The sequence below is a fragment of the Spea bombifrons genome, chromosome 4 (assembly GCF_027358695.1).
Source record: "Spea bombifrons isolate aSpeBom1 chromosome 4, aSpeBom1.2.pri, whole genome shotgun sequence".
NCBI lineage: Eukaryota > Metazoa > Chordata > Amphibia > Anura > Pelobatidae > Spea > Spea bombifrons.
Window position 1 is genome coordinate 43,562,615 of NC_071090.1, and position 72,089 is coordinate 43,634,703.

General features: G+C 39.2%; 1 protein-coding gene and 1 long non-coding RNA gene across 3 annotated transcripts; one reads left to right on the plus strand and one right to left on the minus strand.

Annotated features, from left to right (window-relative positions):
- Window positions 1-676: 676 nt before the first annotated feature.
- On the minus strand, window positions 677-50,595 carry LOC128491800 (solute carrier family 23 member 2-like). Of its 2 annotated transcripts, XM_053464121.1 has the most exons (12): window positions 50,484-50,595; window positions 45,111-45,266; window positions 39,881-40,038; window positions 39,404-39,566; window positions 36,115-36,296; window positions 34,866-34,983; window positions 32,976-33,132; window positions 17,853-18,106; window positions 17,174-17,338; window positions 16,385-16,493; window positions 3,907-4,002; window positions 677-923 (listed from the first exon to the last, which is right to left on the minus strand). In XM_053464121.1, the coding sequence occupies exons 1-12, from the start codon at window positions 50,553-50,555 to the stop codon at window positions 748-750; spliced, it is 1,806 nt and encodes a 601-aa protein (XP_053320096.1). In that variant the 5' UTR covers window positions 50,556-50,595; the 3' UTR covers window positions 677-747. The 2 variants fall into 2 exon arrangements, with proteins under 2 accessions (XP_053320096.1, XP_053320097.1); XM_053464122.1 differs by lacking the exons at window positions 677-923; window positions 3,907-4,002 and adding an exon at window positions 8,475-8,817.
- Window positions 50,596-53,350: 2,755 nt separating this feature from the next.
- On the plus strand, window positions 53,351-53,940 carry LOC128490474 (uncharacterized). The gene is made up of 2 exons (XR_008353952.1): window positions 53,351-53,410; window positions 53,769-53,940. It is a non-coding gene; the product is annotated as an uncharacterized LOC128490474 (long non-coding RNA).
- The last annotated feature ends 18,149 nt before the right edge of the window (window positions 53,941-72,089 follow it).

Here is a 72,089-nt window from a genome sequence, read left to right on the forward strand (position 1 = left end):
AAATGGTGGTCACCAAGGAAAGCTAGAAACATCAGTAGATTTATTGTTAGAGAAATGTATGTTTTCTTCAAGGGTTAGCAATAAATACTTTGTATGGTTTTAGGTGACCAGTACCCAGAGGTTTCACTTGCTTCCTTGTTTAAGGCAGAGTTGTTTGACTGTAGACTGGTTAAAAAGCATTGGGTATAGATATTTTAAAAAGTTAAAACTGACAGCCTTAATTTCCCATGATCATATTTGTTTAATATATTGTTATTCTGCACATTGTAGATTTAATTAACAATACTTACATCTTGTAAACCTAATATGTTGACACAAATGTAATATATTATGTCTAATATAGACATGTGTCTTTCAACTGTCCCTTTATTCAAACAAGGGGATGCTAAAATGCTCCTATGCTTTAAGAATAAAAAAAAGGTCATACAGGATAGGCATGGGAAGTAGGTCAAAACATGGCAAAATGTATGGTCAAAATGAGCAATGGAAGGATGTCATCATTGAGGTCAGAAGATCCAACCAAATGGACTATTAAAAGAACAAGAAATGGGCTTAATGGTACTTGTAAGTGCGAGCAGGGCTACCACAAGATCACCTACACCGTACTCCCCAAAAATGCTATGTAACCAAATGTTGCATCTGTCATACAGAGAAGCCAGCACTGCCTACAAAAAGGTTGTATCTTCACATTATTTTATATAAAACGTTACTGCAATGTAAGGAAAACATTCTACTGGAAGAGCAGAGTTAATTCCTCTCCATTTGAAATGTTGGTAAGAATGGAATGTATCGGCTCCATGAAAGTCTTCTAAGGTATTTTGTGACAAAAGGCAGATCATAACAAGATTGTCCTGTACTGCCATTAGTCTTGCTTTCGTGCATTTGTTTATACCAAGCCGAGGTTCCTCTTTCTTCATCTGACCCTAAGCGGAAATAAGAAATAAGGTCATCATTTCTGGCTGAGCAATATTAGACTTTGTTGGTTATAAGCCAAAATAATGCAAGAAAGGAAGCACTTAGGAATCAGAAGCGTGTACACAATTCTTACAGTCATACAGTAGTTCTATTTTAGTTGAACAGCGCTTAAGCAATGAATCCTGTATTGTAGCGTATAAAGAACATCCACTTTTGATCACTTAAAAAAACTGCACAAAACTTAATACCACATTTGGTTTTAGACTCTATAAAAGTAGACATTATCAATGAATGTGGCAGAACACGCCTTCAACACACCACAAATCACATATGTAAATAAGTTTCTATTATTGAAAGCACAGTGTTAAAAGTCATCCAAAGTGTAGGCTCGTTTTCATTAATTACACAGCTGTGCTTGGCTGGGATCCAAGGTTCGTTATAACACTTTTTGTTTTATATCCTGTTTTGCGTGAACAAGACATATTGTCCTTGAAGGCAAATATTTTTTTTGTAACGCAGAGCTATATATTAGGTGTATCAAATGACTAAGAAGTACACGCATTTAGATATGATCATTAAGCAGGCATCATTGGGGCTGAGCCTCAGGGAAGCTGATTTAAAAGTCGACGGTGTTCCCAGGTTGGGTATAGATTATAAGCGCTGTATACAATCAACCTCTGCATTATGTATCTGTCTAGTTCGTAGTTTGATACTCAAATTGACATCTAACTTATATCTGTGTCTGGTTTCAGGTTTCATGACATGTGTTCTGTATGTTGCCCACAGTAAGAATGATTAATAATAATTAAAATGCTGTGATTGCTTTCTCATTAAACTATGTATGACTCAAAGAGAAATTTGATAACAGAACATATTTTAGCTTCTCATGCCTTTTTAATGACAGCCGTACCTGTGGAAAGTTCCTAGCAGTAGCTGATCTTGTGGCGTTGCTGCCAAAACCTTATAATAATCAGCCTTCATCCAAAATAATAAAATATTTAAAAAGCTTGAACTTAACAGTGGCCTGTACATCATACATGCGTACAGGGATCTAAATAGGAATGCTGAAGCATTAAATTAGGAAAATACGTTTGTTTGGGTGAGCAGAATATGGCCATATCCACTAAAAGGTCAGATACACGCAATTTTGCTCCTTCTCCTCCCTGCTTAGAGTGGCTTCTCCTAACTTTTAACCTCACCTTCAGCCACTCCTGATTCCCATGGACAGGGAATGGAAGACCGTATGGGCCAGTTTCCATGTATGAACATGCCCATGCCTATCCAGAAAGGATTATAATAAAATGTTTAGTATTTCAGCCTGTTACAACCCTGTAGAGCTACATTATCTACATATGGACTGTGCTCTTCACCTATTGCCAGTATCTGCCTTGACCAGATACTACTAGCATGTTTCATTTTTGTAATGCACAGGTATAACAATCTTGTTTAAATCAGACAGACATGAGCCAATATGTTATTCCTCCAATGTAAGTGTATAATTATATACCAGTATGTGTGTGTGTGTATATATAGTCTTGGCCAAAAGTTTTGAGAATTACACAAGTATGGGTCTTCACAAAGTTTGCTGCTTCAGTGTTCTTTTGTCAGGTATTTTTTTTGTCAGATGTTACTATGGTATACTGAAGTATAATTACAATGATTTCTAAGGTGTCAAAGGCTTTTATTGACAATTAAGTTTATGCAAAGAGTCAATATTTGCAGTGTTGACCCTTCTTTTGCAATCAGTCCTGGCATCCTGTCAGTTAACTTCTGGGCCACGTCCTGATTGATGGCAGCCCATTCTTGCATAATCAATGCTTGGAGTTTGTCAGAATTTGTGGGTTTCTGTTTATCCACCTGCCTCTTGAGGATTGACCACAAGTTCTCAATGGGATTAAGGTCTAGGGAGTTTCCTGGCCATGGCCCAAAAATGTTGATGTTTTGTTCCCCGAGCCACTTAGTTATCACTTTTGCCTTATGGCAAGGTGCTCCATCATGCTGGAAAGGGCATTGTTCATCACCAAACTGCTCTTGGATGGTTGGGAGAAGTTGCTCTTGGAGGATGCGTTGGTACCATTCTTTATTCATGGCTGTGGTCTTAGGCAAAATTGCAACCCCACACATTAATGGTCTCATGCTGCTTTATTGTTGGTATGACACAGGACTGATGCCCTCACCTTGTCTTCTCCAGATAAGCTTTTTCTGGATGACACAAACAATCGGAAAGGGGATTAGTCAGAGAAAATTACTTTACCCATGTCCTCAGCAGTCCAATCCCTGTACCTTTTGCATAATATCAGTCTGTCCCTGATGTTTTTCCCGGAGAGAAGTGGCTTCTTTGCTGCCCTTCCATTCTCTAAAAGTCTTTGCCTCACTGTGCATGCAGATGCACTCACACCTGCCTGCTGCCATTCCTGAGCAAGCTCTGCACTGGTGGCACCTGATCCCGAAGCTGAATCATCTTTAGGAGGCGGTCCTGACGCTTTTTGGACTTTCTTGGGCGCCCTGATGCATTCTTCACAACAATTGGACCTCTCTTGATGATCTGATAAATGGTTGATTTAGGTGCATTCTTACTAGCAGCAATATCCTGTGAAGTCCTTTTTGTGCAAAGTAATGATGACAGCACGTGTTCCCTTGCAGGTAACCATGGTTAACAGAGGTCCTTTTGGGGCAGGGATGAAATACAGTGGAAATGTTTTTTTGGGATTAAGTTCATTTCTATGGCAAAGAGGGACTTTGCAATTCATCTGATCCCTCTTCATAACATTCTGGAGCATATGCAAATTACCATCATCTAAACTGAGACAGCAGAGTTTGTGAAAATTAATATTTGTGTCATTCTCAAAACTTGGCCGGCTGTATATATTGTGTATATCTTGTGCAGTTGGACTACCCAGGCTATTTTTTTTAACACAATCAGCACCCAATATACTATACCAGCTAACAAGTTCTCAGTTACATTTCAATTGTCTCTTTTCTCTTTTGTACCTGGTATTGTATTATCCAAAAAACATCCAAAGAATCCTCCCACTAACATATTTGTTGTGAGGAGCACAGTCAGTGTTTGATCAATTTCCTTTATACCTGCAAAATACAAGATATACAATTTAGAGGATTATGTATATGAAAGCATTGTGATTTAGATGGCTTATAATTCTCAGAGGGGTATGCACATGGGGCACACTATTCACAGGGCAACCTAGGCTACTGCCACATATCTAGCCATGGGCCAAAGGAAGCAAAATTTGATCATGAATAGTAATATGCCCCCTTCTCCCCAAAATGATAATCAGTCTACATGGATGGGGGATCCTAATTTGTCACTGCCTATTGACCTTTTAGTATCTACAAGGAAATCAAGTAATCCAAACAATATTGCAGAGAAGAGTTTGGAAATTCTTTTGTCATGTGGAAGATTATCGGGGCTTATTTGGTAAATCATGAGTTTGTAGAGCCATTGCATTTTTATTTTGCCTACTTTACTATGCCACTAATCTGACTCTGTATAATGAGATGAGTAAGGTTACTTTCAAGAAATATTATACATGGCTAAACAAATGTTTTGTTGTGGTTTTTTTAGGGAGAAGCCCACTGAGGTTGATCCTTCATAATGTATGGTGAGGCCAGGGTTCTGCAACCTTCAAGTTTAGCGAATAAACCCCTTTAGGTGTTACATTATGTATAAGTAACAATCCTGAAGCAAGTTTACAAAGAGGTAAAAATGGCATAAGAATATTCCTTTGGTTTGTGACTGTACAACTTTATACCATAAATGCTCCTTATTCATAACCCTTTTACCAATATTGTTTTAACCGGGCCTGTACATGACCACGTGACAATACTGTGGTCACTCACATGGTGTGCAATCAGCTAGCAAAAAGACTTTGATGAAGGTAAGGGTGTGAAGATGGTGTGATTTGTGAGATAGGGTGAGTGTTAGAGTATGTGGTTTGCATAAGTGTGTATGTGTGTTTGTGTTAGCATGAGTGTGTATGTGTGATAGCACCAGAAGGTGTCAGCCCTCCCCTGTCAGCCTTTGATTAGCTAGAGGGGGATCAGAGTTAGAGGATGTATAAAAAATATATTTCCATTCTTTCAAATGAGAAATAAAAATTATTTTAAATAAAAAATTCTAATAAAACATAATAGATACAAATAATTAGCTATAGGCCCCTAGGATGTCCCTATGACATCATCATGAGTACCGTCTGATTCAAGGAGAGATTAACCAGGTCTGTAAAGACCCTAAAGGAATCTCTAGCCAACACAAGTTAAATATGATAAAAAATTCTTCATCCCCTCATAGTAGTCCTGACATATCTAAAAGCAATAGGTAGTTCAACAATTGTGTTTTTTTTTTTTAGATTTTAAGAATACCCCCACCATCGAGTAACAACCAGATGGAATTGGGATGTTCCAGATCGCTTCTACTCTGGCAAAAAATAGACATTAACAAACCCTTCCATTTCTAACTTTTTGTTCCCTGCATTTTTCAGTTCACTATACTTTAGTAGTTATGTAATGGCTTTGGATGAACTACAGAAACAAAATAATTAGAAAAATAACAGACAAGCAAACCATTTTCCAGGGAATTTCTTGTGTATTTCTTGGAGCAGCAGCCAAATATTTCAAGCAAAAATAACTCATACTACGTTGTAATATCCAAATATGTTTGAAAAATCAAAATTCACGGTTAATTTTGATCTGTAAGTCAGATTTACCGATGCACATTATGAAATGTATTACCAACATTCCATACATTATTAAAATCTCCAGGCGTTTAGCAGCATGTTTAACCATAGGGCTCTTGTCTCGCTGCATGACTGATGATGTTACCTACACTTTTTAAGCAATATTCTTATGAATTTTTAAGGTTATCAAGTAAGAAAGCTTGAGGCACATTGTTCCAGGTGAGCAATGTATCTTAAACTTGTTTATCTTAAAAATATATATATATATTACAAGTCCTTCTATAAAGTATACTGTAATTGTAAATACATTCGAGAAGTACTCTGATATTAAAAGTCAGCTATCCGTTCTTTTAATGACACACAATGTGTTTAAATGTTCATTTTTTATTATGTTATTTTGTGACAACATAGGAAGTATTAACATATACTTAGTCCATGCTTTATGGGTAGTAGCCATTACTATTACTACCAAAAGCTAAACATTCATTGTTGTTAACTGTTTGTGAAAATAAATGGTTTTGGGATTCTCCTTATAAGTTTGCATTAGTGGAATCTAATCAGTGAAAACAATTAAAAAATATATATATTCAAATAAATAGGAAACAACTTCACCTAAGAAATTGAATTAGATATGTATTAGAGCAACCTAACATCTTCATGATAAAGGGTTTTTCATTCCCTAAAGGCTTGAGCTTATTGCCATTTTTACCATTGATATTTGTGTGTGGAGAAGGGGAATCATGGTTTAACAGTTTTTTGGTGTTTTTTTTATATGACCACTTACCTTTCTTGTATAGTACCCTTTCAAAAACTTGGTTTGGAGGCTGTAAAGTTGTTTTTTAGTGGCAGAGCTATGGGTTAATGGGGCACATTTCAACATTTTGTTGGAGGGTAATATTTATTTAGTTACTGGTGCTTATTTTGGATATTTTGGAAAGGTTTTTTTTCTGATGTCAAGATTGTAAGTTTGTTTGACTAGGGCCCTCCTCACCTGCTGTTTCTGTAAGTAAAATTGTTATACACCAATGAGCCAAAACATTATGACCACCTGCCTAATATTATGTAGGTGCCCCTTCTGCTACCAAAACAACCCAGACCCGTCGAGGCGTGGACTCCACTAGACCACTGAAGGTGTGCTGTGGTATCTGGCACCAAGACGTTAACAGAAGATCCTGTAAGTCCTGTAAGTAGTGAGGTGGGGCCTCCATGGATGCATCCTGGTGCCATGTGTTCTTCAGGTAAGCGACGCACATGGCCATCCACATGATGTAAAAGAAAACATGATTCATCACACCAGGCCACCTTCCTCTATTGCTTTTGGTGGTCTAGTTCTTATGATCATGTACCCATTGTATGTGCTTTTGGTAGTGGCCTGGGGTCAGCATAGGCACCCTGACTGGTCTGCGGCTACGCAGCCCCATACACAACAAACTGAGATGTACTGTGTGTTCTGATACCTTTATATAAGAACCAACATTAACTTTTTCAGGATCTGGGGTACAGTAGCTCATCTGTTGGATTTGACCACACAGGCCAGCCTTTGCGTGTATCAATGAGCCTTGGCCGCTCATAACCCTATCGCCAGTTCACTAGTTTTCCTGCCTTGGACCACTTTTGAGGTACTGGCTGCTGCTGCTGACCGGGAACACCCCATAAGAGCTTCAGTTTTCGAGATGCTCTGAACCAGTCATCTAGACATCACAATTTGGCGCTTGTCAAAGTCGCTCAGATCCTTATGGTTGCTCATTTTTCCTGCTTCTAACACATCAACCTTGAGGATGAAATGTTTACTTACTGCCTAACATATTGCACCCACTGACAGGTGCTATGATAACAAGATTATCAGTGTTATTCAGTGTCAGTGGTCATAATGTTATGGCTGTTCAGTGCTTACTACTTGTTATGTCCTGTCTACCCATTGTACAGCACTACAGAATATGACGGCACTATATAAAACATTTAATATTAAATAAATGTATATAATTGTTAATAATTAATATTAGTTATAATAATAATGTCCTTTTTTATATGAACATTGGATAGAACTATATAGTGTGCAATTAGACATATTGTCTGGAAACAGGAGGGAATGGGGCATCAAGAAGGTGGGATCAATTACTTCACTACAATTTTTTTAGGGGGACCAAAAAACCCTGCGCCCAAGTCTCATCACCTCCTACTTAGTAAGTTAGATGTGAGTCTGTCAAGGCAATTCAAATAGCACTATATTCATGCAGACCTTGAGCAAAATTGTACCCTTTGAACTGTGCAGTATATGGTTGTGCCATGCAGAACTGAAACCGTAAGTACCCGTTGGGTACCTAGAGAGATTCCTCAATATGCAAGTTATTGATTGAGAATATCTTGCCCTAAATTTATTGATTTCCTGCTAAAATTGTCAAGAGTCAGCAGACAAGCAGATGCATGCAGCCACCTGCTGGATACAGGAGACCACACTCTGTATCCAGTAAGTGGCTGAACACATGTAACTTATCAGTCTATGGCTTTAAAGTGCCAGGGATCACTTTCAGCCCCAGTCTATTTTCATAATATGTGTACATATGTATAAAATACAGAATATCAATAACACTTCTGGAAATGATTTAAATTAAAAAAGGCAATATGTTAGATAGTTACAGCAACAAGAGACTAATTTTGCAGGTAGATCTTCTTACCAGCCATTACATCTTCCATTGTGGTTGCGATGTATCAGTTGTGCTAAAAATAAAAAATGATCTAGATGATGACTATATAAACCAGTCTATTTCACATTAGTAAAATAAAAAGGAAGCTGTCCTGCTAAATGTCCCTTTTCACAACAAGGTGTTCCCCCAACAATTCAATAACATTGGTTGGCAGGCATGCTTTGTTTGACTCCGTTTATTTACAGAACAAAAGAGTAGACTATGAAGGAAAGTAACTTCTTAGCCACTAAATGGACCGATAGTGAGTCGGGGCGAAGCCAAAGCAAAGAATTTATCTATTCATAAACAATGTTTCATAAATATTAGTGGAAGGAACGTTTATGCCATGTAGGTAATTATTCAAGAACTACTTGCGAGACGAGGTAATTCTGTACCAGTCAAAGCTCATTCTGTGTTTGGGACGCAAGCCAAGCAGAATTGTAGCTTCAATTCAGTTGTTGAAGTTGTGCAGTGATTGCTTCTCCCAGGCAACAGAGAATGTTACTCCTTCTGTTTCTTTTGCTCTTGGAACAGAAAGGAACATTGTAATTGTTGCCAAACTAAATTGTTCATTGACATTTTTTCAGAGTGCTTTTTGTGTGAAAAGAGCTGCCTGTTTGGCATTAGGGAAAGTGTCGTTTACACAACAAAATGTTGACAAATCACTCTGGGGTCATTAATGGACAGTGTACAATGAAGCCAAATGCGTTTGATATTTAACAATGGACTACAGGAATTGTTATTTTATTGCAATTTCCCAGCGAAGAAAGAGTGAGAAAATGAGGGACTTGGAGACAGTCATGCCACGAAAAGAGCAAAGTATGCCTAGTTGACTATAAATCTAAATTATCTGTAAAGAATCTATATTTTAGACAATAGTGTTTCCGACTGCCCATAGTGTGAATTAATATAATACTATTTCAACACTTTTCATTCACATTTTGTTTATTAAATAATTTAGATTTTTATAACTTTCCTATAGGTTAGCCCTAGTTAGACTTCAGTAGGCAAGATGTAGGCCCGATGTGTAAACCAACAGAGCCTAAGTAATGGAATCAGAGATATCTACCAAGACAGGTTACTTCATTTATATATATATAAGACTTGTGCAAATGGACTAAGAACGATTCAGACAAATTTTTCATTTCGTTTTTGGTCCATTCATTTTGGGACAACAAATTTAGTTTTTTGCTCTTTCAATTTAGATAAAATAAATTAATTATTTCATTTGGAAATATGTTGTCACTCACCATCACTCATGCTCCCTCACACTCTCACTCGCGCATGCTGTCTCACGCTCTCATTCATTATCTTTCACGCTCTCTCAATGTCTCAATGTCTCCCCAGTCTGCTTACGTGTCTCTTATTCCTTAGCTATTCTTCTTCTCTTGCCTTTTCTTGTTCTTCTGTCTTTTTTCGCTTCTCCCTGGTATCTGCTCCATTATCCACTGATTTGTGGAAGTACCAAGATGCCAGAATATTGCAGATGGATTCCCAGAAATTGGTTCAGAATAACTTTTTTTTCCACGAATCCGACTGTCTTTTGGAGTACGTCAGCAAAAGGGCAGAGCCATGGTGCGCACACCACAGGGATAGCTCCTCCACTTGTTCCTCCAATCAAGGTATGTACAGAGGTTTTGCCATTCTGCTGAAGAGCTCCGGAAGGCCTGGTCAATGGAGCTGATATAAGAGAAAACCCAGCAGACAAAGAAATACAACAGCAGAACAAGAAGAGGCAAGAAAAGTAGCAGAGCTGCAGAAAAGGTGACTAGGACACAGAAGTGGTCAACGGAGAAGGCAGGAAGAAATTGTGTAGGATAAGGTAAATGAGAGTGTGAGGGTGAGAGAGCAACAAAGGCAACAAAATGAAAATTTCATTGGGGTCCCTGCTCATTTTTGGAGGTTCAAATGCACAAGTCTAATATGTAAAAATCAGATAAAAGCAGCAAAAGTGGCGACAGAAAGACTCATTGCCAAAGAGAGTAAAACAAACCCCAAAATGTTCTTTAACTATATAAATAGTAAAAAGGTTAAAAATGAAAGCGTCGGCCCCTTAAAAAGTAATGAGGGAGAAGTTATAGACGGTGATCAGGAAAAAGCGAATCTATTAAATATATTCTTCTCTGCTGTATTCACAGAGGAAAATGAAATGCCAGGTAATATACAGCAGGATGAGATAAATGCCCCAGTACATGTCGCCTGTCTAACCCAGGAAGAAGTGCAGTGCCGCCTAAAAAAAATCAAAATAGACAAATCACCAGGTCCAGATGGCATTCACCCCCGCGTTCTAAGGGAGTTAAGTAATGTAATAGACAGACCCCTATTTCTAATATTCAAGGACTCTATAGTGACCGGGTCTGTTCCCCAGGACTGGCGCATTGCAAATGTTGTGCCAATATTCAAAAAGGGGACAAAAAGTGACCCGGGGAATTATAGGCCTGTTAGTTTAACTTCTGTTGTATGTAAACTGTTTGAGGGTTTCCTAAGAGATGCTATTTTGGAGTATCTCAATGAAAATAAATGTATGACTCCATATCAGCATGGGTTTACAAGGGATCGGTCCTGTCAAACTAACCTGATCAGCTTTTATGAGGAGGTGAGCTCAAGACTGGATCGGGGAGAATCGCTGGATGTCGTATATCTTGATTTTTCCAAAGCATTTGATACGGTGCCACATAAAAGGCTGGTACATAAAATGAGAATGCTTGGGCTGGGGGAGAATGTGTGTATGTGGGTAAGTAACTGGCTCAGTGATAGGAAACAGAGGGTGGTTATTAATGGTACATACTCTGAGTGGGTGACTGTTACTAGTGGGGTACCACAGGGGTCAGTTTTGGGTCCTATTCTTTTTAATATATTTATTAATGACCTTGTAGAGGGATTGTATAGTAAAGTATCAATCTTTGCAGACGATACTAAGCTCTGTAGCGTGGTTAACACAATAGAGGACAGTGCACGATTACAAATGGATCTGCATAGGTTGGAGGCTTGGGCTGGGATGTGGCAGATGAGGTTCAACACGGATAAATGTAAGGTTATGCACATGGGGAAGAAAAATCCAGGCTGGGAATATGTATTAAATGGGAAAACACTGGGGACGACTGACATGGAAAAGGACTTAGGAGTCTTGGTTAACAGTAAATTTACCTGTAGCGACCAGTGTCGGGCAGCTGCTGCTAAGGCAAATAAAATCATGGGGTGCATCAAAAGGGGCATGGATGCCCATGACAAGGAAATAATTCTACCATTGTACAAGTCACTAGTCAGACCACACATGGAATACTGTGTACAGTACTGGGCACCAGTGTACAAGAAAGATATAGTGGAACTGGAGAGGGTTCAAAGACGGGCAACCAGAGTAATAAGGGGAATGGAAGGACTGCAGTACCCAGAAAGATTATCAGAATTAGGGTTATTTAGTTTGGAGAAAAGACGGCTTAGGGGGGACTTAATAACTATGTATAAATATATAAGGGGGCAGTACAGAGATCACTCCCAGGACCTATTTATACCCAGGACTGTATCTATAACAAGGGGACATCCTCTACGGCTGGAGGAAAGAAGGTTTCTACACCAGCACAGACGGGGGTTCTTTACAGTAAGAGCGGTGAGACTATGGAACTCTCTGCCAGAGGAAGTGGTAATGGTAAACTCAATAAAAGAGTTTAAAAGGAGCCTGGATGTGTTTCTTGAAAGCAATAATATCACAAGTTATGGATAGTAGATTAATAGGGACAGAACGTTGATCCAGGGATTTATTCTGATTGCCATATTTGGAGTCGGGAAGGAATTTTCCCCCTGGTATGGGGCAATTGGCATCTGCTTCATAAGGGTTTTTTGCCTTCCTCTGGATCAACACGGTAGGGACGCAATATGTATATAGGTTGAACTTGATGGACTTTGGTCTTTTTTCAACCTTATGAACTATGAATAAATGTTCTACTATGAATATATATTATTATGGTACAAGTGTGATTTTCGATATTTTGCCTATCATACTCTTGTACTATATACCGTATTTGCTCGATTATAAGACGACCCTGATTATAAGACGACCCCCCAAAATCTGAATATTAACTTAAGAAAAAAAGAAAAAGCCTGAATATAAGACGACCCCAAAGGAAAAAAGTTTTACCAGTAAATGTTAATTCATGTAAACTATTTTTTTTAATAAAAGCTATGATTGAGAAAAAGATTTTTTTTGTTTTTATTTCTTGTATTTTCCAACCTGCCCCCCTGTTACGCACATCTGCCCCCAGGCTTGCCACTCCAATATGGCACTGTGGCCCATGATATGCCTTTTAACCCTCTATATGCCACTGTGCCCCATGGTATGCCTTTTGACCCCCTATGTGCCACTCTGCCTCCAGAAATGCCTTATACCCCTATATCCCATTCTGGCATTTAGGGGGTTAAAATGCATATTATGGGGCAGAGTGGCATATAGGGAGGTATAAGGCATTCCAGGAGGCAGAGTGGCATTAAGGGAGTTAAAAGGCATTGTATAGAGCACTCTGCCTCCAGAAATGCCTTATACCCCTATATGCCACTCTGCCATTTAGGGGGTTAAAAGTCATATTATGGGGCAGAGTGGCATATAGGGAGGTATAAGGCATTTCAGGAGGCAGAGTGCTCTATTAAATGCCCCCTTAACGCCACTCCAGAAATGCCCTATGCCCCCATTTAACACACACACACACACCCTATACCCCCATTTAACTAACTAACACACACACACACACACACACACACACTCTCTCATCCCCCTTCCCCCGCTCTCCCCCCTCTCTTACCGGTGCTTCCAGCCGGGGCAGCGGGTTGACGTCGCCTTCTGCTGCAGCCGGAAGGAGGTGTGGCTAGCAGCGGGGGTTTGTATGCGTCCGTCGCGTATACTTTCCCCGGCTGTCAGAGATCAGCTCTCTGATCTCTGACAGTCGGGGAAGGTCTATGCGACGGACGCAGACAACCCCCGCTGCTAGCCACACCTCCTTCCGGCTGCAGCGGACGTTGTCTACGCGGATCGTGTAGACGTCAACCCGCTGCCCCGGCAACACAGAGGAAGCAAGGAAGCACCGGTAAGTGTGTGTATGATGGGGGGGGGGGGTCGGGTGAGACAGGAGGATCCAGGTCCCCTGCAGCGGTGCGGGGGATCTGGATCTCAGTCTCCTAATCAGACCTCTATTTGAGGTCTGATTAGAAGACGACCCCGATTAGAAGACGAGGGGTATTTTTCAGAGCATTTGCTCTGAAAAAAACCTCGTCTTATAATCGAGCAAATACGGTAAATAATTCCTTATATGGCTGTATATGACCCTGGTAGCACTGAATGTGGCTAACTGTGCTCATTACCTTAACAAAAGGTAAGTTCTAAACAGCTGTTCTGATACAGTGCAGTGAGTACTCTTAGCTAGCTTACTGTAAATGATATTTACCAATAAATTGGCACTGAAACTCTTATTAACTCTGACCAGTGCCCTGGGACTAGTCAGGAAAGCACAAGAAAGTCTGCATGAAATCAAATCACACTGTGATCAGATTTCATTTTACAAAAGGGAAAATTATTTTATTTTTGAGTAGTGAATTGTAGTAACCTCTGCATTGCCATAGAAGGTTTTCTGCACAGATGGATAACAAAGGGTTTCTATACAATTAACACTCAATTGTAATTATTTATTGTTTTATATAGTGACATCATATTCAGCAATGCTGTACAATTATATAATGCACTCTTTATATAATCTATATAATAATTGAATGGATTAGCACTAAAAAAATGAAGAAAGATGTACAAAAGTACATGCAAAAAGTAACTCAGGGTTATGCCCTCATTGATACATAAAGGATCAAACACAGAAAATGCCCAAAAAGGAACTTACATTTGGTACTCAATACAAGCATATGTGGTACAGGAGCGGGCAATGCTAGTGAGATTCCATATCACTATAGAGGTAAGTTAATGCATAGCTTTCCTTACAGGCACTGAAATGGTTAATTGTAATAGAATATTAATTATAATCTGTTATGTAATTTTTATAAGATGTATTAGTTTGATAACATTTGTCCCCTTTCCCATAAAGTGTAACACCTATTATTATGGAAATATGTGCCTACCTGTTGGGAAAGTATATCATGTAATTTTCCTTTTTTTTTTTCTTCTTTTGTAGGCAAACGTACAAAAATCAGAGCAGATAAGACTCATTCAGCCCATATGGTCTGCCTGTTTTATCTGCGACAAAGGCTTAAACATTAATCAGTTCTTGGTCTTGTCTTAGATCCTGGAACTATATTCTTATCCAAAGCATGTTTACATTTCTTAAATGTATTATAGCATCTACCACTTCTGCTGGGAGTATGTTCAACTTATTCATCACCCTCTTAGTTAAGTTATTTTTCATGAAATTAAATAAAACTTCCTTGCATTAAAGTAAAAATCACAGGGATGGTCTCTACCTAAAGGTACTAGTTTTTAAAATGTAGTCTGCGCTACTGCTGTGGGAGCAGTACAAGATTCTTCAAAGATAACAAACAGTGGCTTGAACATTAAACCATTGTTGCATAACTCAGCTGCCCTAAAATATGATATGATAAAATATGATTTTCACTTTTATTTAATGTAAAGAAGTTTTAATTATGTAAGGAAGAATTACTTTACTGAGAGGGTAGTGGATAAGTGGAACAGACTCCAAGCAGAAGTAGCTTGAGGTCCACAAAGCCCCTGAGATTTTTGTTTTCTTTCTTTCATCTTTGCATCTCTCTAATATAAATTGGTGTTTTGGTTCAGAGTTTTAAATATATTATTAAATGTTTAGTTTTAGGGTGATCTATAGTAGTTTTTTAGAATGAGATCTCTGACATTGCAATGGTTAACTATAGCTTTTCTTTCCTTCTGTTGTTTGTAAGAAAGTTTTGCTTATCTGAGCAAGATTTACTTTACTGAAAGGGTGGTGGATATGTGAAACAGCCTCCCAGCAGAAGTAACTTGAGGTCCCAGATATTTTTTTGTTATTATACTCTTTATCATTGCATCTCTGTATTATAAATTGGTGCTTTGGTTGAGATTTCTAAATATATTATCAAAAGTTTAGTTTTAGAGTGACCTGAGGTAGGATTTTTTTGGTATAGATAGGTAACCTTGTACATCCTAGCCTTGATTGTTTCCTGCAAATACTTAATAAGCAAGATCTGTTAGATTTTTTGGACCCCTGAATGCTTAACACATGTACCCACTTAGAACCATAACCACATCTTCTCGGAACATTGCCAAAATGCCAATCACAACTTAGTGTCAGAAGCCTGTCTGACACCAACAAAAGTAACATCTTCTAAATAACTGGCAACTATCCCAGAAAATGTTTAAGAAGGAGATGACTCAGCTACATCAGGCAAACAAATCTTAACAAAATGTCAGAGGTTTTGCCATTCAATTTAGTTTGTTTCACCGGTGCCCTTCACGTTAGTGCAGATTCGTATGAACACACAAAATTGTGCAAAATTAATTAAAGATACCGTTCGTACAAACCTAAATGCACAAATCTAGTAAGCGGTTACTGTGTTCCCTCATAATTTTTTCTACGAGCCTCGATAGTTTAAAAAATATTAATCACACTCTTTGTTAAGCAAAATAAAAACCTCAGGAGATATGGTGTTTTATTCTTTCATCTGAATGTCTAAACATACAAAAACAACAAAGGAGCTCTTGAGGATTCTCGGATGACAATCTGTGAGTGTCTGATCTCACATGACAAGTGTCCCAAAAAGTAAGAATGATACAAATGTTTATTAAATAATTGTTCTGGGAAGGGTTTGTCTATTTAAATGTTCTAGGTATCATGCTTTTAATGCTAACTTTAGTTACAGAATTAAGCATAAAGTCATGTTTTAGATTAGATATTTAAAGATCTAATGTTACGAATAGTATTCTGGAGGATTTTTTTAAACTTTAACTTACTATGTATATACAATCCTCAATACATAGAAGATAATGGCCATACTTTTTAACTTTCAAAAAAAATTGCATGGTTTTGTGCTTCAATCACAAACAACATAATATAACTAAAAAACTGTTCCCACAGTGACTCTTAATGACCATACCTGTATTAATAATCCCAGGGTTCTCCGCCAACCATGTTGGAATGACAAGACCACTGAACAATGAGAATCCCAGAACGAAAAGGTTTCTAGAGGAGTTTAAATCCACATACTGGAAAAAATAAAATGTTAATAAATTGTCATGGAATTTACTAGCTTGATTATTAATTATGTTATACAATGCATTTTAAAAAAGAAACAGACATTTTATAGATTCATCTTGAACAACACATCTATCTTCAACATTTGGACAGTTGAAGTGTTCCTTCAACCCATTCATAGCATCCTATGTTAGGATCTTCCTATTACTTGCTTTGACTAGACCCCCCCTAAACGTGTTGTTACTTGCAGCCTAATGTATTCAATATGTAAATTCTGAACAATGTACATCTATACATCTATAATCAGATAACATCAAGTAACCCATGTCTTGTTTTTGCTGTTGGAAACGCAAAACAACCTTGGAGCTGGCTTAAGGCAACAGTCATAAATTGCCTTGGATAGCATTCAAGGAGCTTTGCTTTAATAATCCATTGTAAGTAAGCCATTTCTTAACGTTCATATCTAATTTAGTGAATTCCCAAGTGGCCCTTGAATTTATCTATCTCAGACCTTAGCAAATATTATATTGTATCTGTATTTTAAAATATATTTGAATAACTTCATATTAGCAGGGACAAATGTGGCAATGGATGTCATACATTACTGGTTCCAGTGATGTAAACGCACTGTGATGATTTGGTCGAGCATCTAAAACAGTAAACCAACATATGATATTACAGTAACCAGTACCTGAAGATTTGAAATCCCCACAGCGGCAATCATCCCAAACATCACTATAAACATGCCTCCTATGACTGGCTCTGGTGTAGTAAGAAAAATTGCTCCAAATTTCCCAAACAGTCCAAGGATAATTAAAAGAACTCCTGCAGTCTGCAATACTAACCGACTTCCAACCTAGAAAAGTTACAAAGGAAATAAATTATATATATTTATATATGATTGAAACCTACTGAAAAACATAATTTTATTTGTATGCATACATTTATATGTTCAGTTGTGCACAGTTTTCTGAACCCATTGAAAATATATGAAGTATTTTCTCCCTGTATTATTTATATTCAAGATTATTTTTTTTTACTTGTTTTTGTAGGAAAACCAAAGAAATATGATACTCTGTATGACCTGGCATACCCACTTAGTAGCCACCTAGAATACATAATAGTACCGGTAATTCAGCTATTCTAATCAGCATGTTTTACTAATTCAGTTATTTTTCAACACAGACTGCAGAATACATTGTTCATTGTCAGTAATGTCATTTATCATAGGAAAGGGGTACATCAGCAAAGATTTGGGTTTTAATTGCTGTTCTTTCTGAAGAGTGACACTTGGGAGATATGTAAATATGTGCAATACAATATCATATATTTATATACACAATACATATGAATACATTATTTTGAAATACCTTAGTAATACCCAAGGCTGCAATATTCTGGCTGTATGATGTTGTCCCATTTCCTGTTCCCCATATCCCAGCTAAAATACATCCAATTCCTTCCATTCCAATCCCTCTGTTTAAAGCATGAGTTGGTGGAAGAGGTGCTCCTGATAATCTTGCACAAGTGTAATAATCTCCAACAGATTCTACGGTGGAGGACAGCACTCCAGATATCATCCCCAGTACCGAAGAAAGACTCACAGTAGGAGTGCCCCACTGACCTTAAAATAAATCATATGGGTTATTATATTAGATTGATTTGAAATATTTATCAGAACAAGTAAAAACGTCCTTGCTATGTACTACAGTACATGTATTGTATTAAGCGCTGGGTAAACTGTTGGCGCTATACAAATAAAAGATAATAATAATAATAATAATAATACATGAATAGAACATGGTGATCTACAGTATCTGAGACTTCTAGTCTAAAACCAAATTTGGAAAAGATGATAACTTTGTTCGCTAACTGAAGTCTCAAACACTTGCAATCTATTGTACTTCAGGTATCCAATAAAGGTATGATCTTTAACTAATTTTCTCTTAACAGGTCTCAAGCCAGAAATCCAAAGCTTGTTCCAGTGCAACTTATACCTCATTAATGGTGCCACTTACAGTAAATATAAGGCCCAGTGGCCCTTTTCATTTTGTTAGAAGCTTTATTATGTATAAAGCAACATTAAACTTTTTACCCTTAAGAAAGAAATGTTTCATGACACTCTTATACAAGACACTATATGAACTGTATTAAAATCATTTGTAGATGTGCTTTTTTGAGTGACTCTGGAAACAATTTTGTCCATGCAATGTATATTTCCTATAGAGATCACAGCTGTATTATAATTTTGTTTGTAGACCATTTAATGGTGTACACGTCAAACTAAAACAGAAAAATAGTTGAATTCTAACTTGATATAACTAATATAAGACTAAGTCGGTTATATTCTGCCACAAATCCAGATATCAGTTTCTAGCAAACCTATTCTTAATTTATATATCTTCAGAAAGGTACGTGTGAATCTATTTAAATATCCATTGGTCGAAGCCATTTTGCATTTTTTGGGATATAGTTTTATTCAATTTCAATATTTTTATGAAACATATAACCACTTTGTATATAGTAAATGTCTTCAGTAATAGTAATTTGTTACTTAAATGATGATTGTGTGTTGTGTAAACATATTTTAAAAAAAATTTGAAATGTAATGTCCTTTAACTTTTGTACTTTTATCTAGTGTTCTTTTTTGTACCTTTACCAGTTTGTTTAGTCCTTTTAGTTATTATAAGCGTTACACATGATATAACCATTCTACAGCAAATGCATGCCTACTGGAGCCGTATTTTAAAGGACGAGGCTACTGAGACAGCAACAATGTTAAAACAAGTTCTTTTAAATCCCCCTTCAACCTAATTGTCCATAATTTCCTCCAAGTCCAAAGCATCCACAATTTGAATAAAAGTATTTCTCATAGCTTTAGCCACAGCGACATCTACTATGTGGATTTCCCATAAAGCAGTAACATTGAGGAAGTAGCAAACCTAGTTTCAGGGTTACAATACAGCAGAATATAGCCTGTGATGCATATCTGTGTTCTAAGCCCAACATGGTTGAATTTTGCAGCTGCTTTCAGCTTTTAACTGGCACATCCACATATTAAGCCTTTGGAGCATAATCAGGGGATAGCTTGAAGCGGAGAAAATGGAAAGGTAAGCAAAATAAAGAATACTAAATCATATTTATATTAAAAAGTATTCTTCCCATTTGGACAAGCAGGAAAGAGGCTCAAAAGTAGGCCATCAAATGTAGAAATTGTAGTTATGGCCTCCAGCAAGCAAGTGAGCCACAGACTAACTGGAGAAAAATACTTACTGAGACAGTAGCCAATGCAACATGTATAAAGCAGTATAGCCATGCAAAATGAGATAGGAGAAGCCAAACGTGGGGTACTGTATGATCATATAGTGTGACGGAATCCCCAATATTTATGCCTTAGATGGCCATTTTTTCGTATTCACTGGGTATGCGCTGAATTCTTGCTTTGTTACATGCACTATATCCGATGACCAAGAAGTGACAGCATATGGTAGCCAGCCCATATGGTATGGATGGGCTAGAGATTTTGAACTTGCACACATTAGCCATATACACAGTGTAAGCAGGACACTGGCACAGGAAGGATAACCCCCCCCCCCTTAAACTGGAGGCATAGCCTAACACACCTTCAGGCCCCAAAGGCCCCCAAAAGACTGATTGCTAGACAAGAAGGAAACTTAAGGACCAATTTGCAACCCTGACATTCACTATAGCCTATATGAGCTATATTTATTTATAATATTATATATGGGCAACAGAAAAAAAAACAGAGACATGAGCTAGAGAAAGGCAGGAATGAGGGTGGTTGTCAATTTGTTGTCTCTTTTTATTTCAACTCTACCTAATAGGAAAAGCTAATATCACAGCTGATGCTATTAGGAATTACAAGGAAAATAAACTTGTATTCTTCTCTCAGGGTATTTTTTGGTTCATAGATCTTTTGAAACTAAATATCCCCAAAACTTAGTTTAGTGAAACATACCATTAAATCATCTGTTAATGTATTATAATAGGGTGCACAACGTGTGCTAGTGTCTATGTAATGCTTAGGGAAATCATAACTGGGATATTCTTTAAAATGGGTGCGTGTTTAGAACAGAACACAAGACATCCATATAACAGTCTATTTAGGTTTTGCTGTAAGAAGAAAACTGTCAAGTGATGCATGCAGAACATATAATCTTATTGAGGAGAAGAGAAAGAAAACAATGTTATTGTGGGGGTATATTATTAGATTAGGAAGATTTCAATTTCACTATGATGTAAAAGATTCAAATGTTATATGGAGATGCATTCAAAGAAATTATAGTAAAGTGCAAATTACAATTTAACTCGTTTAACTTAATTCTGCAGACAACAGAAAATAATGTAAAAAAATGCTTTGAAGAAAATTGTCCTTTCCATTCCATGTCTGTCATAACTGTGTTCACATGGCTTTGGTTATACAATATCTATATTTCTTTTGTACATATAATAACTTTTCTTTTGAAGATAAGAAGCATCAATCAGTATGCCTTTTTCCATGTCAAATTGGTTAATAACATTAATTACATTTGACCTCACTGGTTTCCTAACTCATTGGTAAGAAGACCTTTTTTATACTTGAGGGGATTACTTGAAGTAATTTTGATTCCACTATGTCTTCGTTTAACCTTAACGTCCCTCTTTGCCATTAAGTGTACCCATTCACAGTATATATTGGTTTTAGTTTTTTGTGTTTTAACTTCTATACAGCTAGTGCAGATGAAAAAAAATACATGTATTTACTTTGTCTTGAGTTTAGAGACATCTCATATGCCAAGGATTTTCATTTGCTTTGACATCTACAAGCCAAATTTTCCAAGGTATGCATCATTTTTACAAAGTGTGCATCACTTTATACAAACTGTAATCTTTTTGTACAGAAGTAGAGAAGTGGACAACCCATGACACATCGTTATAGTCACTAAAGTATACGTAGAGAAGTGGACAACCCATGACACATCGTTATAGACATTCTCACTCAACTATTTTCCCTTTAACCTCTTCTATAATATGTGTCAAAATAGCATGCATGTATGCAATTGTTTTTCCTATGTTTCTGTGAATAAGATTAAAACAATACAGCACAGGCAGCAGAGAAAAAAAAGATATATACCGTATTTGCTTGATTCTAAGATTACACTATAAAACAGTTTTATTAGTAAATATTAGTTCACATGTAAACTGTTTTTTTCATATTTAATAAAAACTTTTTTTGTTTTTATTTCCTTTTATTTGCCAACCTGTCCTCCAGTTATGCACATCTGCCCCCAGGCTTGCTACTCAGCCCCCCAGATATGCCTTATACCCCCTATATGTCACTCTGCCCCAGATATGCCTTCTACCCCCTATATGCTACTCTGCCTCCCTGATATGCCACTTTGCTCCCCCATATGCCACTCTGCTCCCCAATATGTCTTATACCCCTATTCGCCACTCTGCCTCCCTGATATGCTTTTTAACCCCCTATTTACCACTCTGCCCCAGATATTCCTTATTCCCCCTATTTGCCAATCTGCCCCACTGATATGCCTTATACCCCCTATATGTTCCCCCCTGACTTACCGATTCATCTCTACACTTGTCCCCTGTGCTCCAGACTCCCTGGTGTCAAGTGGGGACAGCCAATGGTCGACCTCCACTGCTACCTGGGACTTCCGCCAGGGCTTCTTTGACTGAGCACCGAAAGTCAGGTAACGCCAGTGCTCCGTCATAGAAGCCCCGGCCGAAGTCTGAGGCTTCTATGACCGGCCAACAGCAGAGGTTGTCATGCAGACGTTCAACGGCTTCCAGAGAGGAGGATCCAGGTCTCCTGCAGCGCTGTGGGGGATCCTCCTCTCTGGCAGCCAGGGAACCTCTGTGCAATGCGCGTAGACAACCTCCGCCTGAGCAAATATGGTAGTTAATCACTGCCTGAGCTCAATATACACTATTTTAGATCAGTGAATTCCTAGAGAACTGCTATAACATACTGTTATGCAAACACTGGAAATTTCTTCTATTTTTTTGTCAAATTCAGTCCATTCCAGGCAACTGTGCCCTCTTACGTAAATTAGCCCTCAAACACACATATGCTCTCCATATTTCTGGGACTTATGTAAAAGCTAAATGGTAAATCATTAAAAATAAACATATCAGAACCAAAAATGTCCCTTGCAGGAAACCATTCTAGATTAAAGAAAAGGAAGCCCTTGATATCTTTCTGTGTTCTGTCGCGTCTTCGCATGTAATATAATAAAAATCAAAAGACTAGGGAAGACAAGAAAGACAATAAAAGAATGATCTATAATTACCATAAATGTTTTGTAGAATGCGATAGCATCTAGAATACATGAATTAAATACATTTCTCAACTTAAATAATTTTGAAGTAGAGAGAAAGGACTTTTAAATATCTCACTATTTAATATGCCAGTCTCCAGTATGTTATTCAATTTTCCAAATAATACAAAAATTAAATTTAATGCTTTAATAAGTACAAGTTTGAACTGGAACAGTTGAGATAAAGTACAGGAGGTCAATTGAAAACCTTAATTACTTTATTAGACGTCTAGAAACATAGATGGACTTCCACACGATCACAAGATATTTTTTTTATGTTTGCAATCTGACATATGACTAAAGATTTATCTTTCATAATTTGGTGTTTTGGTGCTTTTGGAAGAGGCAGATTGTTCTTTAGATATTCCTTGAATATTCATTGACAAGGATGGGGTTTTAGTGAGCATGCCAAAACACAAAAATATATTAATCATTTCATGCGTGTGGTAATTTAATTTAAAATTAATCCTTTCATTTTTTCTATAAATTGCATCTATTATTCATGTTTCCCTGAACTTCCTGCCTTTGTTCTAAATGAAGGATTTCCTCATCTTGCAAGGATATCAGGATTTCACACCCTACTTATTACATCATATGTTTCTGTTTTCCATAAAAATTAGTGCATTTTTGCTTGAGTATTTTTTTCTCCCTAAAGTGTTTGTTAGCTAAAGAATCTGTAAATTAACTATATATATATAAAATATGTTTTTTTTTTAGCTTTTTCTTAATATATATATATATATATATATTTTCTGATATAATATCAGCAGTTTGTCACAGTCCCCTGCACTTAAAATACTGTTGTATATGTATATATACAAAATATATATGTTGTATAACTCATGCAAGCAGTTTTAGACGCTTTGAGGGTGTCATTTGTGGATTAGGACATATCCCACTGCAACTACTGTATGTGTCAGCACAGGTTATATGTAAGAAGCCGCCTTAACTGTATGATCCACAGCTCTAAGTATACCACTGTATGCTGGCCGCTGTCATTCATTAAGCGAGGACCTTATTGTAATTACGCTCCTGCACTGCGCATAGATGTTGGTGGGAGGAGGGAGGCTCCTGCTGAGCTGATGTCTGCTGAGACTTGGTTGGGGGTGGCCCAGCATAACAAGCATTAAAAGGGGTGGGGTATAACTGGGTGTGACATAGGGGGTGGGCTTGTGGGGGTGGGGCCAGGGGCAGCAAAATTATGTTTTGCCTAGGATGGCAAAAATCCTTGCACCGGCCCTGACTGAATGAAATAAGGAATACATTTAAGAGATGCATAAAATGGAAGCTTCTATTTTTTCCAAACTCAACAAGTCTCACTGCTAATCTGTTTCCTGTCATTAGACATTTAATAAACTTTAAACTAGATTGTATTTAACAGACTGCATCAAAATGTAATGGCACTACTTAAAATCAGGGGCAACTTATATTAGGGCAATACAATACTTATGTAAAGTTCCTGGAAGGAAAGTAAAATAATAATAAAAGTTAAATTGTGACTTGTGCCTAGGCTTTATGGAGACTGTTAGGATTCCAGACTAGCACTTGTGGACTGAGGTTACTAATTTGCAGCTCAGGACTCAGGATACAGATAAGAAATTGTTAAAGTCTTATGTCCCTGACACTACTTCTAAAAAAGAACTTTGATATGCTTTCTTCCAAAATGAAAAACAGTTAACAGACCTAGAAGTTGCAACCCTGTTGCATCAGCTACTCTCCTCCTCTGATATTTAGTTGTTATGGTACCTTCTACCAAACATTCTTTAATCACTTGCCTTTACTTGTCCTTATTGCTCAGGCTCCATTTAACCCCCTCCTTCATTTTTTCTTGTCATTCTGGAGGGCATACCGTCAGCATATAGAACATCTTTATGTTATGATTCTTCAATAAAACCCTAAGCATATTTCTGACATCATAACTCTAAATATGTTGAGATTTGCATCCCCTTTGTGACCCAAATGTGTAGTCCCTGTGGGGTTTTATGGCACCCTTAATAGGATATCTGTCACCCTTTGAAGATACCATTTTTGATGTTCTCCATGATCTACCAATTTCCTGATGGGCTCTGACTAGGTTTCTAGGTAACATTTATAGAATGATCTGTTTTAACAAAGAGTTAAGTTTTATGGTACACATACAATATGTATTGCTTCCTATACCATGAATATGGACATTTATTTTACATCCCACTATTAAATTGAACAGAAGAAAATTAAATAACTTATAATTGATTATATCTGCTTTGATTGAAAATCAGTTTAGAAATCATTTCATTATAATAGGTAAACATAATCTGAAGCCCTTAATTTTACTTTTTTGTAAATAAGGTTTTCTTAAAATATCAAGTTTTGCATGATTTTCTAACATGATTAAGTTGTAGAAACATTGCAGTGATATCATTTTCTTTTGTTAAAAGAAGTGGTTAATCAGAAAATCTAATTATACTACCTATTAAAAATCCATCAATTTAGAGATATAAATACATCTAATTATACACCGATCAGCCATACCATTATGATCACCTGCCTAATATTGTGTAGGTTCTCCTTTTGCTGCCAAAACTGCCCTAACCCATTGAGTCATGGACTCCACTAGACCTCTAAAGGTGTGCTGTGGTATCTGGGACTTTAGCAGAAGGTCAGCATAGGCACCCTGACTGGTCTGAGGTTACACAGCTTCATATGCAACAAACTGCGATGCACTGTGTGTTCTGACACCTTTCTATAAGAACCAGCAATTTAAGCTACAGTAGCTCATCTATTGGATTTGACCACATGGGCCAGCCTTCGCCCCCCCATATCGTTCAATGAGCCTTGGCCTGTTCACTGCTTTTCCTTCCTTGGACCACTTTTGCAGACCGAGAACCATTGTAGACCGGGAACACCCCACAAGAGCTGTGGTTTTGGAGATGTTCTGACCCTTGTCAAAGTCGCTCAGGTCCAGAAAATTTGAGGGGGGCTAATTTGGTGGCTGTCTCCATAATTTTTGGTATCCACCATCCTGCCAGCTCTCTCAAGAGGTGGACCAAAGCCCCAGGTCTGACCTCTGCTTTTCTGCTCCCTTGGGGAGCGTGCCAACTATTGTTGCTGAATGCTGGCAAATTATGTCATACCCGTCACCCAGTGATGAAGCTGCATGCATTGCGATGGAGCACTTAAACCGAGTTCTGTAGGAACAGACCTCCCGTTCCCACCACAGGACTTATGAAAGGTAAGACACTGGGAGAATGGAAGCAATAGTAAGAAAATGGTGAGATAAAGAGAAAATGTAGGGGAAAGATAATGAGGATAGAATGGGCAGAGAAAGGGGAAAGATAATGAAAAGGAGGAGGGATGGATACAAAAGGGAAAGAGAAAGAAGAGATGGAGAGATGAGATAGAAAGAAAGGAGAGAGAAAATGAGAGATGAGAAGAAATGAGATAGGTAGGGAGAAAAGGAGGAGATGAGCAATATTGAGAAAAAGGGGAGATAATGAGAAAAGTGAAGCGATAGGGAGAAAGGGGAGAAATAAAGAGAAAAAATAGACATAAAAAAATACTGTTTGATTTAATGTATTTGCTGACATATTTACTTTTAACATGCATTTATTATCTGATATGCAAATACTTTCCCCCAGAAGTTTGTTGGGCAAATCAATCACCCACCACCAGCAAGCAAGAAAGCCTGGTCCATCCATGCTGCTAGGTAGCACGGGAGCCCCAAGCAAACTCAAAGTCTAGACAGACCAACCTGAGCAAGGCTTGGATTGACTATAGTTAAGCCTTTGATTCAATGCCACATACATGTATCTATAAATGTCTGGAGCTATAAAAAGTCAATAGGGCACTAAGGACCTGGAAGACAACACTGGAAGCCAACTCAAGTCAGCTAGCACAAGTGACAATCAAGTGTGGCATATACCAAGGTTGAACCCTTTCAGCCAGCTAATCACAAGGACTGGATATGGGTACAAGTTCAAGAGTAGTATTACCATCAGCCACCTCCTCTACATGAATGACATCAAACAGATGGGATGGAACTACCAGCAAGGCACATAGCCGAAATACAGACCAGCTACAACTACCTTGGTATCCCACAGTCACACGGAACCATGATGAGGCAAATAAGGAAGCAACATCCAAGTACCACCAAAGGATAAGGCAGATCCTGTGGAGATCGCTCAATGAGAAGAACAAGATCCACGCCATCAACACATATGCCTTGCCAGTCATCAGATACCCTGTCGACATAGTAAAGTGGCCAAAGGAGTACATGGAGGCTGCTGACGTGAAGACCCAAAAGCTCCTCACAATGTACAGAGATTTCCACCCCAAGTCCAACACCCAGAGACTGTACACCAGCCGGGAAGAAGGCAAGTGGGGTCTGGTAAGTGTCAAAGCAACTGTCCTGGATGTACATCAGTAAGGTGGCACTCGAAGATGAGCTGCTTGTAGAATACCTTAACCAGCAACAGACATGGAAGATCAAGTAGAGGAAGCACCATGGAAAGCCAAGACCCTGCACAGGATGTGCCATCGACAAATAGCTGAGGTGGCTGACATTGGTGAGAAATCCTACCAATTGCTGGATACGGCTGGACATAAAGACAGTACCGAGGCACTGATAATGGCAGCACAAGAGCAGGCACTAAGTTCCAGACCTATAGAGGCAGGCATCTACCACACCAGACATACCCAAAGCGCATACTATGTAGAGAGGCTTCCGAGACAGTTCAACACATAGTGGCAGGGTGTAAGATGGTTGCAGGAAAAGCATACACCGAACAGCACGACTAAGTAGCTGGCATTGTGTACAGGAACATCTGCACATAGTATAGGCTAACCCTTCCCAAGTCCAAATGAGAGATTCCACAGAAGGTTGTGGAGAATAACAGGGCTAAAGTCTTGAGGGAAATCAAGACAGACAAGCAGGTATTGGACAATCAACTCAAAATCATGGTAGTAGACAAGGACCAGAAGACAGCAGTGGGGATAGATGTAGCGGTGCCAAGTGACAGTAACATCAGGAAGGAGGAGTATGAGAAGCTGGAGAAGTGCCAGGGCCTGAAAGAAGAACTAGAAATGATATGAAGAGTGAAGGCAAAGTGGTCCCAGTGGTAATAGGAGCTCTTGGGGCTGTGACTTCTAAGCTGAGAGAGTGGTTCCAAGAGATTCTAGGAAAAACATGTCCAGAAGAATGCAGTGCTAGGAACAGCTCAGATACTGCGCAGAACCCTCAAACTCCCAGGTCTCTGGTAAAGAACCTGAGGTTGAGGAAGGCACATACCACCCATAGGGGTGAGAAGGGAATTTCTATATATATATATATATATATATATATATATATATATATATATATATATAGTTGTCACGGACTGGGTCCAAGCTGATGGCTGGAAGGACCCAGCGCGCCCGATGGTTGTTTGCAGGAGTCTCGATGCAGTAGCGGAGTCTGGGGCAGGGCCTGGTGCAGGGTGACCACACTCGCCCAGGCGTTGAGCACCTAGGTAGTGCAGCCAAAACCAGCGCCCTGATATGGCAGCAGATGAAGTCCAGAACAAAACGAATCCTGCAGGCACCCTGGAGCAGGCATGAAGCATATCACACGGATCACGAGCAGGATGCTGCAGGCTGGGAGAATGAAAGCTAGGCAAAGGGTTAATGTAGCAGACACATAACAAGCAAGGGAAAGGGAGACCAGGCAAGAAACATGATATAGGATATACAGGAGAAGTGGCTAGAAACATGACATGAAAAGCGTAAAGTATAAACAGGCACAAGACAAGGAATAAACATAACCTGACAAGACATACATGGTACAGGGCACAACAAAGGACAGGGAAGAAGGCAAGGAACACAGGGGAAGGAGTGAGGAGCCGGAACCCTCGGACGCTTCTCCTATAAGCAAGGATAGGACATATTAACAGGGACATGGGGAGAGGAGAGAGGAACCGGAATCCTCAGACGATTCAAGGAAGAAGGGCAAAGGTACATAAGAGACAGACAAACATGAATACAGAAACTAGCCTAGGACTACAAGATAACTATTGGAGATTCAGTCACATGATATGGCCATAGTATGCTTAGCCCACCACTACGCCAAAGTACTCCAATGACGGTGGGTCCTAACGCTAATCCCTGCAGACAAAGATACAAAACAAACCACACATGGAAACTAAACACATAGCACTGAGACATACCTTAGACTGCAGACTGCAGACTGAGACAAACAGAACACACAGGTGGGGCACACCTAATAAAGGAAGCAGAGCTGAAGCAAAGAGCCGGAGCAGAAGCAAGGAATGGAAAATAGAACAAAGCAAAAGGAAATCCAGGAATGGATCAAAGCAAAGCAGAGAAACTACAGCAGGACAGATATGCAGCTCCGCAGCCTGGGCAGACCGTGACAGTATCCCCCTCCGAAAAGAGCGGCCTCCGGACGCGAACAGAAACAGCAATAGAAGGAAGGCCCGCTCCCTGACGGGAGAATGGAGGAAACAAGTCAACCCAGGAACCAGCATACAGAGTCCGAAAAACGTAGGAGTCCTTCGATGACCAGCACTGCCGCTAGTAGACCAATCTCCTCCAAAAACAGGAATCAGAATGTCTGAATAGGATTGAGGAAGTAGTCTCTAGCTGACATTTAGATCCAGACGAAGGCAAAACAGATAAGCCACTTGACAAGGCAGACACGGCAGGTAACCCACTTGCTGGGCATACACGACTGGTACAGGTTCAAGCACAGGCACGGTTTCAGGCACGGGTTCAGGTTCAGACAACAGGTTGCCCACTTGCAGGGCACACGGCAGGTTGCCCACTTGGAGAATACTCAACCAGGGTAGCCCGGATGCAGGCACTCATACTGGGAGTCCATAGTGGGTCGCTGGCCGCAACTCAGGAAACCCTCTTTCAGGGCACACGGCAGGTTGCCCACTTGCAGGGTACTCGACCAGGGTAGGCCGGATACAGGCACTCATCCTGGGAGTCCACAGTGGGTCGCTGGCCGCAAACTCAGGAAACCCTCTTTCAGGGTACACGGCAGGTTGCCCACTTGCAGGGTACTCGACCAGGGTAGGCCGGATACAGGCACTCATCCTGGGAGTCCACAGTGGGTCGCTGACCGCAACTCAGGAAATCCTCTTTCAGGGCACACGGCAGGTTGCCCACTTGCAGGGTACTCGACCAGGGTAGGCCGGATACAGGCACTCATCCTGGGAGTCCACAGTGGGTCGCTGACCGCAACTCAGGAAATCCTCTTTCAGGGTACACAGCAGGTTGCCCACTTGCAGGGTACTCGACCAGGGTAGGCCGGATACAGGCACTCATCCTGGGAGTCCACAGTGGGTCGCTGGCTGCAACTCCGGAACATGACAGGAAGCCCACCGGAAGGGGCAAGCTTGGCAGGAAACCCTCTGGAAAGGGCACGCTCGGTAGGAAGCCCTCTGGAAAGGGCAAGCTTGGTAGGAAGCCCTCTGGAAAGGGCACGCTCGGTAGGAAGCCCTACGGAAAGGGCTCACATCAGGAAACCCTACGGAAAGGGCACGCTCGGTAGGAAGCCCTACGGAAAGGGCTCACAAGTCAGGAAGCCCACCGGAAGGGGCGAGCTTAGGAGAAAACCCACCGGAAGGGGCGAGTTTAGTAGGGAACCCCTTTTGATGGGGTGTACACAACAGAAAACCCCGTTTGGTGGGGTGCACGACAGGAAACCCCTTTTGATGGGGTGCATGATAGATAGCCCTCTGGCCGGGCTGGAATGCTGCAGACAGGTACGGAGGCCCGCTGGAAGGGCAGACGGATACGGAGGCCCACTGGAAGGGCAGACGGATACGGAGGCCCACTGGAAGGGCAGACGGATACGGAGGCCCACTGGAAGGGCTGACGCTGCAAACTCCACTCCGCGAACTCCTGGCCTTTTACCTGCGGCCATGTGTCACGGACTGGATCCAAGCTGGTGGCTGGAAGGACCCAGCGCGCCCGATGGTTGTTTGCAGGAGTCTCGATGCAGCAGTGGAGTCTGGGGCAGGGCCTGGTTGCAGGGTGACCTCACTCGCCCAGGCGTTGAGCACCTAGGTAGTGCAGCCAAACACCAGCGCCCTGATATGGCAGCAGATGGAGTCCAGAACAAAACGAATCCTGCAGGCACCCTGGAGCAGGCATGAAGCATATCACACGGATCACGAGCAGGATGCTGCAGGCTGGGAGAATGAAAGCTAGGCAAAGGGTTAATGTAGCAGACACATAACAAGCAAGGGAAAGGGAGACCAGGCAAGAAACATGATATAGGATATACAGGAGAAGTGGCTAGAAACATGACATGAAAAGCGTAAAGTATAAACAGGCACAAGACAAGGAATAAACATAACCTGACAAGACATACATGGTACAGGGCACAACAAAGGACAGGGAAGAAGGCAAGGAACACAGGGGAAGGAGTGAGGAGCCGGAACCCTCGGACGCTTCTCCTATAAGCAAGGATAGGACATATTAACAGGGACATGGGGAGAGGAGAGAGGAACCGGAATCCTCAGACGATTCAAGGAAGAAGGGCAAAGGTACATAAGAGACAGACAAACATGAATACAGAAACTAGCCTAGGACTACAAGATAACTATTGGAGATTCAGTCACATGATATGGCCATAGTATGCTTAGCCCACCACTACGCCAAAGTACTCCAATGACGGTGGGTCCTAACGCTAATCCCTGCAGACAAAGATACAAAACAAACCACACATGGAAACTAAACACATAGCACTGAGACATACCTTAGACTGCAGACTGCAGACTGAGACAAACAGAACACACAGGTGGGGCACACCTAATAAAGGAAGCAGAGCTGAAGCAAAGAGCCGGAGCAGAAGCAAGGAATGGAAAATAGAACAAAGCAAAAGGAAATCCAGGAATGGATCAAAGCAAAGCAGAGAAACTACAGCAGGACAGATATGCAGCTCCGCAGCCTGGGCAGACCGTGACAATAGTACTGGTAAACTTCAAATGTATAAGCATAAAAAGCATGGAAAAATAACTTAGTTATTAATTTCTTTTTTTTAATGTTGAAACTATTGTAATCTGCCACAAAATGATGGTACAGAAAAAGCAATTACAAACAACGTTTTATTCATTCCTGTCAGCATAGGCTTTGGATGGAGATTACAAACCAATCTTATGTTTCCGTTTGTTTAAACCCTGCACTGAGCGTTCAAGTTAATTTCTGGTCTGACTGTGCGTGATGCTTACATCAGGGGACAACGGCAAGCAAGAGGATCTGTGATCTGTATTATCAAGCACCATACAAGGAAAGAATTAAAGTTGTATACTGTGTAGTTGGAATGTTTTTTTTTCCTGAAGCAAATCTTCATAAGTCTGTCTGTTTTATTTTAAAAGCAGATGCCTTAGCAAACAAAATATTAAATGCACACATTAGATAATCTGTAACTCTCATGTTTAAAATAAACTTTAAAATTAAAATTAATTTATATAATGTATTTATTTTCTTATACATTTCCTTTCCTTCTTCCTATATGAAATGAGCGCATATGTACACGTGAAAGGAAATGGTAGACTTCCATTATAATTATACCTAAAATAGCAGCATGTATGCAGTTCTTCGTGAAGACAATAAAATCGGTTTTCCTGTTGTGAGTTCTTTCCAGAATATCCTATTTAACTATTTCATTGCTAAAGTTAAGCTATTTTTATAACCAATTTTAAGTCATTGGCTTTTTGTCTGTGGTATTGCATTTGAGCCAACCAGTTTCATTGCATCAGTAATGAAAATATCAGTTATCGCCCATTGGGGTCTATTAAGTAAAGGGGGTTTTGTCAGTAGAGTTTTTCCAGGAGAGCTGTGGTTAAACTATACAATCTAAAAGTCCAACCCTGTTTTGCATCTGTTGCAGACATAACTTAGCTGACTCTGTGTAATGCATAGTTAAATCAGTGATATTTCTTCAATGTCTCCATACACATTGAATTATACATTATGCAAGGCCAGGTCGTGACTTCTTGCTGAAGAAGCCTTCCAATGTGTATTGTTTTATATATCGCCCCAGAGATGTATGATGGGTAAACAGAACATGACAAGTCATTTATAGCATAACACTCTGATTTGCAGAAACAACAGGTAAGGAGGGCCCTGTGAATAAACCCCTTTGTGTCTCAGTCAAATAAAATGTACCTGGATATGGAACATGAAACCATGGAGAACTGGATATTGCATCAGAGTTAATATCTGTCCGAGCAGCATATCCATAATGTGTTGGACTTTTTGGAAGTACATCAAAATATGTTAAAATATAGCAGACCAGCCAGGATAAACACATTCCCAGTAAAACCTGTTGAAATGCAAAGAGAGTTTGTCAAAAATAGTCAATACAAGCATAGTTTCGTATACATTGGCGTTGAACAATTTTGGGAATCACAATTATTGTCCTCTTCCAGGATCCAATGTTGTTGGAGCTACTCTCTAATTATGGCCATTGGCTGAAACGGAAATTATATACTGTATTTTTGAAGAATGTAAAGTCATCTTCCACAGGACCTACCTGCCATTTGCTGCCCCCAGTCGTCTCCCTTTTAACGTTTCATAGGTGACTAGCCCCATCCAGTTCTCTCAGACACAGGAGAGGGACAGCAACTAGGACCATATGTGATAATTACTTGCTACAGGTTTTTCATGATTACAGCCTTTGTTATTTCTCTCTTTTTTACAGTCTTTAAAAAGGGAGGATGGGGCAAATAGGATTTTAAAGGTCTGTAAGAGCGACTCTATTGGTTGCCGGCAGGGGCCTCCTCTTGCATCAACCAATGAAGGGCAGCTGCTCTTCATTGGTTGATACCAGAACGCCCCCTGGTGGCGACCAATAGAGTCACTCTTACGGACCTTAAACTACAATGCAATTAGTCTCCCCGGGCCAAGTTGCCCAGGTGTAACTTGCCCTGTGCCTTGCCATGGGACTCAAATTCCCGTTCCTTTGAAGCCAAGTTGCTCAGAACAGTTGTCTCAAAAGCTGTCCTTCATTAGTTGATGCTGGAAGAGCTTCCTGCCGGCGACCAATAGAGTCGCCCATATGGACCTTTAACTCCTGAGGCCGAAACTTGGTCTGGGGAGACCATTGGTCTCCCGGCTCCAGGAGTTACTGTAAAGGTTGGTACGAGTGACAGGGGCCTCCTCTGGCATAAACCAATGATGGGCAGCTGCCCTTCATTGGTTGATACCATAGGAGGCCCCTGCCAGTGACCAATAAAGTCGCTTGTACAGACCTTTAACTCCTGGAACCTCTCCAGGCCAAGTTTCGGCATTGGGAATTTAAGGTCCATATGAGCAACTCTATTGGTCGCCGACAGGGAGCTCCTCTGGCATCAATCGATGAAGGACAGCTTTGATGGTTGATGCCAGAGGAGACCCTGCCGGCGACCAATAGAGTCGCTCGTACGGACCTTTAACTCCTGGCGCGATCCTATGGAGGGAGATAAGCTAGACGATATTAACAAAGACAAACATGAAGATTCTTCGTGTTGGGCTTCTTCGTCTTTGTGTTTGTTTACCCATCTCCATATTTGTTTATTCGGTATTCGGTTTGAACAAGGAAAACACACCATTTGTGTTCGTTTTCATGTTTTCCCGAATACGAATGCACAAGTCTAGTTATAACAACTTGGGGGGTTCCCATCAAAAGCAATTTACAGAGCTGCTGGTAGTTAGGACATTTGAGAAAAAAGCATAGGTATATGCCTTGTTGTTGGACTGTCACAGCATTTTTAGGACTGTGGGCAACTATGATATTCCAAAGCTGTTTTTTAAAATACAGATTAGAATTAAATCTAGAAAACGGGGTTCAGATACATACAAGAAAGTGTGTTTCATTAGCTTTCAGGCATAAGATTAAGTTAGTTTGATTTGATATTTAGTTATTTTATCTCTCTCCACATATAAACATTTATATACTTAAGCTTTTAATGCAAAGTGTTTTTATTCGGTCACTTTTAACAGTTTAGAGATACATCATTCTTGTGGTATGATTTGGAATAATGCAAATATCTTTCATTTTAAAGTTATTGTACTTACAGGAAATAATTTGAAAACAGGATACTTGATTATCTTCCATTTTCCATTGGTATAGGTTAAAAATGGTAACGCTATGTTTCTCAGGTATTGTGAAAATAAAACAATTAACCCAATAGTTCTGTAAGGTAAGAAAAAAAAAATATATAAAAATTGGCATGCCTATGGGGTTAGCAGGGGACTTGTATTCCAAGTAGGATAGTCACCTGGCCATGTTTCACCTGGAGAGTGCTGGAAAAAAGGAGTTACCATTTTATGTCCCTGGAAATGCTGAGTAATTTGCCATTTTAGCCTACATTCTGCATTCTACAGTAGCTAATTGCCACACTTTACAGGGCCATCCACCACATATGGAATGCACGTGAAAGCATGACATTTGGCATATGTGGAGGATAGAGCTGACGTGCATGCTAGCATTGACATGTGAGAGGAAACCACAGTTTAAGCTATTGTGATGACCCTCTCCATCCTTTTCACGACCCCCTTTCTCTTTTTTCTCTCTACTCTCTCATTATCTCCTTTACTTTCCTATCCAATATCTCCTATATTTCTTCTCCATCCCTCTTTACTATTCTCTCTCTCTCTCTCTTTCAATCTCATTGTGGCTAGTCCATCCATATACATTGAATTTTTACTTGGATGGCACTGCTACTATTTCGTGATTTATTCTTTTCTATGAGGTGCGCAAGTATCTGCTCATTTTATTGCCATACCATTTAACTATACTCATTGTTTAGGCTGATTTATGGCAAAGCTTGTAAAGTCCTTTCTTATAAACCTATCTCATGGTATTTACAGACTAAAATAATCAATGCATACTAATTAAAAACCTGCCTTTTTTTAGTTTATTTTTTTATACACGCTTCCTATTTACTCTTCATTGAGTTATCTCTCACTTATTAAGTTGCTGTTTTTTAATTGTTAAGGTAGCCTTTGTAAGGCGTGGGTAAGGAGAATGGAGAAAATGTTAGGAAAATGATTACATAATGCTGACCATACCACTGGCTACCATTTATCTGAGCTTCTATGAGGTTAAAAAAAAGGTATGTCCAACACAAGTTCCCTGATTGACAGCACAACCCATATAGGCAATTATAATTTACACATTTAGTTCTGTTAAAAGCTGCTTTGGTGACAGTTCCACTTTAAGGCGCTCAACAAGAAAATTTATTTTGTTTTATGTTTATGTTGTGTGTACTGTAGTGATAATAACTACATTTATCAAATGTATCTGAATATATCTTATACTTACAAAGCAGCTATCCCCCAGTGAGCACCACATTTCTTCCCTGCTTCATGAAATAATGAGAGTCCAATAAGTGTTATGGTTGGTGCAATTGAAAGTGGTCCGATAAATTTCAACAAAAATCCAATAAGTCCAGAGAAACCGAGTAAAATCTGCAGAGTAGAAGCCACAAGTATCGCACCTTGAATCTACAAAATAAAAGAATTCAAAATGAATGTTCTTATATTCTGAGCAATTTTATGAAAAGTAAAAAATAAAATGTTTACTATGTCCTTGTTAGGTGTATACCGTATGTATATTCTCGATAGATTTTCTTGTCCCAAAGACAAAATATAAAAAAAATACATGTAGTAGCAACATGGATGCTTTCCTGCTTTTAGCCAGATAACCCACCATTTTGCTGACCACCATGTATAGTGCTACCCTGTAGCGTGTTGGATGCGTAAACAGAAAGAAAGCACAAAGCAATCACTTAATCAAGTTTAAACATCCACTGTGGAGCAAGGAATCATTTTATTGGTGGTGGGTACTACATGTCAAAGTTAATGGTGTCCTGGACACAAGTATGGATATTGGAAATTCTAGATGGCACTACAGCTCTTGGGTCAGATGTCGGTGCCCATTTCGTAGCCTAATATTAATGCCATTAAATCATTGTAGTCATAGCTAAAACAGAATTTCAAAGATCTGAATGTTTCTGTATAACTTTAAACAAGGCCAGATTAAGGAGCTTTGGGCCCTGCAGCATTTATACAGGAAGGGCCCCTACTCTGGATTTCCTGCCTTTCACAAGCTCCTTTTTCCTCTGCTGTCTCTCTCTTGCGCTCTTTTTTCCTTCTGATTTTTCTTTCTTGGCGACACAGATGGGATTAATATTAACTTTTTGGCATCTTTATATTCTGAAGAAAGCTTTTTTTTCATTTTATGGATATCTCTTTTCCCTTAATTGTAGATGAGTCGGCAATGCTAGATGGGCCCTGAAAAGGTAATTGACAATATTTATAGGGCTTGTTTTAATGTTAATGATCTTTTTATGTAATCTCTAACCTGTCATTTGCACACGGCAGGGAAGAAGCGGGAAAGGAAAATGGAAGCATTTGGAACCCCTCACCTCAGTGCAGTCATAGATGTCCCCAAAAGGTATTTTGCACAACCCCATCCCACAGGAAATAGAACAGGGGGCATTTATTATTTAAATGTATGCTCTTTCTAAAGCGTGCAAAATTTTAAGTCACAGGCAATTGCATACACTTGCAAACAACTCTCATTTTTCTTAATATGCAAGTTGTTCTGCAAGTGTTAGCATGGGGGGCATGCAGCCTCAGTCAATGTGGTAAAACCTTAATAACTTCTTAATAGACCAAAATATGTAATGTAGTGTGAAATAAGTTTTAGGAATGTCTGAAAGTTATTGATTTGCACATTTTTCAAGCTATTCTTTTTTATCTGCTTTTGAATGCAATGTCACATATATTGCTTTTATGTCAACAGTTTATCACCAAGTTGAACAATATTAGAGATTGTTAACATCCTATGCACGTAATGTAATTACCTATGTCACTAAGTTGACTTTTATCTGTGTAACTTACTATGATTTCCTTCAATCACCAGTGTCCAGGAAGGCAATTTAATCAGTGGTCACATTTTAGAAATCTCCCTCATGTGGTTCAATTAGACTGTCCAGAATATTATAACTGACAAACATTTTTATCTTTGAAATACCATTCACGAGGAATCGAATTATCTACTCTCAATATAAAGTATAAAAAATAGAATTACATTGACTTTTTTTAGACCTCCATAAGTTTATTCACTCTTATCAGGAAACAATTTGTACGGTATGAACGAATGTTTCAATGTACTCAGCTCAGACAGCATCATTGAATAACTACAAAAATATGAAATAAGAAAAATCAGTCACTTAATGCAAACTCCATGCATGGTTTCCAACAGATTTATGCCTTGTTTTCCTCCTCCCTTAACTTAAATGCTAACTCAATAAATAAAACAAATAAATGCACTGACTTGCATACAGTACGAAATGTAGGAGATCATGCAAAATGGACTCCATTCAAGAGTTTTCAAGAGTTCCAGATATAAGTGGATTTTATAAAAGTTGCATAACATGCCATTAAATGTATACTGTATGTGATCTATTACTATTACTAATAATAATAATAAAAAGTAATACATAAATAATAAGATGGTTTCAGATTAGAGCTTACAGATGTCTAAACAGGATGCCTTATACTTAAACAGCTATGTAATTTTTTCCCAAATTCTATATTTCACTGTTCTATAGATTAAATAAACCTATGTAATGGTATTTACAGATTATAATAAGCCACTTTATGTGTACACCACGGGAAAAATTACAATATTTTTCTGTTCTCTGGATCTTGATGATCATTTCACCTCATTATGTTATATATTGTTTAGATATTGTTTCATTGGTTCAGGCAGCCTTTGTAAGTGAAGGGGCAGGGTGTGAGGAGAAATGAAGCGAAAACATGTAATTGAATTAAAAAAAAAACACAAGCTGTGGATTCCCAATAAATGTATTTCACTAAGTTTAAAACTGTAAAAGTTCATAGTATTAAGGGACATGTATTGATGCCCACGGAGGGGTCAGAATAGGCTATAGTGGGCCCTGACTGTTGCGCAGAGGAGGGGTAGGCTTTTGGCGGGTATTTAGGGGGTGGAGTTAGGGGTAGATTATTAGGAACCATTTTTTGTGGTCACCTTAACTGGTTGCGTGTCCCACCCTGCCCTCCCCTTGTATTTGTGTTCTAGCTTTGGGTTTGGGGTATTTGTCAGAGTCTGTGGGGCAGCAGCTTGCCAGGTATCCAGGGGGGTTAATGTGGTGGTAAGAGAAATGTTGGTAACAACTGGTGGGAGGTTTTTGGCTGTCAGTGCTGGGAACCTTAGGTTTGGGTATGTCCCTTCCTTAAGTGGTATTTGGCCCTGGTACCTGGAATACTCGGTAAGCTTTGTGTGTTTATTGTATGTATTTGCATGTTTGTGTTTTGAGTCATTGTCCTTATTAACCCACCTATCTTTATTGTTTCAGGTTTTGGCATGACAATGACTCTAATAAATAAAATTGGCTGTGGTCTTTTCTTATCCATATTCATTTGGGTGCAGTGTCATTATTGAGGTTAATTATTGGTCAAGCCAAGCCCTGAAGTCGAGGCTACAACAGTCATTGTTTTTTCTCCACAAAAAAATCAGAACTATTTTTGTTATTATTTTTGTTAGTAAAGGAATATATACAGCATGCATATTTAATTATTACTTCTCGAATTCGTTTTTGCCACGATTCTGCATCAACTGTAAAATTGTGCCCGGTTCCATTACGTTCGGCTGTTTCAAAATCTTGACATTTCCATTGAGGTAATGATAATATTGCCAGTGTTGGTGTGATGAAACTGAATGTACCCCCTTGAAGAATAGGAAGTCTGCAAAAATAGAATACAATAGCAAAAGAAACATTTAGGTTTGCGATACATGTCATAGCTTTGCAATTTGTAAAGAGATTAATATGATTAACAGTTTGCTGGAAAATTAAGGATTATATTATATAGTTGCTGTTTTTATGTTAAAACTATTTTATTAAAAGGTTGTGTGTTGTGCTAACTTTGGTAAGAAGGTAAAAAAACTAAAGATGACAGAACAGGGGAGTATACAGTACATTAACTAGAATGAAAAGATATGAGCTTAAAACGAGAGAGGAAATAAACTACTTATAATTTTTAAAGTGCTTAGTGATTACCTTGTTCCAAATGTTGTTTGAAGTAACGTACAGATGCCAGAGACAAAAAATATGGTGCTGATAAGCTGACTTTTGACATGATTGTCATGTTTTACACATAATGGTTCAGCAAGTATTAGAGGGATTGCTATTATACCTCCAAATGCCAAAATATAATGCTGCAAGGAAAATATATATGCATAATTAAAAATATACAATGATTTAAGTAAATATAACGAAATATACACATGTAGGGGGACGAAGAAAAATGACATGGGGAGAAGCGGACAAAGACTGAAGACAGAAGAGGCAAGAGAAAAGGCGGAACTGCTAGGCAAGGAGACATAGACAAGGAAGTGGTCGGCGGAGAAGATAGGGAGACATTGTGAGAGAGCGTGAGAGTCAGCGAATGGGAGTGAGAGAGAACGTGAATGAGAGTGTGAGAGCGCGTGAGTGAGCATGAGAGAGTGAATAATGGGGAGTGACAACAAATTGTGCTTCTGTATCCACAAAGTTCTCCAAATTTCATCCAAACCAAAAGAGCAGGAGATTTGCAGAGATTTGTTGTCTGAAAACAAAGTGTATATAACTGTAAAACTATGCATAAATTTTTTTTTATATTTTTATAAATACAAATAAAGTCTTACATACATGCAGGGCCGGCCCGACAATGGAGCCGAGTGGGGTAACTTCGCCGCCCCAAGCCCTTTTTTTTTTTTTTAAAGCGAAAGAGAGAGAAAGGGGCGCCGAGTGGGTACTGACCGAGTCTCCCTGTTCGGTCGCGGTGCCGGCTTATAATGCTGAGTGCCGGCGCTCAGCATTACAAGCCAGCACCGAGACCAAACAGGGAGACTCGCCGCAGGACTGCTGAAAGGTAAGTACAAGGGGGGGGGTACATAATGCGCGGGGGCGGCATTTTAAAATTCGCCCCAGGCGGCATTTTGCCTTGGGCCGGCCCTGCATATATGTGTATGGTTTAAAAAAAGTTCTACTTGTCCCAACCCCCACCCCCCAAAAAAAAATGCTCTGGTCCTATAACGTCAAATAGCCCTGGTTCTTAAGAGGTTAAATTGATTTGTATTTCCTTAAGATAGCATCTAAAACTCTAGATCTTTTCCAATAATGTTCAGTGTACAAGCAACAAAATACCAACTCAGTGCTGTGTTTAAAATCCCAGGTATAAATGAACTATTACTTGTTTACTTATAACTAGACTTGGGTGCCGGCCAACTCCTCGTGTTCATCTTCGTGGGGGGGAAAATCTTCGTATTCCGTGAATATTCGCCCGTTCCTGTGTTCAGATCGGGTGAATATTTGTGTACATTCTTCATGTTCGTTTTTTTTCTTCATTTTTTTGTAGAAGGGGTTAATACGGGGTTGACGTGGTACGGACTACGCAGCAGCTTTGGTGCCAAGATTTTAAATGTCCGTACAAGCAACTCTATTGGTCGCCTACAAGGGCCTCCTGTGCCATCAATCAATGAAGTACACCTGTACTTCATTGGCAGACGAACCCCTTGCTGGCGACCAATAGAGTAGCTCGTACAGACTTTTAAAATCCTGGTGCCGCAACTTGGTCGGCAGAGCGACTTTATTGGTCGTTCGTAGGTCATTCAGGAGTTAAAGGAGTTCAAGCGTTAAAAAGGACGTGCGAGTGAGCCTATTGGTCACCTGTAGGGTCCTCCTCTGGCATCAACCAATTGCAGGGGCATCAACCAATAGAGTTTCGCTTCCGTCAACCCCTGCGATGCTGCGTAGATGAGGTAGGCTAGAAGGGGAAGGGACCAGAGAGATAAGTAGATGAAGACGAACACTTCGTGTTGTGTGTCTTCGTGTTCGTCTACGTTTTGCCGCCGTCACCGTCGTTTCTTCGTTTTTTGGTTTGACCGACGAAAACGCACTATTCGTGTTCGTTTTCATGTTCGCCCGAAAACAAATTGACAAGTCTACTCATAACCAACATCTGATAACGTACACAATAAATCTAATAGTAAAACTAAGTTACAGAGATTCTTCACATTTTTCTTTTACCACCTACCCCTAGATCTAACTTCTGGCTTTAACATGTGCTAGTCAATAAAAACACTGTCATTGATTGTACCTATTCATGAATAAGTAGAGTCCTATGTGCTTCAAACACAGCACTTAACATCAAAGACCAATACACTGGGCTCTAAAGTCACACGATAAGAACATATGGTTAAATGGGGTTGAATGTTATTATATGAGTTTGCCCTTGCCTACAAAAACGGACTTTTAAAGATATTGTAGCCTTACTTTGATAATTTCATTCAACTGACAACACCCTACATATAACAGTAAAGAGAGAGTAAACACATAAACAGAGAATTAACCCTTTCAAGACCGGGACGTACCTGGTACTTCCGGGTCAAAGGTCACCGGCAGACCGGGACGTACCAGGTACATCATCGATCCGTAGCAGCCACTCCCCCTCAATTTACATATTTTTTAAAAAACTGCGGTCTTCAAGGGAAGACGCAGTTTGCCAATGCCGGTCCTGAAGGGGTTAAATGTAAGATAAGAACATTTTGTTCCATTTTCTGTTCATTTTTGGTTCTATCCCATGCATGTATAAATTCCCTCATTGTTTTACCTGACACCTATTGGAATAAAATGCTTGAGCAGCCAATTCAGGCTGATAACATAATCAGCGACATATCATTACATGATATATGGCACCAATGATGACATCATAATTGATTTTGTCAATATCAACATTTTTATACCGTATTTGCTCAATTATAAGACGAGGTTTCTTTCAGAGCAAATGCTCTGAAAAATATCACTTGTCTTATATTCAAGATCATCTTATAATCTGACTACAAGACTAAGATCCAGATCCCCTGCAGCCGGCACTTCCGTTGCTGATGCCGGGACTTCCGCCGGAGCTTCTATGACAAAGCACAGGCATGACATGACCTTCCGGTGCTCAATCATAGAAGCCCCGGCGGAACTAACAGGCAGCAGCAGCGGAGGTTGTCTGCGCGCATCGCACAGACCTCCACTGGCTGCCCCATTAGACACCAGGGAGTCTGAAGCAGGGGGGACAAGTCTAGAGATGCACTGGTAAGTCAGGGGTGGTATAATGGTTTTCTGGAGGCACAGTGTCATATAAGGGGGTTAGAAGGCATATCAGGGAGGCAGAGTGGCATATAGGGGTGTATAAGGCATTTCTGGGGGGGCAAATAGGGGTTTAAAAGGCATGTCAGGGAGGCAGAGTGGAGTATATGGGTGTATAAGGCATATCTGGAGTCAGAGTTGCAAACTCTTTGCAATATTTATATTGTCAATATAAAGTAGCATTCCAGATGCATGATAATTAAATGTAAAGTTTACTTACACTTATCACTTATCAGACACCACATTCAGACACCACATTTAAAAAGATTTAAACATGCATTATTGTTGTGGGATATACCTAAAAAAATATGTATCATTGCAGAAGGATAAGCGTTAAACAGTCATCAAGGATACCTTATAAAATATTCAACAACTAACCCATGAGATCAAGCCACAACCTCATGGAAATAATCTGAATAAACTAAAAGAAGTGTACATTAATTTTGCTGCAGTCAATCAATCACAGCACCTGCTGTACACCCTGTGCTGAATGTTTGACTGTCATACGATTAATCATCAAAATGTATTACTAGATCTTCTTCCTTGAATGTAATTCTACTCCTCTTAAACAAATACAAAACAACACTCTGCAATAAACACATGCCAAGGTATGATAGACATCTTCATACAGGCTGTCAATTTTTGGAAAAAAAACCCCAAAGAAAATGGTTAATATTTCACAAAATACTAAGTATTGTAACTTGAGCTATGCAAATGATAAAAGTACTGCAAATTCTGATTTATTGGATAGACTGCCCTCAAGTGGTATTTTAAAATGCAGCCTTAAGTGTGCTTTGATGATTTGTTTAAACAATCACAGTGGATATTGGTCTTTAACATATAAATATGTAGAAAACATGCTGCCATTTACTACAATATATTTTTATTATTTATTTTAGTAATTAGTAATTGTTCATATTAAACCATGTTATTAGTCATTTCCAAGAGCATATGTTTTAATTACCCATATAATTCATTATAAAATCTGAGTTCATGAACAGGGCCCTCATAAGCCCGCTATTGTTGCCAGATGTTTGTATGAAGGTGCCATAAAGATAAACTGTGGGATTCTTAACTCTGTATCTGTATGTTTAAGTATATCTTTGTTATCTATTCGTTAAGCATCCGATATTTTAACTGTACCTCCGTTCACATTTCTCATTAAAAAAGTGCAAGTGTTCTGCTAAAGAGGAAAGCTATGGATGTTAAATGCCCTGGTTCCTCTAAAAATAAGAAATCTATACAAAACAAAAGGTCCAATCACTGCATTTAGGCAGTGATCAGCTAATGAAGCTGACTACCTTGCTACAATGAGGGTGGGGGAATTAAAGTGCCAGAATGTTGCCATCAGTAACAGTTGGCTGGTATGCTTTTAAGGAAAGCCTGATCAAGGATCACAAGGTCACAAATACCCCAACTGTAAAACCCATTCCCACCCATAAAAAAATATATGAAATTAAAACCACGAACAAGATGAATTAAAGTTAATTATTTTTTAATGGGCTGAGTTAATGTCGACTTCCTTCACTTTCAACCATGGGAGTTGTTGAGAGTGATAGAAATAATGCAAGATGTAGTCCTGAAAAGCAGGTGCACCAGAGGTGGAACAATGTTGGCATATTTGTGGGCATATGCATTTTCAACCTTTTCTAAAGACCTAGTCTGTGTCTTTAACACGATTATGAAATGTGACCCCTTCGTATTTGTCCCTATTCTTGTGTACTGTGTCCTTCATGGACTGCATATGTAATCTATGTTATCTATTGAATACATTTACTAAGGGAAGTGGTGGATTTTAAGAAAAATATTGTTTGTTACTTTTACTATTTGGTTTGGAAAATAACAGGGGATAAATTGCATTTTTGTTTTGTTTGTGATAGTATGTGCAGTTTACCCTAAACTAGGTATCTATGAATAGTTTAACTGGTCCTTAAAAAAAGATATGTAGGTTTCCCTAGTTTAAGATGCGTAAACTGTATGTAACTGTGTATGTGATTCTCATCCAAATGTAAAACAAAACTAGAGAACTAGCCAGACGCAAAAGGTTAATAAACAAATGCACTCACATTAAAAACTGTAAAGGTGACTTTTTAGTTACAAGGACACCAACCTGAAATGCCAGCATAATACATAAATACCATGGTGGTCTGTCATTGATAGAGTAGATTAACTCATTTCCATTACTGTTTTCATTTATATTCGATAGTATTGTAGTCTCTCTGTATCTAGTATCTTCTTCATCCGCAGACACGATCATTTTTTGACCCTGTGGAAGAAAAGCAGCGTGAGAACAGTTTAGAATGTTAGTTTACACTGTTAACTATAAAGTCAAACAAATATTGAGAGTGTAGTACAGATTTCTTCATTTTTTTAATTGATCAGTCAGGTTCCTCAGAATGTCTACCACAGAAAAGTGGTGTTTTGAACTTGCTTGAGTTCTTCATATTGATATATCACTAGGACATTTTGATAAATTTTAGTATCAAATATACAGCCATCAAAATAAAATACACTTATGTCAATGCCAGTCCCACTCTAAATAAGACATATATGTTTGTATATATACATATTGTGAGACTGTACAGCCTCAGTTTCATGCAGATTCTATGCACAAATGGTATAAAAAGGCTGTTTTAACACTTTTGCGGTGCTTGTGTTTAGCGGTAATTTTTAGACTTGTGTATTTGTATTCGGGCAAACATGAAAATAAACACAAAGGGTGCGTTTTCGATGTTCAGCCCGAATACCGAACATATGAACATGGGGGTGGCAAAACGTATACGAAGACGAAGACACACAACACGAAGAATCTTTGTGTTCATCTTCTTTACTAATCTCCCTGGTCCCTTCCCCATCTAGCCTACCTTATCTACGCAGCATCGCAGGGGTTAATGGGAGCAGAAATCCGTCAGGGAGTTAACCCCTTAACGACCTTTGACGGTTCAGGGCCTTCACGCAAAAACGATCTGTTAACGACCTTTGACGGTCCTGAACCGTCATAAAATTAAAAATAGCTTAGAAAGTGATCAACAATCACTTTCCTCGCTTAAACGGCGTTGCTGTAATGCCTCGATGTCGAGGCATTCAGTAACACCAAGATCTGGCCCCTCCCGGGAGCATCAACATCTGCCATACACTGTATGGCGGCGGACGCCTGTTTTAAAAGAGTTTAGGAGGCGATCAACGATCACCTCCTAAACTGCAATGATGTCGCTGAAATGCCTCGATAGCGAGACATTCAGCAACACCAAATACACACCCCAGGACACGTCGTGACCGCTCCGGAGAGTGGTCACAACCGCCACTGCGAGTGATTCTGCCACTCGCAAGATGGCGGCACCCTTTAAAAAAAAAAGTTGAAAAGAGTCTTATCATGCCCAGGCTCTAGCATGTACTGGCTGACTTAGCATGATAGGTCAGCTTGATTGCTGTTAGTAATGATATATATATATATATATATATATATATATATACTGTTATTGAATTTTTCTGTCCAAATTTGGTGTGTTATTTACTTTTAATAAAAGTGTTGTTAACACACCAAAATTGGCCAAAAAAAAATATAATTGATAACAGCAATCACACTACTATCATGCCCAGGCAGCCAGTACATGCTGGATCCTGGGCATGATGGGAATGTGATTACAGCCTCCCTATGCCATGCTAACCCCCACTTACACGCCCATGCTATCTGAAACCCTCATTCACAAACATTCAACATAAACTACAGCATAACACCCATCACTCTCACACACTTACTAATCCACTCTCCCTGAATAGTTTCCTATCTTTCCTCTGTCACTGTCACTTTTCCTCCTCCTCTTCGTTCTTCCTCTTCTTCTTCCTCTGTGTCCTGTGCTTCTGGTGGTGCAGTGAGCATGGAAGATGGCTTCAGTGTTGTTCGCCGGGATTTGACATCAAATCCCGATGCACAGCCACAGTTGCCGCTCGCATCGTCTATGGAGGCGTGCCGGCGTGGTGGCACCCCTCAGATGAGCGGCAGCCGGGGCAGATTGCCCCCGATAGGAACGCTACTGGCACGACAGCCACTTTCAATCCCGCTCGCAGCCGCTTAGTTTTGAACTTTGCGGCTGCTTTGAATGTTCGTCTGCTGGCTGGCCCGGAATGACTGCCCCCGGCCCAGCCCGCCCCTGGTTCTCTTTGATGGTGAATACTTATACTGCATAAAAAATTGTTGATCACCTCCTAAACTCTTTTAAAATGGGCGTCTGCCGCCATTCAGCGTATGGCGGTCGTTGACACCCCAGGGAGGGGCCAGACATGGCCCCTGATGCCGATCTCGGTGTTGCTGAATACCTCGACATCAAGGCATTACAGCAATACCATTTAAAACGAAGAAAGTGATCTAAGCTTGTTTAATTAAATAACGTGCCAGGCACGTCATTGGTCATTACCTGACCATTTATGTCTGACGTGCCTTGCCCATCATTGGACGTTAAGGGGTTAAACAAGTACCACACTGTGACACACCCTAGTTATTAACTTAGCAGAAAAGAGAGAGGGGTTGCCAACATTAACCTTTAATGAACAACAATGTGACCAAAACTTAATCCCACTCAACGGTTCCTCTACAAACAAGTACTATAGTGATATTACCCACAAGCCGTTCGACACACAGGAAATAACCAAAAACTATAACTTAATTCCTGTGTTCACAATACATCAATAAACCATCTAAATGCAAATTGATTATACCCAAAGTAAAGATGGGACCCTTCAGCCTCTGGGATGGCCAGCATATTTGACCCCTTGAATGCGCTGGCTCCTCCATGATCAAACAGCCTTATCCAAGAGTCACATATCCATCCCAATGTCATTGAGGTGTACCTCATCCTTGATAATAATAAATTATTACCCTCCAAATCAGGGTAGGCCACAACAACCCCCCAAAACAACTAACAAATTGTGATACTGCTTTACTAACTTTTACTCTCACTTGATTTATACCCTTTAAATTAAATTATCACGTGATGTTTGCCAAGATCTCCTGAACTGAGTCCCTTTTAATCGTGAATGCTGACTATATTATTATCATTATTATTATTTATTGTATTACATAGCACCATCATATTCTGCAGCGCTGTACAATGGGTAGGTCAGGACATAACAAGTAGTATATAACATAGCACTTACAGAAAGAATTAAAAGATGAGAAACAGGCGATCTATTGAAAAAACTTTCATGAAACATTCCCTTACCTCTGCAAACCACCATCCGAAACCAAGCACTAAGTGAGGCCCTTGCAAGAATCAAAAAGGTATTCAACCACATTTGGATTTTGCCAGATCTGCAAGCAAGTTAACTCATTCAAATTTGTATGCATGTTTTTCCCGTACCAAATGTGTATTTTGGAGACATTGTTTCTTTTTTAGCCAAATGTTGTTTACCTTGGGAAAGTACATTCCTTTATCTAGATCACCCCACCCTGACCATTCTTTGTGTCTAATGTTCATAATTCATATATAATGTGATGAGATGAACTTTTTCATCTAACCACAACACAATGTTTGTTGAATAAACCCCTTATCTCCCAGGTAGACCATCAAACTGAAACACTATTGTACATGCCGCTGAAATGTAGTTAAAAAGTTAACTCCAATGTTTTACTAATTTAAATTTTAGCTCTGTAAAATTAGGAACATAATACATGTTGAATGAGATCTTGCAATAGGAATTATCAGATAACTTTTATTTGAAAGTGCGTTTTAGTTTCTGGTAGTTTTTTTTTTTTTTTTTTTTTTTTTTAAATGAGCCATGACATAGGTGGTGCACACATTTTATTGCTGCTACCATATGTTGTGTGAAGTGGGATATCTAATTAAAGTGTATTACTACAAAACACACACATAAAAGTGTCCAGTTGGAAAACAGATACAAAGTTCATAACACCCATAGCTCCACTTTCATTAGGAATGTTAATGAGATCTACAGGTTGCTTAAGGATCAAGATACATTGTTTAACCTGCTTTGATCAAACTCATGGTCAACTACAATTCAGGCATTTTTGTTTTGCTATTGAAGGGTTAAATTGCCAGATGTTTCTGGCACTTGCATTTTACAGCATTACAGAATATACCGAGACTTTATGAATAGATGATAATAATAATAAAGGTTACTTTCTTCAAGTGTCATTTGCAAACAGCAAGCTTAATGGGTGTTATTTTCTAGGTACTTTGCAGAAACAAAAAACAAAAACTGTCTGCGCTTCTTACCCTAATGAAGTTGGCAACAAATATATAAACATAATATAAATGAGAGGTTTTGGTTATATGAATTGGCCAAAGCATAATTAAGCTCACCCGCCACGTCAAGGCACACTCTCAATAGGGTGAGAACCTACTCTCACCTCCTACATAGTGGACACAAAGCAGTTTATACTGCTACCAAAACCTTATTAATGTGTTGGGGGAGGTGCAATTAAACCTCCTCAGAAACACACTACACCATGATTTCTATGTCAGTTACAGATGCATATAAAAATCTAGGTAGTTCTGCTGTTTGTAATATGTTGTGTGGAATTCCACACATTGTCACACCAAGTTCAAGCGGTTACCACACCTGGGAACTTTGTAGGGTTGGCTCCCCTGGGTTAAGTGCAATTAAGGGCAGGGCTAGCCCCTCACAACCTTTAGTGGGAGGATACTAGGTGGGTAGTAAGAGAAACATGGGTGGGGTGTGGACAGGATATACAGTGCTGTGAAAAAGTATTTGCCTCTTTCCTGATTACTTTTTTTGCATATTTGTCATATTTAAATGTGTCAGATTATCAAACCAATTTTAATATACACAAAGTTCATTTTTTAAATGGTCATTTCAGTTATCGATGGAAAGAAAGCTATTCAACCCTATCTGGCCCAATGTGAAAAAGTAATTTACCCTTTTAATTTACTAAATCCACCAATTAACCAAATGAAATTGACCATTGGGTTAAATTTCTCTAGACACGCCCAGGCATAATTACTACCAATTTTCACATTTATACTGGCTGTGAATAATTTGTATGCCTGTAAAACTGTGAATGTATTTTTTTACCCTTTATTTAATTTAATAGTGTCTTACATATAGGAATATTGTTTTAAGAGAAGCCCTACTTGTCCCGGAAAAAATATATAATTGTGGGCTAAATAAGAAAGAATTAGGTCAAGTTTGAAGACATAAAGGTTGACATAGCAAAAACATGGTCCTACAGCACAAAACACCTGGATCCTTAAGGTATTAACACAATTTCTCATATATGAAACATTTGTGACATAAATGTTTGCCGTAAAACAGCAGAGATTGCTCATGTTTACCCTGGCAGATTTAGTCAATTTCCTTTTATTGACAAGTTGAAGATACATTGTTTCATACATATCATGTCATGTTACAAAGGGTCATGCATATAGTACACACAAAATATGTTAACACAAACATTTGTGAGACATGTAAAGTAAAGTGTATCACCAGCAGTGCTGTTGTTTACCTCAACTTTTGGTAATTTAGCATCATCCATTTCTACGCAATTACTTCTTTCCTTCTTATTATGGGAGGTCATTTTCAGATTTTGGACTAGGAAGAAAGACTTGTTCTGGGAATGAGTTCATAATTCATTTGAACAATCTGGCATTTATATGTGGCACAGGGAAAAACATGCATGCTTTGTAATTATTTACTTTGTCGTGTCGTGACCATTCCTCCTATCTTATTCCAACAGCATCTGCTTCTGTACATTCGATTTTAGCCTTTTTGGCTAATGTTTAGCATAATCCACTTAGGGAATGCGGTACACAAAGTTCTTTTCAAATCAGGTTTAACCTTTACATTATGCACACACCAAATAGTAATATGCAAATGTGTTGAAGATAATAAATAGTAGATACCATTTTTTCTAAAAATAAAACTGTTGATTCTTGTGGCAGAACAAGTAAATTGTTATTCATGTAATTCCAGTGCTTACTTGACCCATCCTGTGTAAAACATTAACTTTAAGGGGCTGGTAGGGTCTACCAGGGGTCACATGTGATATACCTCCATAGGCCAAGGACACCTTGTCTGTTGCTTTAATGTAAGTTATTTGTTTGGCTTTGGGTAATGTTTTTTTATAGTGCTAAATATTTTTTTAGGAAGTCAGAATGTTATCTTGGAAGATTGGTCCTCCTTTGCTATCTACTCTTTCATCTATGACCTCTAGTGGCATGGGGCTATTGAAGCCTTACCATGGTCTTCCTACATAGAAGGTCCTATGCCTGCTTTTTATGGCTGATCCAGGTTCTAATTTAAAAGGCTTAAGGTCCCAGTGTCTAATTGAAGTGGTATTTACACTTGTAAATGTCTATAAATTGGGTTGTCCTGGTTAGGCAACAAGCATGTGTTATTTGTATGCCAAGTTATTGAGATCCCTTGAGACAGATTTAAACATAGGAAAGCACTGGTTGTTAGTATTTGCCCTTTAGTAAACTATATTGTCTGTGAGTGTGGTGGATATGTGTTACAGATTTATATATACTCTACGAGAACAAATAATTTGATCCAATGGTTTCTGTAAGATTAATTATAAACATTTAGAATAGTTCTGAAGTTCCAAGCGGTAAATTTTAGCTTTAGTTATTTCAGCACTTTCATGGTATTTGGAAAAGGGTACAGGGAAAACTAGTTGATGTTAGTAGTTATTTGCTGGACACTACCTTTACTTGCGGTAATAGTGTCCTTGCCTGCACTATGTTGGGTTAATGGGTAATGACTCTAGTTACATTAGTTATTTTAATATGTATATGAATGATTCACTTATATTGGCATCTGCTTAGTACTGTGTTTTGTAAGAATAATTTTTAGATCCTAAAGTGTAAGAAATGAAATGATTAAAGTAGGGTCAAAGCACAATATGAACATACAATTTGACAGCAAATAAGAACCATGATGAAGAGATTCAGACCTTAATCGGTCCCTTGTCTTGTCTTAGATTTACGATTGTTTTGTACCTGCATGCATGTTTAAATTCCCTCATTGTATTACCACTTCTGATGGGATACTGTTCCATTTATCTACCACCCACTCAGTAATGTAAAACTTCCTTACATTACTTCTAAACACAATGCTAACAAAAAAATGTTGGCATTAATAGACAAAGTATATTAACAGTAATGAATATTGACAAAATCCAAATAAATATCAGAAATTAAGGTTTTTTTTCAATATAATCATATGCAGATTTTGTTCTATAAATTTCAGGACAGATGAACAGTTATCTTTTAACTATTCTATTTTTTCATGTACTTTTGCCTTGCATAACATTATTTTCTTAAAAGGAAAATTCAGCTTTGGTAATGTTATGCTTTTCCCCTTAGTTGTGGATTGCATGGTACATTTTGCAATCTTTCAAACCTTTGAGAGGTGCTTTGGTGGAAAGGCTGTCTAGTTCTGGGGAAGGTCCTAGTCTTATAGTCAAACTAGATGGCTCTAAAAAGAACATACAACCGAAACCATTTTTTAATACCTAAAGGGTGAAACCATTCACTTTTATCCACCAGCTCTATTAATTGTGTAATTTATCTCTCACTGTCTTGTTACCCCTACCAATGCTCCCCACACAGACATAATTAAGTTATTGCCACTTTAGATCCCTTTGTTCTATACCTTTTCAGTCTGTGCTTCTTGACCTATACATGCCACACATGTCTGACTTAAAATGTTTTCTAATGATCATTGCTTTGGATTTGTGGGAGGTTATTCTGTATAGCATGACCTCAAGTGTATGAATTACTCTAACAATAAGGGCATTTCCACATGATTTTGAATGTATGTGTATTAGTAATATATGCAGTTTTGCATGCAGTTTCAAACCATTTTGTTTTAAAGTTAGTTGCATTGTTTCAAGGAACATCTGTGTGCAGTTTTCAAGCTAATCCTTGAAATAAGATTGCAGAAAAAAGTAAGACATATTTGTAGAAAATATCAGATAATTTTCTTCTACAGTTTTCCAAACCATGTTCTGAACTTTCAAAAATGTAGCATAAGTGGAAGAAAATTTGTAGCATTTGCATACCTATATTTGGTTAATCGACAAGCTTCCAAATTGACTACACAAAAACAGTTATCAACATTAATGATGTAACAACCTAAACTCTCCATAACATATAACCCAAAGTATTCTGGTGATGTTTAAAATATATACAATGGAGATAATATAGATATAATGGAGTTAAACAGGCTACATGAATGAGAGTGTGTAAAAGAGGGAAGTTTATTTATTACATTTTCACTAAGAACCTACGTTGATACACAAAGGGTGAACCCATGACTGTTTATTCTTCTGTAGTGCATTCACTCTGAACCCCCACTGCTCTAAGCAAACATGCAGAAACATGAAGAGTGGGGCCTGGTGCATGAACCTTTTGGAGTTCACAGAATGTGGTAACAGTAAAATACAATAACAGTCTTGCATTGGAAAAATATTTTAAGGGTCCTTTTTCTGATTAAAGACACAAAAAGATGGTTCAGAAATATCTTTTATCTTTTTTCATAGGAGTTCAAGAAGGGTCATTATATGTGTGAAAATTTTAAATACAAATAACGTTAGGACCTGTTGGTTCATATGGACATTCTTGGGGAGCATTTCTTAAATGAGCGTTTCTCTGCGGCAAATGGTATGTGGGTGTTTTTTTTCCAAGTAGGTATTTTTTGGGTTGCAGGCTTAATGGCAAGTGTAGTTGGCATTTCATTTAAATGGGCATTTTAAGTATTCTGTCATTATTTTGGTTGTGCTTTCCAGGTCTACTTTACTGATTTGATTAGAGGCCTGGATTGGCTCAAGAATGTTTCCACCAAGTTGAGTTGAAGTTGGATTTGGTACAAAAATTTCACAGAGACCTAATTAAAATATGAAGTTACATTTTCCTGCTTGTATAACACATTATACAAAATACATAAACAAAATAAACATCTTTTCTATGTATGCACAATAAAAAGGTATTGAATTGAAATGTTATATTACATATTAGCCTCTAGAGGGTGGTACAGTATTATGCATTTTATAAGCTTGCTGACATCACTTATGAATAGAAATAAACATGTTTCCACATTGATATATGAAAAAAATAATATATGCATGCACCTGCATAAGGAGAATGAAACACAACAAGTAGGTAATAGGAATGTAACATTATTTAGTTACAGTATTTATGGATTTCAGGTATACACAAGAACATTTTAATAGTTAGCAAGCATGAATAAAAACACTTGTTTAGTCATCAGTACCATAATAGAAAACCATTATTACTTTTATTACAATCATTTTTTTAAAAAAATATTTTTCTCTATATTGGTGGTTCCTAAGTGGTATATGGCACAAGGCCTGCTTTTCAAGTCACCTAGAAGCATTCAGTAAGTTGACTCTTCATATGTTTTGAATTGCAATGGAAAGCATAGCAAAACACAAATCATTCAAGTGGGCCAAAAACTTGATTGTACGCTTGAAAGTTGACACAACTCAGTGGAAAACTCAAACTTTTAAACTTGCCAGCCCTCAACACAGCTTAACTGAGCGAATAAACAAAATTGCAGTGGTTACCTCAGTAACTCAACTGACAACTGGGATGTTAGTCACTAGACTTATTATTTACACATGTATTAATTATTGTTGAACATAAGCTTGCTACACAATAGAGAGATCCTATTAATCCTGCCTTTGTATAACTAGATTATTGGGAAAACATATTCAAGCATAACGTGTTCCTGGGTTCACTTTTCAAAAGAAAAATGGACACCTTAAGGCTTAGCAAATTAAGTACAGCTGCTACTAGCCTTACAATGGGGTTACGTTCTGATTGAAAATATTGTGGAAATAACACTGCTAATGTGATCCAGGCTTCCTCGTTATGGCTAAAATAAATGGGAAGTGTATTCTTGTTCACATTCTTGAATGCTCTGGGGTTCTCGGAGTGGTAGATTAGGAAAGGCTTTACTTTAAAACCTGCAACCCAGAAGCACCGTAACACAATTTTGGAATGACTTGAAACTCTGCATTGTCTTGGCCTCTTGATTATTTATTTTGTGAGAAGCCTCACACTGTTCAATGCTTTATTAGAAGGGGTTTATGTGTTACCCACAAAAATATAAAATCAATCATATTTTAAATTCTGTGATGTTAAATTGATAGATTTTACAATGTGGTTGTGAAAAGAATTATATTTAGAAAACTGGATGGCATTTTTGTATAATTTCCATAATGCTAATAGCAGGTCCCATTTTACCGTGTTCATTATGACAAAGTGATGTGATAACACACCCTGATTTGCTATTATCTCCCAAGTGTCCATCTTTAGTAGGGACAGTCCCTCTTTCTTCCCATGATGGCTCTGTGTTCTGAGCCCAGCGTGTGTGGCAAAAGAAAATTAGCTTATGTATTGCATGTTATATATAAACAACCATCAATATGTCACAATGGCATATACAAAGTCATCACAAAACCTTTATCTGCTCCCACCATTTTTAATGTTAAGACTGATGCATTCCATTTTCTATAATTTAATATTTTCGTAGATAAAGACCGCAAGTTTGGTCGTTGTTTTTAATGCCAGTATTTAATGCCAGTTAGTCTACATTTATGCACATTGATCTTGGCAAATTTACCATGTACATAATCCTTCCATTATTCATTTATTTGGGTTTAGCCCCAGACTGCAAGTAGCTAGAACTTGTCTGATATGAATCAGCTTTATAAATATACTTGTTGGTGACATCCATCTATACCTAAAACATAAGAATGAGTAGAATGAATAGTTGAATAGTTTATATTTCCCCATAGTAAACAGTAATGTCAGGGGATTTGTGCCTTAAAGACAAATCAAATAATTAGTGTTTTTTTTTTACATTTGCATTCTTCAGGATTGCACTATAGCTTTGTAAATTGTAGATGAATGTGCTATATTGTTATGCTCCTACGCATTTTGTAGAATTGCACTTTTATGGGCATATAATGTGAAATAGTACTGTGAGAATTTAAAAGACTTGAACTGGAAATAATCAATATAATGCCTACAGTGTATGTCAATCAAAGCATGAAGCATGAATGCATTCATACAACATTAACTATTACTATCTCATACTAGACAAGGGCTGGTTTAGCAAAACATTTCCCTTATTTCCATAACCTGATACAATTAAACAAGTTGCTTGCATCCTATCAAAACCCAGCTTAGGCATCCATGACCCATAATGCTTGCCGTGTAAAATATAAGGGGGACTCATGTGAGAAGTGTCTACATGAGAAGTATTTTCATAATCGATTTGTTGGCCAGATATGCCACTCTGCCCCCCAGATATGCCTTATACCCCCTATATGCCACAGTGCCCTCTGCTCTGCCTTATACCACAGATATGCCACTCTGTCCCCCAAATATGCCTTATACTCCCAAATGCCACTGTGCCCCCCTGATATGCCGTATAACCCCCTATATGCCACTCTGCCCCCCAGATATGCCACTCTGCCCCCTCAGATATGTCTTATACCCCAGATATGCCCCTCTGCCCCCAAATATGCCTTATACCCCTTATATGCCACTGTGCCCCTGATATGCCTTATAACCCCCAGATATGCCACTCTTCCCCCAAATCTGCCACTGTGCCCCCCCCAAATATGCCATATAGCCCCTATATGCCACTTTGAACCCAGTTATATGCCACTCTGACCCCCCCCCCGATTTAACCCCCATAATCCATACTCCTTGGTGTCTAGTAGTGGCAGCTGGTGAACGTCTGCGCTATGCCGGCACTTTTCCTGGAGCTTATATGAATTTTCCCCCGGAAGGTCATGTGACGTCGCACAGACGCACACCGGCTACCAGGGAGGAGGTTACAGGTCCCCTGCAGCGCTGCTAACGTTGCGCAATGCGTGCAACGTATCTCCACCACTGGTAGTTCCGCCAGGGGTTCTGTGGTGAAGCACCAGAAGGTCATTTCATGCTGGTGTTCCATCATAGAAGCCCCGGTGGAAGTGGAGGACAGTAGCGGAGAATGTCTGCGCGCATCGCACAGACCCCGACGGCTGTCAGAGAGGAGGATCTGGTTCCCCTGCAGCGCTGCGGGGGGGTCTGGATCTGCGGGTATCTTTACACACGATTTTCCTTTGTAATGTAACTGGTTTTCCTTTGTAATGTAAATTGATGTTGGTGAGTTTAAACAACAAGACTGTGTGCGTGTTTAAAAGACAAGAGTGAAAACACTCCAGCCAACACTTGCCTTAGTGAATAGATCCCAATATGCCACTTGCATTATGCATTCAATGTCCCCTTTGTCATTTTACAAAAGCTTTTGAAATTATGCCATGAATTCCTAAATTCATAAATGGGGGTTTCACATCATGATCTTAATTAAACAATAACAATATAAAACATATTGTAAAGTTTCCACCACAATATTGTTGGAGTATAGTGCAAAACAGGGAACCAAACATGCATTTGTTGTGCTAAATGATTTCTCTAGCATCCTTTTCATAAATATTCCTGCTGTTATTTTTAGCTGGAAGCTTTTCTGTTTCCTGTGTGGGCGTTCAAGTCTACATAAAAGGAGACGTTTATAACCATGAAGATGTTATAGAGAAGCTCAAAATAACAAGATAATAGTTTCAAACATGATTTACCTGTGACTATCATGTAGTTTTTAAACACTGTTTATGGAAAATAAATGCACTTCAGTGTCTTAACAAATTGCTTTCCTTAAAATATCCAGAATACTTGCAAAAAGATTTGCATCTTTCCAGCATAGATGATGTAAATGGACAGTATTAATCAGGCAGTGGAGATTTTTTTGCTTTGGCTTTTTTTAAATGGTAACGCACATATACGGTACATATGTAGGTCTGTGCCATCCTTAGCAGTATGAATTCATCAGGATGGTGACTCACTTCCATTTAAACGTGATTATTTCAAATTATGGATTCATAAGCTTTCTGTATGGAGTCATTTATTTATTAAACTTTACAAAAGGTGTAAACAGTTTCTTTGATTGAATAAAAGTGTGACTTGCTCAGCAAGTGAGAAGATCGGTGAAATATTGTAAGGAAGTAAGGAGTGAAACATCCGTAAGCCTTATTTACAAAACATAAACACTTGTAACTAGTGTTTTGTGTTAGAATTATATATATTTTTTATGCATTTTAACCCTACAAAGCTCATAAGAGGTTAAGTCTGAAATGGTACAGATCATACAGTGTCATGAAAACTTGCAGATTGCCAACAAATATTATATTTCTTGTCTATGTGATATTACAAACTGGTTTTAAAAAAGTGCTCATTACCACCACGGAAGAAAACCTTTAAAAAAAGGTAGATTTTGGTAAGCTGGTAACTGGCTAGTATAGAGTACCCGGGTTAGTTAGTTTCTTTATTTTAATAATGCTATCCAGTCTTAACACATGTTAAGCTCATCTAAGGTGCTATTCTACCTCTAGTACAGTAAATGGCCCATGTACTTGCAGTAGGGTAAAAAGCAGGTATGCCCAGAGTTAATTGCAAGAAAGTGCCGGTAAAAAGTGAAACCCTAACTGTGGGCTGCTGGCTGTTACTTTAGGTGGGTTGAAAACAATGTTTAATTAAGTGATTATTATGTTATTGGCATACCAGGGAACTTCTCGGCTCCGGCTAGCCGGAGCCTTCCCTTGCGGGACACTGCCAGGACTGCACACCAGCAGGACTGCACGTTGGTGGGCGGTCCTGCTGTTGTTGGTCGGCGGTCTGGCGGAAGTCCGGGAAGTTTCCGTTGACATCAGGGGCGTTCCCGCTGACGTCATGTGCATTCTCGCTGATGGCAGCGGGGAACACTCCCATTTAAAGAAACAAATGGGCAAGGAGCGGGGTTACCAGGTACAGAGCCGGCCTTAGGTGTTCTGGCGCCCTGTGCGGACTACTCCTCTGGCACCCCCCCATCCCAAAAAAAGAAAGGAATACAAACTTGCAACAAAACTCCCCTTTCTCACTATCTATCCCCCTGTATTGCTATCTACCACCTCTGCCCCTTCTCACTGACCCCCCCTCTTCTCACTGACCCCCCCTCTGCCCCTTCCTCTTACTTACCTTGTTGAGTCCTGCGGTGGGAGCGGGAGGCGTCCGTCTTCCCGTGGTGCGCGCTTCACAGCTGAGCGCCGGAATATTCTGGCGCTCAGCATGAAACGCGGCACCGCGATGGAGTCACGGAGAATGAGGGGCGCCGAGCGGTTGCTGAAAACTTCACAAGCGACCGCTCGCTGCCCCTGCCTGGGACATAAATGAAAACATTGGGGTTTTTTTTGTTTGTTTTAACTTTATTTAACATCCTCCCTTTTCTACATGAATAATTAATAAATCAGCGAGCAATGAGTCGCCACAATGAAATGAAGGTTTTGAGTTAGACCAATGTATTGTATATGTTGTTTACAATATATAATAATATACAATTACCTTATTATGATCATATTATTGCTTTATTTTTAAAACTACTGACAAATGTGCTCTTTCCATAAAAAGTTAATAAAGAAATGCACGGAACTGTAAATCAATCACAAAACAATCTGCAATAACAGCTGCAAGTACTTTTAAAAAACCTCAACCCAAAAACATAAAAATTAATAGCAGCACTTCCTTCTATTGTGCATAATTTAAGACATTACACTATTTTGTGTAAGTAATCATTTTTTTTTGTAAACTGTAAAATAAAAATCAAGTTATTATCTTGGGTGTGGGAACTTCAAAAATCTGGTGCAGTGCGTGTATTTATTGGTTTTATTTCCCTGCTGACCATCTACCAAATTGTCTAAAACAGAAAATGCTATATTATGAGCTACATAGTCTATATTGGATATCTAAATACATACCCCAATATGCTCAATATAGCTTGACATCTACAATAACCTCTTTTAGAATGCTCATTATTCTCAGCTTTTTCTTCTAAATTTATAACAGTTTCTTGCTTATTTGTTGCTGTTTCTTTATCTGTGTACATGTCTTGCTGGGATTTAACAGGCATTGATCTACTACACCACGATGAAGCCAATTTCTGACTTTGAGCGATCTCTGTGTGAGGCAGAAAAACAATCTTTCATGATTCACAAACAAGTCCATGCATGTGTCTTAATTTCCTTTTTTTCAAATTTCACAAATGCCTAGTTATACATCCCTTTTCCACTATCCAACTTTTTTTATGTTCTGTCATCTAAATTTCTGTCTGTTTTTATTATCTTATTTGTGGCTGTATCAGATTCCCTCTTATGTCTGTGACCTCCATGGCCTTCCTTTTCTAAAAATGGACTTTAGAAAAGTAGAGCATTGGTGAGACAGGCAAGACCACCTCAGGTGGGCAGCATGACTAGCACAAACTAGGCGTTTCTAACCAACATTTAGGACATGGGTTTATTAGTGACTATTTTGTGCTATAATATACTTCTGTATTCAATTTAATCAGGTTTCAGTTGGTAATACTGAAATCATTGTATGGTGGAATACTTGAGTGTGTTTGTAGTATGTTGTTTGGGGTTTATTGGGAACACTTATAGCAGAAACTATAAACATGTTTATCACTGATACATTTATGGATTTTTTTTAATATGCCAGTTCAGGCAATTTAGGAATACATAACAACAAATTGAACTGATGATCACTAATTTGAGGAACAACAATACTCATCTTTCTTCCGTGCACAGTTAGCTGGACATGATTTAGACATTTTCTGCAACTTCTGAAAGTTTCACCTTTGTGGTAGTTAAGCTCAGTACTCCTTCAGCATATATTTATTTTACTTGCTCCCTAACCTGCCCTGATTTTAACTACTAAGTTTTAAGTTTGTATGTTGTACTTGCAATTCCACACCCTACCACATGGGTGTGTAGACAACAAAGGGTGAATTGACATGATAACCGGTTATGTGTTTAGAGGATTCCTGTGCATATAGTGGTTTAGGCAGGACTAGATAGTGGATATCAAGCATGTTGTTTGTCAAGTATGTTTTGGGCTGCTTTATTATTGGGCAGTTTGGCTGGATTTGATCATAGGGCTGAATGTTGTCTGGCCTGCCAAGGAATTAATACAGAATGGCAAACTTATTATTATTATAGTCACAGCTGGAATTAGAGTACAATGTGAAAAAATGTATTATCTTAAAATTAAACTCAAATGACCTTTATGATGCAAAAACCTGCATTATATCTTCCATAGTTGTAAACTACTCAACAGATGTTTTTTTTTTTTTGCTTTTTGACAGAAAGGTTAGCTGTTCTTTATAATTGTGAAATATCTATGTAATTTAAGATGTGATTCATTAATACAAGTAAAACATCTTAAAATATGACAGCATATAAAGAAGGATTTATTCAAAAAAGCACATTTTCAGATGTGATCCAAAGTACACCTTTATGTCCGCAATACAACCTTGCTTACCTCTCTCCAATACCTTTCGCTAAGCAGTATTTCTATCTATGAGCTATTAAAGATTAAAAAAATGGGTGGCAAGGTTTCTCTGTAAAAACACTCTAAAGTACAACAGGGAAAATAAAAACAATAAAGTTTTACATTCTCTCTGATTATCTAAAGATAACTCCTAATAGAATTTCCTCACCCCCTCCAAAACTAAAAATAAACACAAACAACTACAATCCAAGTTCGCTCTAGGACTATACAATTACACATACAAATGCTCACTATCTCCCTCCTTCTTCACCCACTAACCATAGGCAAACAGATATACTAACATCAAATATTAACACACAGTAGCTCACATACTCACACTTAAGCATTTTTCTCACATAGTTCCTCCCCATTACCTCACTTTCCCTGTCATCATCGCTGCTCGCACTTTTGCTGTGCTGTTGCTGCCTTACCAATGGATACCTTCTATCATTATATACTGAGGTAGACATTGACGGTGGTACAGCATAAATCCTATCACTATATACTGAGACAGACATTACATTGGAACAGCATTACAACTATCACTATACACTGAGCCAGACATTGACAGTGCTACAGCATAACTGCTATCATTATATACTGAGACTAGGGTGGCCACATCAGCCATGTTTTCCAGGACACACCTACATTTTATGTATTGCTGACCAGACAAATAAAGTGCTGCCCTGCAATATGGAGGATGTATAACTGGCGCTATATACATTCATATCATGTAATGTCTGACTCAGTACATAGTTATGGGAGTTATGATCTACTTTAGAGCAAAACTGAGCCAGGCACTGATCGTAGTACAACATAACTCCCACCATTATACACTGAACAAGACATTGACATTGGTACAGCATAGTGATTGTCTAGGTAGAGGTCAGGCGCTAAAATATATTTTGGCTAGTGCAAACAAAAAATTATATCATAAAAAGTGGTCCAGAAAAAATGCTGCAAACACTAAAGGTATAACCCCCTATACCAAAGAAACAGAATAGAAGATATATAAAGTGTTGCGCAAAGAACCAATATTAAAATTATATAACAACCATGTGAATAATTTTCACCAAAAGAGATATATATGATCCACCCAAAAATGTGAACACAGTGTATAATCCACAAAAAATAATTAAGGTATATACTTATATTTCCAATTGTGTATATCTGACGTCCATCCGTTTTACAATGTGAACGTATTGACATGTGAAAATAAAATTCAAAAACAAACAAACATCATAGTGCTTTCCGTTTTGTAATGAATATGTGTTTAAAGTTCCCCCCAGGATAATATCACACTCACGTGGAGTTGAGCAAATCAGCTTGCTCAGACTAAATCAGGCATAGAGGGATTCCTCTTCTGGAATATCTCTCCTCCGTTTGCAGATTTCAACTGGTTTCCGATTCGATGCCGGCCTGGTGGCACCCCCCTGATGAATGACACCTGGGGCAGGCCACCCCCCATGCCTCCCCCACCCAGATAGCTACTCCCCTGTGCAAAACATTAAAAATTAAAAGAAAAAATAAATATGCAATAAAATTCAAAAATAATAAAGATCCTAGTGATGTCACCAGTGTCACAATACACTTCTTGTAACTTGCAACAAAACATAAAAACATTGGGTATTTCTAAACTCAGGACAAATATTAGAATCTATTTAGCAGATTTTGTCATTAGTAGAGGAGTAAAAGATTTTTCAAATAAGTCAGATTTCTTTTTTTTATGTTTTGCTATATTTTATTATTTTTTTATAATACATTACACGATATGATCACCCATGGTTACAAAAAAGATAACAAAATGGGGGGAAAAAAGAGGTGCCTTTGCCTTCATTAAATATGTATACTACAACATTTTATCATAATTTAAGGATGCAATTGACATCTTAATCCGAAAGATCTTGATTTTGAAAACTGTGTATATTTTTCTCTCATTTACTACAATGTTGATTTTCGTTTGCAGGTTCCCAGGTACTTAACAACTTTCACATGTCTTGCAAAAAATCTAAAGAAGATAGTACATAGATTGGCTAAAATGTAGCTTTTTCTGTGGATTTCAGAAAAATATAAAATGAGTATTCTCCACTTGTCTGGGCACAAAAATCTGAAAATGATTGTGCCATAGACTTTAACTTCTCACATAGCTGTAAAGGAGTCTACATATTTCTTTCCCCCTACAATAAATGGGGCTTTTTCCAAAACACCTTTTTTCAATGCCACTCCAATTTGTATACATTTTCATGTTTGATGGTACCACCATGACTGGGTCAGTTTTAATCTAAATGTCGTTTTTTGATTGTGGTTTAACGAAACAACTTATTATTTTAATTATAAATGTTAACAGTGTCTATTATATGTTGTTAACCATTGTGACTAAAGCAGATGTGCGCTGGTTTCAGACTTAATTAACATTTTTTCAGGCCTATGCTAGGAATATTTTATTGAAGATAATCCAGTTTTGACTGGGCAGTTGAGAGCATTGTTCAATGCCAATAGAAAGGAAATGTACCTTTTTGTACATGTTTTGTCTATGCAATAGCCTTATCATGATACTCACTTCTCTTTAAAATCAATTTACTTTGTTCTAACGTTGTAAAATAATGCTGCACCGAAGTTTTAAAAAGTATATCTATACAAAAGATACAGGTGATTTGTGGGTTAAACACTACAGTATGAATCACTCAAGTGAAATGGTAGAATTGGCTAACAGCATGTAGGAGTTCTGCGTGGAAAATTCAATGTAGGAGTACCACGGTACAGGAGAATAATAACTATATTACGATTCATCTTTTCACATGCTATGACACACATGTCCTATAAATGCACTGAAACTTGTTAATCATTGTTGAGCAAAGACAATCAGCAGAGAATAATGTTTTCAGCTCTCATTATAGGTCATCCACAGTTAACATGAATGTTAAAAGCTGTGCTTAACATCTGAAGATGTGTTTAAACACATTGCTTATCTGTGCCTTCCTGCAGAAATTTGAAGTAGGTGATGCCTTTTGGTATTGTATGGAGAGCTAAACTGAGTGCCCACATGTTAAAACATTAATTCCTAAATCTCAATCTAAGCATACTATTCCAGCTTTATTGAGGTGAGTAAATGATGTGTTTACCTACGGTGCTGCCTAGATCTAACCCATGGCAGAACCACCAGCCCCACTCCACATCACCATCCTTATTCCTGAGCACCAGGCTGAAGTTGATGCCAGAGGAGGCCCCTGCAGGGGACCAATAGAGTCGCTTGCATGGCCCTTTAACTCCTGACAGGGAACTTGGCCTGTCTCCCCGCTCCAAGAGTTAGGTCCTGACAGCGAACCTACGGATTTCTGCTCTCGTTATCTACGCAGGATCGCAGGGGTTAATGGGAGCGGAAATCCGTAGGTTCGCCAATTGGTTGATACCAGAGGAGGCCCCTGCAGGCGACCAATAGAGTAGTTTGCACAACCCTTTAACTCCTGACGGCGAACCTATGGATTTCCACTCTTGTTAACCCATGGGATGCTATGTAGATAAGGTATGTTAGATGGGGAAGGGACCAGGGAGATTAGTAAACAAAGATGAACATGAACACGAAGATTCTTCGTGTTTTGTGTCTTTGTCTTCGTATACGTTTTGCAGAACAACGAAAATGCACCCTTCGTGTTAGTTTTCATGTTCGCCCGAATACGAATGCTCAAGTGTACTGGTAACTGTAGATTAGGCTTGATACTGGGGGCTACAATAAGTCTTCAGTACAAACACTAACTTTTGTTGACTGCATCTACAATAATATTCAGCAGCCATATTGGAAATTACCAATAATTTCATAAAATACCACATATTTTTATGTGTGGGATTTTTTAAATATACTGTTTAAAATTGTGTGAAATAATACCATATATTTTTATGTGAGGGATTTTTTAAGCTACTGTTGTGTGAAATTTTGTTGTAATGATTTTAATAAATATTTATCAATGAACATTAAGAAATGTGTCCCTCGTATATAACACAGGATAGAACAATGCATTTAAAATACATCTAGCTCCAATGTTAGATAACTTTGGTATATATGTGTATATGTATATCTATGTATATATTAATAAGTGTCTGGGCAAAAAAACACCAGGAAAAGTGTAAAACCGTCAACGATATTTCAAAATTAAAAAATAAATTGAACCACGCATACCTCTGCCTTCAGGGAGAGGTCTCAGCCACCTTTGAAAGCCACAGGACGTTCTGCTTATAAGTCTCAGCTTATCACTTTTCGATCAAATAAACCATGAATCATCAAAAAAGGAAGGGATTATTTTTAAGAGGTAAATATAATCTGCTTTATTAAATCAAATAAAGGGTAAAAACCCATAAAAAAAGCTACAGTCATATATTGCACATATATTTTCTGAAACTGGCTAAAACTCTATATTCTCTGTCCTCCTGGTGATATATACACACACACACACACACATATATATATATATATATATATATATATATATATATATATATATACACATATAGACCATTTTCCAATTAAAATGGAACTGAATTGTTAGTTTAAAGTGTCATGGGAGCAGGCCTGCTAATAAAGTTACAATGAGTGGGAGGAGTCACATTGGTAACTGACTCCAGAGGAAGAGTAACTGACAGCAGCCATGACAGACACTGCCTGTGAGTTATGCTAGATGTTTCATGAATACAGCAGTTAACAGAAGATCTACTGGAGTGTTTATTTCATGACATGGTGTCAGAAGTGCTGTTTACCCTACATTAACAGTCTGCAAGTTTGCCAACATGTCCAAGTTTCAGCCTCCTGAACCCTTTGATTTCTCTCAGCCTGCAGCATGGCCAGCATGGCGTCAGAGGTTCTCCCGGTTTCGCATCGCTTCAAAATTGGATAAGGAGAGTGGAGAGGTACAGGTTAACTCACTCTTGTATGCCATGGGGAAGGATGTAGAGCCCATATATAATGCATTCATTTTCCAGGAAGGGGAAGAATATAACTTTGATATTGTCATGGACAAACTGAGTGCCCATTTTGTCCCACGGAGAAATGTAATCCATGAAAGGGCCTGTTTCTATAAACGCAGTCAGCTAGCAGGAGAGTCTGTGGAGTCCTTTGTACGCAGTTTATTTGAAATGGCAGAGTACTGTGAATTTGGTCCTGCTAAGGAGGAACACATCCGTGACCGAATTGTTATTGGTGTAGCTGATGCTGATGTGTCGCAGAAGTTGCAGCTGGAGCCTGAACTGACACTAGATGTGGCTATCAGAATGGCACGCCAAAGCGAGATGGTAAAAGCACAGAATGTGACCATGAGGTCTGAATGCATGGTGAATGAAATGCAGACTACCACACGTTCTATTAGAGAGAAGCATAGTACGGGCAGTAGGCTGCAGACTGCAGAAGGGCTGAAATCACGCTGCTCTCGCTGTAACCGCATTCATGGACCGAAAACCCCCTGCCCTGCTAAGAATAAGAGATGTAGAAAATGCAATCGCATGGGTCATTTTGAAGTTACATGTAAAACAGAGATGGTAAAGGAAATTGAAGTTGGATGTGAATCTGAATGTACAGATGAACTATTCCTTGGATCAGTATCACAGTGGCTGGACACCGATGACTGTTGGAGTGTGGAACTCCCTGTGATGGGGGCATGCATCAAATTCAAGATTGACACAGGGGCAGATATCTCTGTTATGTCTGAGAAAAGCTTTAAATCATTACCACAATGCCCCATCTTGGAAGCTAGCAGAGCATGTGTCCGCAGCCCAGGAGGGCGTGTAGACTGTGTGGGCAGATTCCTCGCACGCAGTGTGTATAAATCAAGGCACTTCACCTTCTGGATCTATGTCATAAGAGGTCGGTGTGGTAACAACCTCCTTAGCCGCACAGTGGCTTGTAGATTAGGCCTTGTCTCTAGAATTAATGAAATACAGAGTGACATGTTTGGAGACATAGGACTATTAAACTGTGAACCGGTACGGATTCAACTGAGACCCGATGCTGTTCCTTACAGTTTGTCTACTCCTCGCAGGATACCATTTCCTATTTTGCCCAAGGTAGAGGATGAACTGAAGCGTATGCAGGCTCTAGGGATAATTGAGGTGGTGACGGAAGCAACCGACTGGTGTGCACCCATGGTGCCGGTAACAAAGAAAAATGGAAAAATCAGAATTTGCGTGGATTTAAAACGTCTGAATGCGGCAGTAAAAAGAGAACGGTATGTCTTGCCTACACTTGAGGATATTGCACCTAAGCTGGCGGGGGCACGATTCTTTTCCACACTAGATGCCTCTAGTGGATTTTGGCAGATCCCCTTAGATCCAGGTAGCCAGAAATTAACTACTTTTATCACCCCTGTCGGGCGGTTCTGCTTCCGCCGCCTCCCTTTTGGCATCTCCTCGGCTCCAGAGATCTTCCAGCGAGAGATGAGTGCTCTCTTGAGGGACCATGAAGGCGCAGTAGTTGTCATGGATGATATTCTGGTCTATGGCTCTACAGCAGAGGAACATGATCACCGTTTGGAAAAAGTGCTACAGACTATCAGACAGTCTGGACTTAAGCTGAACAAAGATAAATGTTGCTTTAAACAATCTGAATTGCGCTATTTTGGACATCTTGTAAGCAGTCAGGGCATAAGGCCCGATGAAAGCAAAGTACATGCCGTCACAGAAATGAAAAGCCCTGCGACAGTGCAAGAACTTAGGCAGATTCTGGGTCTTATTAATTTTCTGGGCAAATTCTTGCCAGATCTATCAACAGTTTTGCACCCGGTGACCGAACTGTTAAAAAATGATGTTGCCTGGTACTGGGGTGAGCCCCAAGAGAAGGCTTTGGCTCAGGTGAAGAAGATGTTGGTGTCAGCACCAGTATTAAAATTCTATGAGTCTACCAGGACAACAGTGGTGAGTGCAGATGCAAGTTGTTATGGGCTTGGCGCCGCACTGCTACAGGAACATGATGGGGAATTGTGTCCAGTGGCCTTCTGTTCACGGACCCTAACAGATACTGAAAAGCGGTATGCCCAAATTGAGAAAGAGTGTCTGGCGGGTGTGTGGGCCTGCGAGAGATTTCAACGATATCTAGTGGGCCTGGATTTCTTCAGCCTGGAAACAGATCATAAGCCCCTGGTGCCTCTGATTAACTCATTTGATCTGGATAAGGCCCCAATTCGCTGCCAACGGCTACTAATGCGCCTTCTGAGGTTCAATGTCAAAGCCATACATGTTCCTGGGAAGAGGATGGTGGTAGCTGATACTCTGTCAAGACTTCCCTTAGAAGACAGTGACTTCTCTGACTCTGACTATGAGGTCCAAATGTTTGTGGACTCTGTTATGTCTTCACGTCCAGTTTCAGAAGCAAGACTAGAAAAAATCAAACAAGAAACCTTGCAGGATGCTGATCTCCAGGATGTTATCCGGTTCATTCGGGAGGGTTGGCCAAGCTGCCGATCCGCCTGTGTGTCCCTAAGCAGGTATTATACTGAGAGGGCTCACCTCTCTGAGGTGGATGGCCTTATTCTTTTCCAGGATAGGATTGTCATCCCAACAAGCTTAAGGCGCGAGGTGCTACAACAGCTACACCATGGCCACCAGGGCATCACAAAGTGCAGAGAAAGGGCTGCGCTATCAGTTTGGTGGCCTGGCATCAATGTGGATATAGCAGAACTGATCTTAAGGTGTGCTTTCTGTCGTGATAATCGGCCTACTCAGAGGAAGGAGCCCCTGGTAACATCCCCACTGCCTGGGGGCCCCTGGCAAAGGATTGCTGCTGACCTATGTGAGATGAGGGGTAGGAGATACCTGATTGTGGTAGACTACTACTCAAGATACATTGAAATAGCACCTCTCACTGCAATGACTAGCCGAAGTGTCATCTCCCATCTCAAAAGCATGTTTGCTAGATGGGGCATTCCACTGGAGTTTGTGAGTGATAATGGCATGCAGTTTGCCTCTGATGAGTTCAAAAAGTTCAGTGAGGAATATGATTTTCGGCACACCACGTCTAGCCCACACTACCCGCAGTCCAATGGGGCTGCTGAGAGGGCCGTCCAGACTGCTAAGCATATTCTGAAACAGCAGGATCCGTACCTAGCCCTCATGGCTTATAGGGCCACACCGCTGCAGGCAACCGGTACAAGTCCAGCTCACCTCATGTTGGGCCGCCACATGCGTACCACTGTCCCTCAGTGGAATCTCAGTGTACCGGCAAGTGATGACCTTCCATGGGCAGTGAAGGAGAGAGACGAAAAGATGAAGACGTCTTATCAATTCTTCTACAACAGAAGACATTCAGCACGCCCTCTGTCTAAATTGTCCCCTGGCCAGAGTGTTAGGGTGAAGCTAGACCAGGAGACAAGCTGGAAGACCCCTGCTACTGTTATATGTCACTCTCAAGACCCACGTTCCTATGTAGTACAGACCAACACAGGTGCTGTGCGCAGGAACCGCAGGCATCTCCAAGCTATTCCAGATTTAGACTGCGGAGAACAACCTGGGGAACACTGCACTGATACTCCACTGGCAGATAGTGGACCATGCCCAGTTTCGCAACCAGAGCGTAATACAGTTGTTCCAGGAGGTTCCCAGGTCTCTGCTGCCTCCAATAACTTCAAGACAACTTCCAGCGGCAGAGTGGTGAAACCTCCAATCCGTTACAGGGACACAAACTGTATAATGTTTAGTTAGTACAGTAACATGAAGAATGGGCAGAATAATCCCTATGTTACTGGGGGCTAGGGTAGTCTACCCCGATGCCCAAGTCAGGAATATGTTGTTGTTTAGTTTAAAATATATGCATATTACCTACCTCCCTGCTGATGGTACCTTTTATATTGTTATGTATTGCTGGTGTTTGTTCTTATTTCTTTAAGGAGGAAGATGTCATGGGAGCAGGCCTGCTAATAAAGTTACAATGAGTGGGAGGAGTCACATTGGTAACTGACTCCAGAGGAAGAGTAACTGACAGCAGCCATGACAGACACTGCCTGTGAGTTATGCTAGATGTTTCATGAATAAAGCAGTTAACAGAAGATCTACTGGAGTGTTTATTTCATGACATAAAGCACAACATAGTCATGATAAAAAGGTTTTGTACCGTGTTAGCCGTTGAGAAAACAGGAGAAAAGTATAGTTAAAATGATACCATTTATTGGCTAACTGAGAGTTTGATTGCGAGCTTTCGAGACCAAGTTGTTAGGTCCCTTCCTCAGGCATTAATGAAGCTAACACAGACTTATCTAAATACAAAAGCACAATTCACACATTAACAAAGACATTAGATAAACACAGAGGTATTGGGGAATTTGTTCAGCAGTAAATTAGTTGGACTAGTAGAGATCCAATGGACAGATATGGTTCAATCAAAGCATGTTGGTCAGTTCACTCCCTGGTTAGAGGGGCCATAAAACCATTAGACATATGCCAGATCCATGAAGGTGTCAAATGTTCCCAGGAATAAGTTGTTTGTAGTGAATTCGAATTGTGGGAGGATTAATGGTTGGTGATGTTATAGTGGGAGATGAATTCTCTGTCTCTGTTGAGGCCAGTAATTAGGGTATTAAAACGGTATATTAGTTTGATCTCCCATATCTTTCTCTCCCTCTGGGTGCGGAACGATCCCATCAGTACTGACAGTTTCACATCCTGAATGCTGTGTCCAGGCTGACAGAAGTGTTCTCCAACAGGTGTATCTATTTTTTTCTGTTTGATGGTATGTCTGTGGGAATTAAACCGTTTGTGTAATGCTTGGCCTGTTTCCCCCACGTACATCGCTGTTGGGCATCTAGCACACATGATGAGGTACACCACGTTAGATGATTTGCACGTAAAGCAGCCATTGGTTTTGTGGTGTAAGTGTGAGCCGGGTATCTGTATTTCATCCGTGGGAAGGATGTGTGCACAGGTCTCACATCTCTTTTGTTGGCAGGGAGAGGTACCATTTGCTGTTCGCCTGTGAAGGGTGCTCCTCACTATACATTGTTTGAGATTGGGAGGTTGTTTGAATGAGAGCAGTGGGGGATGTGGGAATATCGTCCGAAGTCTTTCATCAGTGTGCAAGATTTCTTGTAGTTCCTTTGAGATCTTGCGCAGGGCTTCCATTTGTGGATTATAGGTGACCACTAATGGTACTCGATCTCTTTTTTGTGGCTGCTGGTATCTCAGGAGGTTTTCTCTGGGGATATTGATGGCTTTCTGTATTTGGGAGTCTGTGATTTTTGTACTGTACCCATGGTTTATGAATTCCTCCCTGAGATTCTGGAGGTGTTTATCTCTGTCCATAGGATCCGAACAGATGCGGTTATATCGAATAGCTTGACTGTAGATGATTGAGTTTTTGGTATGTCTGGGATGGAAGCTGTTGTGTTTCAGATAGGTTGGTCTATCTGTTGGTTTGCGGTAGAGTGAAGTCTGAATGGACTTGTTCTTTATGTAGATGGTAGTGTCCAGGAACTGGATGTTAGTGCGGGAGTAGCTCAGTTTCAGCTTTATAGTGGGATGAAAGGCATTGTAGCCTTCATGAAATCTGAGGAGTTCCTCTTCGCTACCAGTCCAGATGATTAGTATATCGTCGATGTAGCGGAGATATACCAGCGGTTTGTTGTGGCAGGTGGAGATGTAGTCCTCCTCCAGTCTGGCCATGAATAAATTGGCATATTGTGGTGCCATTCGTGTGCCCATTGCGGTCCCCA

Coding starts and splice junctions, on each gene's coding strand:
- LOC128491800 (XM_053464121.1), bottom strand. CDS start 50,555: ATGACCTCCCATAATAAGAAGGAAAGAAGTAATTGCGTAGAAATGGAT. Junction 39,567..39,880: donor CAAACAACATTTGGAACAAG/GTAATCACTAAG, acceptor CTATTTTTGCAG/ACTTCCTATTCTTCAAGGGG. Junction 18,107..32,975: donor GTTTCATGTTCCATATCCAG/GTACATTTTATT, acceptor ATTTATTTTAAG/GTCAGTGGGGCACTCCTACT.